General features: G+C 42.0%; 2 protein-coding genes and 1 long non-coding RNA gene across 4 annotated transcripts; 2 read left to right on the top strand and 1 right to left on the bottom strand.

Moving 5' to 3' along the window:
• Positions 1-39,895: 39,895 nt before the first annotated feature.
• On the top strand, positions 39,896-52,473 carry LOC147431317 (oligouridylate-binding protein 1-like). Of its 2 annotated transcripts, none has more exons than XM_086493924.1 (12): positions 39,896-40,234; positions 41,884-41,945; positions 42,199-42,301; positions 49,744-49,820; positions 49,938-49,999; positions 50,111-50,198; positions 51,003-51,078; positions 51,183-51,213; positions 51,288-51,440; positions 51,523-51,608; positions 51,701-51,874; positions 51,964-52,473. In XM_086493924.1, exons 1-12 carry the CDS (start codon positions 39,974-39,976, stop codon positions 52,258-52,260), a joined length of 1,470 nt encoding a protein of 489 aa, XP_086350050.1. In that variant the 5' UTR covers positions 39,896-39,973; the 3' UTR covers positions 52,261-52,473. The 2 variants fall into 2 exon arrangements, with proteins under 2 accessions (XP_086350050.1, XP_086350049.1); XM_086493923.1 differs by having other exon boundaries at positions 39,899-40,234; positions 51,520-51,608.
• Positions 52,474-52,510: 37 nt separating this feature from the next.
• LOC147431316 (uncharacterized) lies at positions 52,511-53,011 on the top strand. The gene is made up of 2 exons (XR_015185681.1): positions 52,511-52,648; positions 52,768-53,011. It is a non-coding gene; the product is annotated as an uncharacterized LOC147431316 (long non-coding RNA).
• A 1,884-nt stretch (positions 53,012-54,895) lies between these two features.
• On the bottom strand, positions 54,896-56,527 carry LOC147431315 (F-box/kelch-repeat protein At5g15710-like). The gene has a single exon (XM_086493922.1). It carries the CDS (start codon positions 56,068-56,070, stop codon positions 54,949-54,951), a length of 1,122 nt encoding a protein of 373 aa, XP_086350048.1. The 5' UTR covers positions 56,071-56,527; the 3' UTR covers positions 54,896-54,948.
• Positions 56,528-72,089: the final 15,562 nt, after the last annotated feature.

The following is a 72,089-nucleotide window of genomic DNA, read 5'->3' as shown; positions in this document are numbered from 1 at the left end:
TGCTTGTGGATAATAAGGTGTGGATTTATGGTGAGCTATCATAAAGTTGGTAGGGAGTTCTTTTATTACTCCATTTATAAAATGAGTCCCATTGTCACTCACAATCTCAAAGGGACAACCAAATCTTGTAATAATGTTCTCAAAGAGAAACTTGGCAGTTGACCTCGCATCGGCCTTACGTGTCGCCCTAGTTTCCGCCCACTTTGTCACATAGTCAGTGGCAACGATAATATATCGAGATTGAGTGCTACGAGCTGCTGGACTAATTGGGCCTACAAAGTCCAAACCCCATTTTTCAAATGGTTGAGTCACTTTAACAGGATGTAAGGGCATCCTATCCTTTCGTTGTGTGATCTTGTAACGTTGGCATTCATCACATCCTTTTGCAAAAAGTGATGCATCCTTAAATAAGGTTGGCCACCAATAGCCTGATTGCAACACCTTTCTAGCTGTTAGTTCCCCTGAGAAATGTCCTCCGGCTATACCCATGTGGGCTTCTTGCAGTATGTATAATACTCATCCTCACGGGCATAATGTCTAAGAATATCATCCTTTCCTAGCCTGTAGAGAGTTTCCGCAATGAGAGAGTAAGGTTCACATTCTTTTAACAGTTTTTGAGCTCTGTCTTTACGAAGCTCTTTGGGTGGAAAACCATTAACTAGAAAGTTCACAATCTTCTCACTCCATTCAGGTATGGTTTCGACTAGGAATAGAGAAGTATCAGGCAATTCATCATCGACTCCAGTAGGGGCTTCACCATTGGGTATGCGAGACAAATGATCAGCCATGACATGTCTTTTACCAGGTCTCACCACAACGGTAAAATCAAACTCAAGGAGAATTAACAACCATCATGTAATTCTTCCCGTGGAACAAGGTTTATTTACTAGATACAACTAGGCTTGATGATCAACATAGAACTCAAACTTGTTGGCCAAAAGGTAGTAGCGAAAGTTCTTCACTGCATAAATCATACCTAAACCTTCTCGCTCTATAGTGGTGTAGTTTCTTTCGGTATCATTCAACTGACGACTTGCAAAGCTAATGGGGTAGTCCAGTTTATGTTCTCCTGGTTGAGCTAGAACACACCCAATAGCAAAGTTTGATGCATCAATATGCACATGAAAAATTACATTCCAATCGGGCACTCGTAGAATAGGAGCGCTAGTCAAGGTCTTTTTCAATGACTCATAAGCATGGTCACACTCCGCAGTCCATTGGAACTCAATAAGAAGCTTGTACAAAGGATGAGCTATCTCGACAAAGTTTAAAATAAACCGTCGGTAATAACCAACATGGCCCATGAACCTTTGAACTCCTTTATAATTTGTAGGTGGTGGCAATTCAACAATGGCTTTAATTTTGCCCTCATCTGTGAAAATCCCATTTTTGGACACTATACGCCCTAAAATGACTCCATGTTTAACCCAAAATTGGCATTTGAAAGGGTTTAAGGAGATGCGATACAATCTACACTTCTCAAACACTTTTCGTAAGCATGATAGATGTTCTTTCCAAGAGGAATAAACACAAAGGTCATCTAAGAAAGCTTCACAAAACTCCCTCAAATATTCTTTAAAAGCAGTGTTTATTAATCTTTGAAAGGTAGCAGGGGCATTGGTTAAACCAAAAGCCATAACACGAAATGCGAACACTCCAAATTCGGTTATAAAGGCTGTTTTAGCTTGGTCCTCCAGCGCAATTGTGATTTGATTGTAGCCAGAGTACCCATCTAAAAAGCTATAAGCTTCCTTCCCTACAACTCTTTCAAGCACGTGTTCTGAATATGGCAAGGGGTAATGGTCCCTCCTAGTGGCGGCATTGACCTTCTTGAGATCCACGCACACTCTGAGTTTCCCATTCTTTTTTGGCACAATCACTATTGGTGACACCCATTCTGAGTGCTCAATAGGGTATATGAATCCGCATTCCACAAGCTTTTCAATCTCTTCTTGAACGATTTTTGCATATTTAGGATTCATTGGGTAGGGTCGTTGCTGAACTGGTTTAGCCATGCTATTCATGGGGATTGTGTGTTGCACCACGGAAGGTGGAACACCTTTCATATCATGATTTGTCTAGGCAAATATATCCCTGAATTCCTTGAGAAGTTCTTTAAGTACACACTCCTCAGTCTCGGTCAGATCCTAGGCAATGAAAACAGGTTCAGACTCTTCTCCTGGGTCTGCTAACTCTATTTCCTTAACTATCGTTGGACCGTCATAGACTCCATTGCTCCCATCGATAGGTTTTCTTTGAGCCTTTGTATACACAACCTTACGTTCCTCTGTGGTATAGGATTTGAAGTGTTCAGGTGCAGGGTGTAAGTCTGTGGATTCATGTTGTTCTGTGGACTGTGATTTCACTTTTGATTCCTTTGGTTGTTAAGCTAACTCTAGATTTTGTCGTCTCCTTACAGTACGGCTCAACTTTGGCTTCTTTGTAGCCTCTAGTTGTGCGATGTCAATGGGTTGTGGACTACACCACATAACGCTTTGAAGGTATTCACCCCAGTTATCTACCAACTTTTGATGAGCATCACATGTCCCTATATAATTAAGCCATTCTGCGGTAGATTTCTTTTTCACTTATTCTAGCACGCACATTTGTTCGATATCGTTGCCTCTTATATCTCTTACTCTTCTTGTTTAATTCTCGATTACGTCCGATCTCTAGTGAAGAGTCACTAGATGAATCACTACTTGTGTCTTCTGCTCCCTTGGATAGATTGTCTTACCACTGTGCCCTGAATGGTTTGTCCCCACATTTGCACTAAGATTTAACTCAGATTCTTCGTCCTCAGAGTCAATTTCAATTGATGATTCTGACCCCAAATCGTGTGGGCTATAGTCTTGTGAGGCGCTACTGGTTTCAATGCTAGTCAAACTTTCATCTTGTAGATCATCAGAAGCTATATGCATTGCTTCTAGCATGTTTAAGGGTACAAGTGGTGGTATTCCATCCCCCTCAGGTGTTACCCAGGTCGTCCCCCTATTTCCCCAAGTGTCTATGGTTGTTGTTAGGTGGACCCAATCCACATTGTCCGACTCAGTCATCCCAGGTAGTACATCCATATAAGGAGAATCTTCCCCAACTTCAGTGTCCGCTTTACACGTGTAACAATACTGCAATGGGGCCGAGTGAACTGTGGTGTCAGATCTATGATCAATTATAAACTTGTTTCCTAGAGGATGTGCTCGATCGGTCACAAGATCCACTCGAATGACAGAATCTTGCAACTGCAGGTAGACATGGTTTTTGGACCAGTCATGCACCATTTTTGCTTCCCTCATGAAAGGACGTCCTAAGATCATCTCCGATGCAATAGTGTGTTTGGAGAAATCCATAACAATAAAGGTAATCCTTATTTTATGTCCAAAGACCTTGATCTTGAGATCTTCTAGCATCCCAATAGGTTTAACAATAGACCCATTGGCCATCTTCACTACTATGGTTGTGGTCGCAAGGTGAGGTCTTCCCATAGTTTCCCAACAATTTTTAGTCACAATGCTAACCCCAGCGCCACCATCAAGGATTCCCTTCACAGTTAATCCCTTAGTAGTGATTGGTATAGTCGCATTGGATTCATCACCCTCAAAGTATTGTCCCAACTTGTTAACAGGTATTTTATAACAAGGTTCTCATCTAGGTTGGGTTGTGGATCTATGTATTCCTCCTCTATTGGCATATCCCCAGCTCCATCCATCTGTGCAAATTGTGGTAGCCCAAACTTCAGTTCTCCATTGAGGAAGGCTCAAAGAGCTGAGACTAGCTCATGGTCTTTATATAGTTTGGACATGATGGTGGTTCTAACTTCTGACGACATGAAATCCATCAATTTGGCAATGTTTAACGGCACCTTTTGGCCTTGAGTCCCTTGATGTGAGGAAGATGGGATCTCCATTTCTTCGATAGGATCAAGTAGTCCCTCTGTAAACATTCTTTCCATCAAGAAGTGAGTACGCCCACTTTCCCATGACTTTAAGTCACTTTCTTCTTGGATAACACGAGGTATGGCTAAGGGTCTATGGTCTTGGTGAGGTTGTTGTTGCATAGGGAACACGGTGTCTGTAATCTGGATCTTCCTAGGTGCTGGTTCTAGATCCCTTTGGGTATCTTCTACCAAACTCCTTAATTGCTTGACTCGCTCAATCTCCTCTGTAGGGTTTGGATAAGTTCCTATCTTCTTCTTGGATCCTGGCCATTGTGGCTCATGAAGATCTTCCTTGTTGGTTTCTATCTTAGTGGTCGTTTTGGTCTCCATGGTTTCACCTGAATCAGAATCTTCTTCAGCGTCGTTCATATATATGGGGTCGTCACGAGTCCCTATGTTGGTCTTCAGCGTCGTTCATATATATGGGGTCGTCACCAGTCCCTATGTTGGTCTTTGAACTGGGGTCTAACTTCGTTGCCCTTTGCGATCTCTTTCTTCATGCTTTCTTCTTTTCCTGAGATTGGGCAATTGATGTCGTGTCTCTTTCCTCAAGAATATAATTTTGTTTTTGGAGCATCGATCGTGTGAGTACGTTTACTGGTACCACGGGTGTACTTGGTGATGGATCCTCGATAACTTCAATCAAGTTTAATGGTGTGATCTTCGTTGCATTTGGATTATTTGGACATTGGGCAATCAAATGATCTATGCCACATCGATTGCACATGAGTATTGGCATTGTAGACATGCTCGCTTGATTGGTTTGCATTAGTGTGGCATTTTTTTGTAGCCTAATAGGACACTCGGCTACACGATGTGGACCTCCACACTCATAGCATTGAAGAGGTGGTCTCTTAGCAGTGTAATTGATATTTTGGCCTCTTGCCGCAAGAGCAGCTACTTGATATACCGGTTTGACTTGTCCCCAATAGTCCTCCATATAGTATTGTGGACTTTCTTCAAGCACATCCATCCCATAGGCGATATTAGGATCTATATCTTCCTCACAACCTTCCAAACAAGAAATAGATGACTCACAACCCACTTGATTCACAGAAGTGATTCTCGGATGTGGTGGTTGCGGTCCTAGCACTGGAGGTGGTAAGGGTGTTGTTTGAACAATATTTTGGGCCCTAGGGACCATGTGTTGTGTTGTTTGTTCAAGAGGTGGGGCCGACATCAATGCAGGCACTCGAGGTGTGTCTGTCCATGCTAAGGTTGGTCTATTGGCCATCGCGCGCTTAAATACTATGCAATCCTTAGCTTGATGACCATACCTTCCACATGCATTGCAATTCCCATTGAATTTTACTTTAAAAGTAGGGCATTCACTGGTACTATGCGGTCCATTGCATATTGAGCACCAGTGTTGCTCCCTTCTTGGATACATATGATTGTTTTGCAAGAGCACGATTGTCTCTAAGACTCTCTTGAATAGCCTTGGTGAGATCTGCTAAAGTCATCTCAGATATCTTTGGCTCCTTAGCAATAGGCTTTAGGGTCATTGGCTGATGCTCCGATGCTTGTGAGATAATAGATTTAGACTCAACAGACACTCTTTCTCCTTGAATCATTAAATTATCCTCCAATTGGATAACATTGGTGGTGATTGCTTCCCAAGTGGTGATACCTCTAATGACTAGGCCATTGTAGATATCCTCATGTCGTAATCCCCTAATGAATCTATCAAGCAATTGGTTATTGTTGAAGCGCTCATTTGGATTACAACGAGAATTCAAATGCTTCAAGCGACTTATAAAGTCTTTCACCGACTCTCCTTCCTCTCGTTGGGCTTTCTAGAGCTGAGAGGCAACACCCCAAAGCACTCCCTCTCGTATGTATTCTTTTAAGAATAGTCTCCTAAGAGTAGGGTAAATCGTTCTTTCTTCCACCCTTAGGGTTCTATACCAATCCCCAACCTTTCCACTTAAGGTTAAGCTTAAAGCATTGCTCTTAGTAGGTCATTGTGTTCTCCTAGAGAATCGCATATTTGTTCAAACACTTCGATATGATTTCTCACATCCCAGTCTCCACTAAATTTTTGTGTGAGCTTGGCTATTTGTACCGCCTTACTTCTAGGCTCTCTATCAGACGTGTTACGCATATTCTCAGCAATAGATCGACCAATAGCTTGAGCAAATGTTGCCAAGTCACCTAAATGAGCAGGCACCGTGGGTGAAGGCGCTCCAGAGACTACATGTGGAGTAGGTATTGGCATTGGGCTTCGCGTATAGGAAGCCCTTGGGTTCCACGTTGGGTACGATGTTGTGCCATGTGGTGGTCCATAGTTCATATGGGTGGCCCTAGGCATAGCAGACGTCGGATGTGACATGCTAATGCTAGCCGGTATAGTCCCATGAATATAAGAATGTGGTTGTGGAGCATAGGTAGTCGAAACAATGGGAGGGGTAGGGACTACATGAGTGTGATGACCCATAGGTGCATACGATTGGTACACACTTGTAGGTATTGTTGCAGGCATTGAGATACCATGTAGTGGTGCTTTACTAACAAATGAGGTCCATGGCAGGTTTCTCGGCATGCCCATCATTGGGGTAGGCATGGTAGCCGTGGTGTCATCAAGGGAAAGATGAGATAGACTTAGAAAGGTGAAGCTATCACTTGTGGGCTCAGATTGCACTGAGACCCCTGGAGAAACAACATATGGGGGATCCATCGGACTTACCAAGGGAGTCTCCATTTACGATAAGGTCGGTTGTTTAGCCTTCCTTGTATCCAAGAATCTCATGAGACCCGTTCAAGGCATGTTGATCCCCTTGTTCTGTCTCTCTAACTCAATGACCCTATGGATGACCTCACAAACTCTTTGTTGTTGATCCTCTAAACTAGTAGCACCCATTGTGGATTGTAGGACATCTAACCAACCCACATGATAGGTGTGACCTATGTATAGGTCGGTCAGAGTCTCTGTTTGTAATTCGTACTTCCAGTTCTCATTTAAGAACACTCCATCTAAGATTGAGGTGCTAGGGGTGTCCTTTGAGCTAGATGCAATGTTGCTTTCTAGGGGTTGGCCCTTAGTGGTTGCTAAATCAGGAGCACTTGATTGCTCTCTTAGCAAGGAAATTGACATAGGAGCTTTCACTTTTAACTCTCTTCGTTGCTCCACCTTGCATAAGCTCTCGACTTCCTTTTCCCTCGCTGCAAGGATATATCGCTCAACCTCTTGCACTTCGGCAAGGCTTCTACCATCGGGTAATATGACCTCGGAGGGAAATAACTCTGAAGAGTCAAGAGGTGCAGTGAATGAAGTATTCACGTGCACATTCTCTAACGATATAGGGTCTACGTTTGTCACGAATGGAGAATTTACTTCCCCACCTCCCTCATTTACATCATTAGCTCCATATTCGGAGCGAGTGGCTCTACTAAAGGTTTCCTTCAAGCGGCTAAGCACACTCGGCCCGGGTCGAGGACCCATGGCATGCATGTCTTGGCTCGAGCTATCGGGATTAGGCATTGGGAAACCCTCCATGATGTCGTAGTCAGAGGAAGAGTCATTAGCCGCTTTATTCGGGTCTTGGTTTGTACTACCTTGGGTCCCCGCCGAGGGTCCATAACCTAAAGTAGGTGGATATTGAGAACTCGCGTAAGTCGAAAGTCTCTCTAGTTGCTCCGTCTCTAGCACACGACCAGAGCGCAGATGCATGTGTCTTTGGCACCCTACAAACATCGGAGAATAACCTCGGTTAACCGCTTACCTTTTTTAAGCGTCCGTTTTCACTCGTGTTTTCTACGTTTTTAATATTTATTTAATGTTTGATTTTTTTTATTAAAGTGTGTGATAGATCGAAATGAGCGTATCACTTAGAGGGTTGCTGTGTGCTTTACAGCACAATTTTTGGGCATCTGACGTTCTGTTGGTCCTCAAAAAATCGATTTTTAGCTACGTGTGAAGCTAAATTTTGTTTTTTTTAAAAGCGACTGAGGCCTAGGCCTAAGCGTGAGCTTGGGCTTGGGTCTGGGAGAGATTCCCGATCCTGATCCTACCTTTAAAATTTTATATATACTTTTTTTTTTAAAATAAGAATAAGGTCGCCGCGGCCTGCACAAGAGCACACACACACTCTATCTACCTACTTCTAATTAATACACCTACTATTACACACTAACACACTCTATTAACTCTCACAGATCTACTTCCTACTTACTGTACACAGAAAACTAACTACCTTAATACACAGAAAATAAACACAGTACCTTTGAAAACTCCATTAACAAAGAAAACTAACAACCTTAATACACAGAGAATAAACATAGTACCTTAGAAAACTCCATTAACAAAGAAAATTAACAACCTTAATACAAAGAGAATAAACACAGTACCTTTGAAAACTCCATTAACAAAAAAAACACACTGTATAACACCAAATCCCTCTTCTGAACACACACACCCTCCTTCCTTACCTTTCCTACAATAGAAATTGCACCACGGAGAAGCACAGAGTGCTACTCGAACTTAATGTATGGCATTCCCCGGCAACGGTGCCAAAAATGTGCGCGTATGTCGCACATGTCAATGCAAGAAACTTGCCGATACACCATGTGCGAGCCACAAATGGCTCCAAGCACACAACAAGCCTAAACTAGTAAGCTCAAAGAAGGCGATGGTGTGTCACTCACCGCTCTACGCTTGCTTCATGGAGGATTCCTCGCCGCGAAGAAGAAGGAGACGCCGCTACGCCACGCTCAACCGCCTCGCCGCCGTCGCAATGCTCGATCGCACACACTCTCTCTCTCTCTCCCCCTCTCTCTCTCACATACACACACACACACACACACACACAAGGAAATGAAGAAGAAGAAGATGGAGATGGAGCAAGAGCACTCTTCTATTGCACAAATGAGAGAATGAGTGAATTTTAGGTTTAGTTGACTTTTATTTGAGCTCGCCCCATTCACACTTGGACGCCCATGCTTAGCCAACAAATCCCTTGAATGTTCCAGTTAGAGTGTGCCTCTCATCGACAATCACTCTTACCCTTTTCCTATTGGACCGCCAAACCCGGTACCTGACTCTACCAAATAAATAATACAATGTCCGCCGTAGGTGATAGGGTGTCCGTGAGCCGTGAGGGTTAACACTATCACCTACGACATACACCGTATTATTTATCTAGTAGAGTCAGGGACCGAGCTTGTCGGTCCAATAGAAAAAGGGTAGAGTGATCGCCAATGAGAGGCGCACTCTAACAGGAACATTCAAGGGTTAGTTGGCTAAGTATGGGCGCCCAAGTGTGAATGGGGCGAGTTCATATAAAAGTCACATAAACCTAAAAATCTCTCATTCTTTCATTTGTGCAATTGAAGAGTGCTCTTGCTCGATCTCCATCTTCTTCTTCTTCTTCTTCATCTCCTTGTGTGTGTGTGTGTGTGTGTGTGTGTGTGTGTGTGTGCGCGCGCGTGAGAGAGAGAGAGAGAGTGTCTGTGTGTGATCGAGCATTGTGACGACGGCATGGCGGCGGTGAAGCGGTTGAGCGCGGCGCAATGGTGGCTTCTTCTTCTTCGCGGCAAGCGTAGGGCGGTGAGTGACACACCCTTGCTCTCTTGAGCTTGCTAGATTAGTCTAATTGTGTGCTTGGAGCCATTTGTGGCTCGCACACAGTGTATCGGCAAGTCCCTTGCATTGACACGTGCAACAGACGTGCACATGAATTCAAGCCGGTTATACTCCAAGGGCACCCCTGGCCAACAACGCAGCAAATTATACCAAGGAAATAGCAACATGCCAGAACTAGCCATGTGTGTGTGTGTGTGTGTGTGTGTGTGCGCGCGCGTGCCTTGAGTTTAAGACTTATTAAAATAGGTCTTTGAGGTCTCTTGGGATTGTTCCTATGATACTAAAACTTCTCTTTTCTTTTTCTTATTCATAATATTCTATATTTGTCTCTCCTCTCTCCTGCTCTATGCTTTGGTAATATGGTAATGGTCTTATTACTCTAAGTGCATCATCATCTTCAAAGAGAAACTAGTGAGAGTTCTTTGTAGCAACAACAAATGGCAAAGCTGCAAGACAACCCAATTGCTCACAGCAGTAGACTAAAATTGGCAGTCTCACCAAACCAATCAAGCTAGGAATAATCCCATGGATTTTGGTCCTCAAATACATTTAATTCCTTCATACGATCTACTACCGTTCCATGTTCACAACCCTCCCACTCCCTTGCCTAGTTTTTCTTATTCCCTTCATCGCCTCTTATTCCTTGCCATGCTTGCTTGTGCTTTTCCTCTTAGTTCCATGCACACATTACACATCCTAACCTCTAGCAAATGTGTCATCTTTCTAGTTAGTTTGAGAACCACAAAGTGTCATTAATGAACTCCTCTAGCAAGAATGATTGGGCACAAGGTTTTGAAAGCAATGAAAGAAAGAAAATGATGCAGTTTCACCTGCCTTTGGTGGAATACATGTGCATACAAGATTTAACACGTGTTGAGGCAGGAATAAGGATGGGAGCATACTAGAGTTAAGAAGCCAGTTGACATGTGGGCACCTAAAATACATCATGCTTTGACTACTGTGGAAGGGTGGTTTCAAAATCAATCAACAAGTGAATGATTATCGCCATATAGAAGGTTGGGCACCAAAAACTTAATCATACACCCTCTTATTAAAGGAAAAGGCATTAAAAAAAAAAAAACACCTGGTGTTTCTCTAAGGTCCTCACCACAAGGGATTGAGGAGATTAATAACACAAAGTTGGAATCACTTGGCATAGCACTTTAGCTAATAACATGTTGTCCCCATCATAAATCACCAAAATTTAGCAGCAACGATCTACTTTAACATCAAATTAGTAGCATGTTCTAGTTGAAAAGGGGGAAATTAGGAAAGAAAAATGTTTGAGGGGCATCTTTAGAAGCCTTTTCTGTTGGGGTAAAGGCGTTGCACCTTTGCTCAGGGCCGGATGTCCGGTGTTCAACCGCCCATAGTATGTACATACACATTCCTTATTCTTCATATAGACAAAGGATAAGGAGCTCCTCACCACATTCTTGGAGGTTGCTACACCCACATAGTGTGTCTTCTACTCTTCTCCTCCCTCGCACTCCGCACTCACCGTGCATCGCTTCTACATCTAGCACTCTCACAAGTGTATCAGAGCTTTGATTTTAAGGTGGTGTAGTGCAACGATCGAGTCGACGGCTTCCCACGACAAGCGTATTGAAGATAGTAGATTCAAGAGAAGGGAGAAGGGAGAAGCTTGGCAATGTGTGTGCACCACAAGTTGGCGAGCAGTTTTGTTCGTGTACAGGGAAGCTTCTACGTAGTCATTGTGTGCACACTGATTGCAGTGCAAGAGAAGCCCAGATTGCACATCTAAGCTTAGGCATGTATATTCAGCTTGTATAGAGCTTGTGTAGCAAGGCATTGCTGAATTTTTCACAGAAGAAGCAGGAGCAAGAAGTGCTGCAGCTTTTTTTTTTTCGATTCTCGAAACAATGTTTTTTTCATATCTCCATCATACGGAGTCGGATAGGTATGATCCAAGAGTCTAGGTTGGGGTTTTGTCACATTTCAAACGCAATGGTGATGTCCATTTTTTAAAATTAAGATCAAAATTACAGTAGATGCAACAACAACAAGTTTGTGTTGCATTTATGGACCAAAAATGGATGTTTTTGGCATATCTCTCACACTCGGACTAAGATATATGTGATCCAAGAGTCTATCATAAGGTTTTGGCACATTCCAAATGCGTGGTCATGTAATAATTTTAAATCTTTAGTGCTAAATTTTCTACAACAACCTCGACATATCGGAGCTTGGCAATTTGATTCCTACATTGCCAGCATTGTGCGATTTGATTCCTACATTGCAGAGCATTGTGTGGTTTGCATCTATGGCTATCTATGGCACACTGTGGTGCTATTTGAGAGGTAATTCACCTTTCTTTTTTGTATACAAGTGATGCTTTGGGATGTGACTTTTGGATTGTTACACATCCGGAGACAATTTTGTACGCATTGTATGACTATGTGGGGCATTCTTTCTAGGGAGTGGTTTTAGCATGATTTTGTGCAATTTATGCTATGTATGCATTTGTGGATACGACTTGAGATAGGTATAGCTTGTAGGTACCAAGTTCACAGGTTTACAACGTTTTTTGGATAGGTACAGGAGTGAGCTTGTTTGCCGGGGTTTGGCATTTTATGTATACCATTTGTGGATATGTTTATTGAATCACTGAGTGTCTATATGGTTTATGCTAGTTTTTTGGTGATATTTTTTGAGATTTTGCTCAAAATACAGGGGAAACTCTGTCCATTTGTCCCCATTTTTTTGCCATGCATTGTGCGTATTTGTAGTTTTACTCTCTGATGGTTAAGTGGTCAAGTTTGACTCCCACTTTGACAGCATAGTGTTTATTGTCACTTTGACAGGTTTTGCAGTTTGGACACAAATTGGTGTTTTGTACCCACTCTCGCAGGAGTGAGAGTTGCATATGCTTGTGTGGCTACACACAAATAGTCAAAGGCTTTACAAGTTTCACATGTTTTTGCAGATTTTTGCAAGCAGTTTCTCTTATGGGATGTGTTTTGAGCCACTTTTCTCACTACTTGCATATATGGTTATGGGCTTTACGCTCGGTTGAGTTGTTTGTCCTAGATTATATGCTTGCAGATATAGCAGATTAGAGCTGATTTTATGCATATGTGAGCATCGGTTTTGATGCGTTTGATCATTATTTCCATGATTGTGTAGTGGGCAAGTTTTCTCCCACTTTGTTGTCAGCTTGGCATGGTCTATGGTTGAGCTTTTCTTGGAGTTCTTTACTCAGTTTACAGTGGAGACTCTACAAGATTTCTCACAGGATTTCTCGCCATAGTTTGATTTCTTGGAATCCACTTAGCAAACATGTGTGACAGTTTAGAGTCTATGGTGATGAGTCGTGAGAGACGGCGATCTCGTAGTTGCCAATAGATGCGTTGTTGGCATTGTGGTCACACAGGGCACATAGCATCGGAGATCTATGTGTGATACACATAAGGTTTTTCCACATGCTAGAGTAGTGGCTTCACATGCCAGTGACGGTGATGTCATGTTTGCCTTTAGCGTCCTCTTGATTACATGTCTTTGGGAGGTGACACTTCTCTCCATGAGGATGCAATTTTCCATGTCGCACCGCAACGTGAGTGGTTTAGCACCTTCTCTAGTGGGAGCTTTGGTTGCCGACACTTGGCTGATGGTTCGGTGTTTGATATTGCAGGTGCAGGAGATGTTTGCTTGTCATTGCCCAGTGGTGCATCATATACGTTGCAACATGTGCGCTATGTTCTTCAACTAAGAGAGAGCTTGATCTCAATGAGACAGTTAGCAGATTGTGGGTGTGGAAACATTTCTTAGAGAGTACTCTTTCCAGATGCATTGTGGATCATTAGTGATTGCCAGAGGAGCCCGCATTGGCTTGGGATATCCTATGCATGTATCTGAGGTTTGAGATAGCAAGGTCTTAGTTTTGTTTCTGGCATGCTTTGAGCAAGAGATGAGACATGTCTCCTTCACGAGTGAGCTCCACCATGCTCACGAGATAGAGCATTTAACTATGCAGGACGTGCTAGTAGACTCTATAGAGATAGAGCTAGAGCAACAGTGCTCTAGTGAGACACAACACGTGTTGTCAAGGTCTGTGCAGGCATAGGTAGAGTGGGTCTGCTCCCTAAAGACACAGGCAGAGATGAAAGACGTGGAGTTCTTTGATATGCTCATGCTAGAGGCTCATGAGTTTGTGCCAAGACACACAATTCCACCTATGGGTGAGAGGGACATAGCCATCCCAATGTCGACATTGACACATCCATACGTGATGGATAGTCCTAATGATGCAGTACATGCAGGTAGCACAAGGGAGGCTAGGACAACCAAGTTTGCGCAAATTTTTTCAGCGTTTAGGTGTCTCATGTACGACCTACTAGTGTCGAGGCCCAACCTAGCAGTTGTGATGGGAGCATTTGCAGCAGGGATTGTCAGTCGTACGATGACTGACACTAGCATGATGCATAGTGGAGTTTTGCAGACCATACAGAGTTATATGTGGGATTTACATGCATGCTCTAGCGTGAGTACGCACCCTCACCTATCCCTAGAGCCAATATGGTTGCATGTAGATTGATTGAGCGAGCCAGTGGGTATAGGTCGAGAGAGTCTCTCTGTTACAAGACTGGGCACCCTCCTGTTGTATGTGGGTTAACTGCAAATGGGATAGCTTGCTTAATTATGTGTTGTCTATTTGATTTTATTAATAAGTGAGTGAATAATGATTTGTAGATTGGAATTTTGAGAGTTGAGAAGGAGGCACCGGCAAATAATCATCATCTCGATCAAATTATCCTTGCACATTATTTTAGACTTTTTATTCAATAAGCCACTATGGCTGTTGTAAATAGCTCTAGTGAGAACTCACCTTCAAGGGACATGCAATAAGTGATGTGCTCCACTCAAACACGAAAGTGGAGTAGTTGTAAAAGAGGGGCCTCCAATTTTGGCACCCAAAACTCAAATAATAAATTAAATACCAAACTCCACAAGAAGGGTGCCGTGGAGTTTAGGGCTATGATTTTAGGCCTTTCTTGTGTAGATGTTCTCAATTTTCCCTTCACTCTCTCTTATGCTATGCTGTGTTATTCTGTGTACCCCCTAATTATGTTTGCATCTTCTCTTTCACTCTCTTACACTCTTACACTCTCCCGTTATCAAGCTTGTGTATGTGTACTTGGTTTTGGGAGAGAAGGTGACATGTTGATGGTGATGTTTGTGAAGAATTGTTGAATTTTCCAAGCAACCGGTCTCCCCAACTCCCAATAGTGGTATCAGAGCTTTGGTTCGAGTTACTCGGCACGGGAGTTCAAACTTTTGAAGGAATTCTCGAATTGGCAAATTAATCGGGAATTTATTCTACAATTTTCTTATCGACAACATAATCGGGTATTTGCAATATTTAATTCAAGATAATTGCTAATTTTGATGAATTTGTGAAGACATGCGGGCAAGCAATTGATAGAGAAGCTGATTCTGAAGAGCTTTGAGAGATTTGGTGATTCCGCCTCGGCAATGGAGTTCATTGAAAAGGGTTAAAGCTAGCAAAGGTAAAGTGTAGCAAGACGAAACAATTGTTGAAGGAGATTACGAAGGTCGGTCTTGGATTAGAAAGAAGAAGAAAGAGAAGTGTTTTGCACACAAAAAAAAAAGATGTCGACACTCTAACCGAAGTTCTTGGATGAACAAGGCTTGGATCTACACCACAATTTTGAATCCAAAATCGATTTGAAGCAAAGATTATACCACGGGGAGCAGTTGGATATAGAGAGAGTTATCAATTTTTCCCTCGCTAAATATCCTGCGATTTAGATCTCAAAACAAACACGTGGGAGTCCAAGCTTATGCACGAGCTTCCCTTGCAATCAACCTCAGCAGAAACGTGCAAAATCAGTGCCAAGCTAGTCACCTTGGCGCTAAGAACATCTTCTCCTTCATGCACGGAGATCGAAAAGCTTTGCAAAAGTCACCATCTCCTCTTTCCCTCGCGTGCGCTGTCTCTACCAGTCCTACCAACCTCACTTTCACACACTCTTTAACCATAAAATGTGTGGTTCTAAAATAAACTCTTTGGCTACTCAAAGGGCATCCCCTCAAGACCCTATTCACACCACAACATCTTACCTTCATAAAGCAACAATTTAACTTCATTAAGCCCTTGCAAAGGTTGTTGACCCCCAACGCTTACATGGGCCCAAATCTTGGCCACCCAACAAGGCCTTTATTTTAAGGGCTAAATTCACCCTTTGATTGTTACTAATTTTGATTTCGTCGAGCTACCAATTTAAAAACTTCTTTTTGATCGCCCACCAAGATCTTCAAGCAAGTTTTCCAAAGTTTATGCAAGAGCTTGAGTTGAGTTTTAGATTTTATATACAAATACCTTGGCGCTCGTGTTCGACGTGGTTGTCGAAAACCCCAAAGGGAGATTACACCGATGAAAAATTCAATTGCTCTGTAGACTAACCACTCAATTGTTCATCGTTCTTAACCGAATTTGGTGCACCATATTTCTGGACTAGATGTCATCACAGACCGTCAAGCTAAGTACCCATTTATTTTTGTTTATCTCTTAATTCTTATTTCTTAGCATTATCCTGCATATCATCATATATATATACACTCACATCCCTTTATTAAAATTAAAAATTAAAAAAAAACAAAAAGAGAAAGAAAAAAAAAGCACACAATCATGGCACATCTTCCACAGCCACCCACAATTACTGAGCAGATCGCTAATCTGCAATGGTCTCTCACTTACGAACACATGCAAAGGCAAGAGCTTGAAAATAAATTACTGCATTCTACATGCATAGAATCTGCAACGGGACCAAAGCAAAACAAAATTAGCAAAAAAGCCTTCAATTTCAAGGATTTTGATGGCACTAAAGATGCTAACATGGTTCTAGCATGGGTTAGTCAATTAGATGACTACTTTCATGATGAAGACTTTCCCAAACGTGAAATGGTATAATGTGCATCAAATCATCTCTCAAGTAGCGTTGCATTGTGGTGGAACGCCACCAAACAACATGGTAAAAGAGCACGTACCTGGCATGCATTCAAAATGGTAAAAGAGCACGTACCTGGCATGCATTCAAAAAGTTCTTTTTACCTCAATTTTTGTCCACACAGTATAAAGCTAAAGCACGATGCCATTGGAATTTAATTTGATAGGGTCGAAATGAAGATGTACAGGGCTACACTAATCATTTTTGGAACTGTTTAATTTCATTGCAAGCTATTGAACATGTCAATCGCGAGAAATTGAAGTGTAAGTATATATGTAACATTTAATGCACTAGTAACTTGTGTGTAGCGGAAATTGATAGCATAGTGAGCATTTCATTAAGAACAAGTTCCTAATGAGCATATAGAGAGTACTCAATTTGAGAAAGCAACATAGCAATTTAACCTAGCTAATTTGGCATTGACAATACTTGAAAAGAGAGAGAAATAGAACAATTGACAATAGTTGAGGATTGGATTTACATGGAGCCGGTCCCCCCTCCAGAAAGGCTTTGTATTATAGCTTCTCCCATCAAAGGAGACTTTTGTACAACACAATTATTGCGTTCCTTGACCAAACTTGTTGGTGCAATGAAGATGGAAGATTCACGCACCAAATTATGCTTGAAAAACACACCTAGTGTCCCTAGCCTCAATCCCAAGACCTCACACATCTTCAAAAAAGGTGAGAGCTAGCAGGGGATGAGGATAGATTGAGAGGAAGAAGATGTATCTTACGAGAAAGAGGTGTTCTCCTCACACAATCACTCTAATAGCATAGCCTAGCTTAGTAATAAGCATGGTAGAGGAGATGAGCATGCCATTGAAGCTTGGCTCTTGGTTGGATTTGCATTCCATAGCCAAGAGTTGTTGGTGTAGGCCTCAATTTCCCAATCCTTGGAGAAGGAGATGGAGTTCTTCTTGCACGCATGAGTTGTGTGTGTGTGTGTGTGTGTGTGTGTGTGTGTGTGTGTGGCAAAGTGTTAGACAAAAATGCAGCCCTCTCTCTCTACTACTTGGTCGACCCCTCTTGCCAAATACTCATGCTGGCCTCTCATTGGCTCCTGCAAAGCTTAGCCAATCACAAATTAAAAACATAATTGATAGCCTTGTGACATGTGTCCCCCTTTCCTCTTTTGTGAGAGCTTTAGGTAATTAAAATAATTTATTAAACTCTCATTGGACCTTTTAGTCTTCTCGCCAATAGGAATCAAGCAAGCCATTGGGCTGCTTGATGCTCATTGGACCCCTTGTTAGATTGTCCAATAGTCTTCTAGGGAGCTTAATTTCTATTGGTTCTTTTATCAATCATTTTTTAATTGATTAGAATAATTTTACTCTAGCCTAATTCTCATTGGTCGACCTCTATGGCCATCCAATAGGATTTGAGGGGAAATTGGGGCAATTGGTCTAGGAGTCTGCCATGTGTCCAGTATTCCCTTTGGGGGAAACTTTGGAGTGTGTGTGTGTGTGTTTCTCTCTCCTCCCCTACTCTTAGGGCTAGCCCTCTCCTTGATAGGGATGTGGGAAGACTTTTGGGTCTTCCCACCACCATCCAATTTTCCCAGCTTTGACCATTTGGACTTTTTAAATAAATTTATGGAATCTTAGCCCATGGAAGTCTTAATGAAGCTAAACCTTAGGTCTTTTAAGCTCCATTGATTCACATTGCTCTTTTGCAGACTGTCTCCCATTGGATCCCTACTGAGACCGGTCCGGCAACCTTACCAATATTCTAGCTTTTACTCCCCTGGCACCTCCCCATATTAAATGATCACTTTAGCATGAGAAAATCATTTGGGAGAATTAGATATTAGTTTTTATGACATTACCTCTCTCTTGAAATCATAGTCGTCCTCGACTATGAGGTAGAGAAGATAAATCCTAATCATTAGTCCGTTTGCTAGCAGGTAGAGGATCCCTATTTTACCCTACGACACCATTCCAGAATGGATGACTGGTCCATTTGGTGCTTGAGAGCCTTAGCTACAGCAAGCATGTCTACACATTAGTCCGTATCAATCTTCCATAGTAGAGTGATGAACTCTACTTGGTGTTTGGGAGACGTCGTCTCCACAAACATGATCCTAAGCATGCATATTCATTGACATTTGTGCACAATAAAGAAAAAGAGAGTCTTATAAGACAAAAACTTTGTTCATTTAAACATATTTACATTTGCTTACTCTAGGGAATTATTGTGAGCATTGACAAGGTTTATGTTAATTGTATGCCTTGCATCCGTCTAGCATCTTCAAAAGGATAATTTTTAAACTTGATAAGATATTGTCGGATAGTCTTACCACCTCGTAATACCTTGTCTTCATGTCGGAGAATGGATTTGTGTTGCAACACCTCTTCTTGGTCCTCGATCTCCGGTGGGTCTTCAATAATTGCTTCTTGAGGTGGCTCTCCTTTGTAAGGCTTTAGTAGGCTCACATAAATAGCATTGTGCATGACCCAATGGCTGGGAAACTTGAGTTGATAGGCCATCTCATTGATTGGCCTAAGAATCTGAAAGGGACCATAATACCTTTTTGCTAACTTAGCATAGTACTTTTGGTGTCCCGTAGGATTCTTACCCGTTGTGTGCATGACCCAATGGCTGGGAAACTTGAGTTGATAGGCCATCTCATTGATTGGCCTAAGAATCTGAAAGGGACCATAATACCTTTTTGCTAACTTAGCATAGTACTTTTGGTGTCCCGTAGGATTCTTACCCGTTGTGAGCCTTGGGAAACTTAAGCAAGACCCAATCATTTTGTTTAAAGGCTAGGGCTCATTTGTGCTTATTAGCAGCATCCTTTTGCCTTTGCTAAGAGATGGATATAGCATCCTTAATCTTTTGGAGAGATTCTTGCAGGTCTCATCTATATTCATCTGCAACAGCGAAGATCTTCCCATGTACCTTGAGTAGCAGAGGGGACTTTTTAATCTTCCCTCTATGACCTCAAAAGGTACTTTTTCCATGGAATTATGTACAATGTTATTGTAGACATACTCCACTAAGGGTAAGTACTTCTCCCATTGGGACTTTTGATCTACTTCTGTGACATAAGCTTTTAGTAGATAAAAAATTATTAGGTTAGCTATTTTGCTTTGGCCATCCGTTTGGATACTATAGGCCGAAGAGAAGTTTAGCCTTGTACCTAAATTCTCAAAAGAGACCCTTCTAGAAATTACTAGTCATTCTAGGATCTCTATTCGACACTATGGACATTGGCAAGCCATGGTACTTGAAGATTTGTGATATAAAGAGGGTTGCCATTTGATGGGTCTTAATAGTCTTTTTGACAGGTATGAAATGTGCTTGTTTGCTAAACCTGTCTACTATTGTCCATATTCTTGTATTCCCATGGATAGACTTGGGCACTCCCAAGATAAAACCCATGATATGCTCTCCCATGGTGAATTAGGAATTAGCAAAGGTTGAAGCAATCGAGGTTGCTTCCCTCCATCAAACTTCGTCTTTTGGCATACCAAACATTTTGAAACATACTCTCGTATGTTTGCTTTCATGGCAGGCCAATAGAAGTATGTTTCTATCCCTTTGAGGGTAGACTGAATCCCTCTATGCCCCGCATAAGGAGGAGCGTGAGATTCATACATTACTTTCTCACGTAGTGAGTTAGTAAAACGCATAGTCTATTGCCATAGAGAAGATAACCATCTTGTAGGGTAAACGATTCTTCCTTCTTCCCTAGTGCAAGGGCTGAAATCACATCTCTAAATTTGGGATCGGTAGCATACTCATCTATCATAGAAGATAGATCATTGCGACTTGCTATGTGTTGGGGTAAAGACGATGTGCCTTGGTGCCCAGTGCCCGGGCACCCACTGACACTGACCACTCACACTAACCCTCATCTTATTCCTCTGTACATGTAGAGAATAAGGGGCTAGAGGGTATTGCCTCTGAGAGGTCCACCACACATTGTCTCCCTTACACCACACCCTCTCACGCTTGCACTCACCTCTCTCGCACGCACGCTTCGCACACCGCACGCGCACATAAAGGATTTGTATTATAGCTTTTGCCATCAAAGGAGACTTTTGTACAATACGATTCTTGTGTTTCTTGACAAAACTCATTTTTGTGCAATGAAGATGGAAGCTTCATGCACCAAATTATGCTTGAAAAACACACCTAGTGTCCCTAGCCTCGGTCTCAAGACCTCACACACCTTCAAACATGGTGAGAGCTAGCAAGGAATGCGGATAGATTGAGAGGAAGAAGATGTATCTTACGAGAAAGAAGTATTCTCCTCACATAAACACTCTAATAGCATAGCCTAGCTTAGTAATTAGCATGGTAGAGGAGATGAGCATGCCATTGAAGCTTGGCTCATGGTTGGATTTGCATTCCATAGCCAAGAGTTGTTGGTGTAGGCCTCAACTTCTCAATCCTTGGAGAAGGAGATGGAGTTCTTCTTGCACGCATGAGTTGTGTGTGTGTGTGTGTGTGTGTGTAGCAAAGTGTTGAACACAAATGCAGCCCTCTCTCTCTACTTGGTCGACCCCTCTTGCCAAATACACATGCTGGCCTCTCATTGGCCGCAAAGCTTAGCCAATCACAAATTAGAAACATAATTGATAGCCTTGTGACATGTGTCCCCCTTTCCCCTTTTGTGAGAGCTTTAGGTAATTCAAACAATTTATTAAACGCTCATTGGACCTTTTAGTCTTCTGGCTAATAGGAATCAGGCAAGCCATTGGGTTGCTTGATGCTCATTGGACCCCTTGTTAAACTGTCCAATAGTCTTCTAGGGAGCTTAATTTCTATTGGTTATTTTATCAAGCATTTTTAAATTGATTAGAATAATTTTACTCTAGCCTAATTCTCATTGGTCCACCTCTATGGCCATCCAATAGGATTTGAGGAAAAATTGGGGCAACTGGCTTAGGAGTCTACCATGTGTCTAGTATTCCCTTTGGGGGAAACTTTGGAGAGAGAGAGAGAGAGAGAGAGAGAGAGAGAGAGAGAGAGAGTGTGTGTGTGTGTGTTTCTCTCTTCTCCCCTACTCTTAGGACTCGCCCCTTCATTGATAGGGATGTGGGAAGACTTTTGAGTCTTCCCACCACCATCCAGTTTTTCCAGGTTTGACCATTTGGACTTTTTAAATAAATTTTTGGGACCTTAGCCTATGGAAGTCTTAATGAAGCTAAACCTTAGGTCTTTTAAGCTCCATTGATGCACATTGCTCTTTTGCAGACTGTCCCCCTTTGGATCCCTATTGAGACCGGTCTGGCAGCCTTACCAATATTCTATCTTTTACTCCCCTCGTACCTCCCCATAATAAATGATCAATTTAACATGAGAAAATCGTTTGGGAGAATTAGATATTAGTTTTTATGACAATATATGTGGTTTAGCACTACAAATTAATGATAAGGTAGATAAGTTTGAACCAGAATCATTGTCAAAGGCTATTAATTTGGCTCTTAATGTGGAGAAGAAAGAAGGTGGACAACCCTCTCACACTGAACATACTGCTAACACTAACCGTAATAAGAGAGCTTTTTTATGTCCTAATTTTGACAGGAACAAACATCAAAGCCATACCTTTTTCAAGAGACGTAAAATTTGACAACTCTGCTACAACTTCTCAATTTTATGGCAACAACAACAACTACACCCAGCAACGAGGCAACCAAAATTCTTCCAAACAACGTCATGCTCCAAACTCTAATGGTAACAAAAAAGTGAAGTGTTTCAAATGTTTTTAGTATGGTCACTATGCAGATAAGTGCCCAAAACGTCCTGCTAAGAGCAATGGCCAATCCAATGGATTCACCCGGAATCCAAACCAAAAACCCTTCAACAACAACTTCCCCAACAGTGCTATTGTTAACCTCATCGAAGATGGTAATCCCAACGACAATGAAGTGGAAGCTAATTACGATGAGGGATATGATCCTAAGTATGATCACAGTGACAATCCATCTTCCAGTACTCTTATATTTCCTCACACTTTGTATATAGTGCAAGGCACAGTCAAGGGTGAAAGTGTCACCATTATTTTAGATGATGGCAGTAGCCATGATTTTATTTCTACATGATTGGCACAACAACTCTCTCTCTCTAAAAGAAATTCACCTCACAAAGTCAAAACTATTTTTAAGAAACAACATTTTAATTGCAAAACCCAAGTCACTGTTGAATTTTGCATTGGTAAATCTACACAAGCATGTACATTTCTAGTAGCACCATTGCATGGTCTTGATATGATTTTGGGAATGCCAATCCATCATGAATTTGATCCGTTGATTAATTATAAAACACGTACCATGTCTCTCACTCAGGTGATTATGTTATGCTTTGCATTGAAAAACGAAGGATCCAAATTGTTGATACTAATGTTTTTGCTAAACTTGCTCCTCGTTTTTAAGGTCCATTCAAAATTTTTGTTGTGATCAATGATGTTTCATTTCGTTTAGACTTTCCACATTAGTCTTTTAAGACCTTTCAGAAGACCCTACCTACACATCACATTTATGAGGATCCACCTTCACTTGTGGACCAAGAAGAACAACTTGTCCTTACACAAATAGTTGATCATGACACCACCACCACACGCAATGGCATGGCTTATAACCGCTATCTCTTGACCTTCAAAGGCCACCCTAGAGAGGCTGCCAAACGAATGCCTGAAAAGTTGTTTTGCAACTTCCTAGACCTTCTCCACACTTTCCATTACTCACAGTCCAGTTGATTCTCTATTGAGCAATTGAGGACAGTTGCTATTCCTAGTGGGAGGGGATGTTACGAGACTAGGCACCCTCCTGTTGTATGTTAACTGCAATTGGGATAGCTGACTTAATGGTTAATTACGTGCTATCTATTTGACTTTACTAATAAGTGAGTGAATGATAATTTGTAGATTGGCATTCTGGGAGTTGAGAAGGAGGTTCCGACAAATAATAATCCTCTTGGTCATTTTATCCTTGCACAATATTTTAGACTTTTTATTCAAAAAGACACTATGGCAGCTGAAAATAGCTCTAGTGAGAACTCACCCTTAAGGGACATGTAATAAGTGATGTGCTCCACTCAAATACTAAAGTGGACTAGTTGTAAAAGAGAGGCCTCCAATTTTGGCACCCAAAACTCGAATAATAAATTAAATACAAAACTCCACAAGAAGGGGTGCCGTGGAGTTTGAGGCTATGATTTTAGGCCTTTCTTGTGTAGATGCTCTCAATTTTCCCTTCCCTCTCTCTTATGATTTGTTGTGTTATTATGTGTACTCCCTAATTATGTCTGCATCTTCTCTTTCACTCTCTTACACTCTTACACTCTCCCGTTATCAAGCTTCGTGTGTGTGTGTGTGTGTTGTCATAGTCTAGGTGTGTGTACACTTGGTTTTGGGAGAGAAGGTGACATCTTGATGGTGAAGTCTGTGAAGAATTGTTGAATTGTCCAAGCAACCAACTCCCAACACTCTTACCTATTTTCTTGTATATACTAGTAGTTTAGCTAGTAGCACTCACTTATCAGCACATTGCCTTTAAGTGGAAAATTGTTGGGATAAAGGCATTGCGCCTTTGTTCGGGGCCGGATGTTCGGTGTCTGACCACCCACTTTATGTACATATACATTCCTTATTCTTCATATACACAAAGAATAAGGAGCACCTCGCCACATTCTTGGAGGTTGCTCCACCCACATAGTGTGTCTTCTACTCTTCTCCTCCCTCGCACTGCGCACACACCGCACAACGCTTCCACACCTAGCGCTCTCACATTTTCCATCCCCTATACTCTCTCTCAATAATCATCTCGAGGCGGGTCTCATGATATATCACTTTTTTTAAAGATGATCATAAACTTTCTTTTTGAGTAGAGGTTAGGACAAGTCTAGTGAGCACATTGCATCTCATCTTGGATAGAACTAGAGATTTTGTCACTTTTTTGACTACCATTAGTGGACATGATATCACTTCATAATGCAAGCTACTTAATCATGTTAAGAAGCATGAACACGACATGGTTACTTAGTTATGATAGTGACTTGAGGTGGTAGCCATGTATTCTAGAGCTATGTTGTATGAGTGAATACTAGGATCAATTATGGTTGTCACAATCTCTCACACAAGTAAGTTTCAAGTATGCATACTAGACTTAAAGAGTACCTTCATAAATGATTTAGTAAAAGGGACTATAAGGTTTAGTCCATGGAGGTTTTCACAACCTACAAGGTTAAGTTGCTAAAGGAGAAATATATGACTTAGGGTATGATTGGCTTGTAATCACCTCCATACAAGGTGATTAAGTTTTTTACCATCAAAGGACATTCACACATACGAAGACTAGACAACTTGCTTCCACATAGGTCAAGTTGCCTATGTGATAAGATGTATCAACAACTTCTTATTTAAATTAAAAATAAGATTATTTTATTTGTTTTTTAGGATTTTTTTTTTTGAAGGGGATTAATGTTAGCACACATGATTCATGTCTAGGAGCCTATGGAAATAGTGGCCTAGAGGTATCCCTATTCTAAGACACACACACCTGACAAGAGGTCCTTTTTGTAAGTGTAGGTTGGCCTACTAAATGGAGGTGGTTGGTTGGAGCTTGATATGATTTTTGTATGTCTTCTCAAAGCCAATTGTGAGAAGAGAGAAGGGAGGGCATAGAGGTGAGGCAATATTTCCACCACTATTGTCAACAATTTTACCTTAGGAGGAATGAAACAAAGCTGACAAAATGGGATCTTGCGCAAACAATTTTGAAACTGCATGGAAGATGAGACTACAAACTATTTAACAACGTTTCTTGATTATGTGGGAGGGTATGAAGCTAGGTCTAACATGGTGCCCATCCCCTAAGCGACCCCAATACACGTGGATAAAAAAGATACCCCAAATGGGCCCCAAACCTACTAGTCTCAATAATAGCTCGAGTGACATGCACAATTTTGTTGGGTGACTTGCTCAAGGTAGCTTATTGGAAGATATCCTATGCGTGAAAACAATTGCTATGTCTTCCACAAAACAAAAATTTGATCCTATGCCAAAAAAGACAAAACAAACTAAATAAAACAAGTCCCCTCAAAGGTTAGGGTGGATAGACTAGTGAAGCATTCATGGTGAGTACATAGTAAAGTAATTAGAGAAACTAATTACACACTTATTACTCAATGAAGGCCGGATACTTGGAGAAGATTGATCTCCACAACTACTTTGAAGCAATACCGACAGGAGTGGACATCAAGAGAGTCTGGGAGTTTGTGACAAGCATCAAGGAGGATGGAGTGGCCAAAGTAACAGATTTACAAGGCAGACCAGAAACAAAGATAATAACCACTGAGCGGGTTGTAGCAGATGCATTAGACCTCTCCAACGAGGGGGATAGTGTAACAAAAAGAAGGGATGAGGTCAAGGTGTACAAAGAGAAGAAGGGGAATTACACCTTTGAAGATATTGCCAACCCAAGAGTGGCAATCATGAGCCAGTTATACAACCAGTACTTCCACATGTGCACTAAGAGGCCATAGAAGTACAGGATGCCGCCATGTGCAATTGCCACGACATTCACGTGGGCAATGACGAAAGGCACCCCAAAGATAATCAACTATGCAGCATATATACACAACAGCCTAGTAAAGATGGACAACAAGAAGCCAACCTATATAGTGCCAGGAGAAGTGATCACCAAGGTGATTTATGGAGCACTACACGCAAAAGGAAGGTGCTTAGATTATTGAGTGTATACATAAACTCACTTTATAGCCTTGAGCTAAGCATCTTTGCACATACAATAGATGATGTCACAAGGATTGCCAACTAGGATTGTTGACTACTCTTTCCATACACAGTCTTCACATGTTTTATCACATGGACTTTTGACACATCACAATCTTAGGTGGAGAGTTTGTTCTCACAAGAGATGCAACAAAACCTGTATCCCAACAATCCTCACGTATGTGGGCTTTGTTGCTTATTGTAGTGCTCACACAAATTGCCTCCCTCAAAACACACAAAGGGATAGACGTACACACAATTGACTCCCCTTCACACAAAGGGTGTAGACACACAAACCTCCCGTTAGACAACAGGGTCTAGGCACACACGAGCCTCCCTTGGAACAAATAGGTGAAGGAACACACACACATGATCTTCCAAAACACAAGGAAAGATCCATAATCCTCCTCTACACACATGAGGGTATGCTACAAACTGAGGCTACACATATTCACAGAGCTGATTTTTGTTGGTTGTTTGAGGGACCCCCTCCCCCTTGCGCAAGTACTTGATGTTGCCATGTTGACACTTTTCTTCTCCTGAAAGTTTGTTGTCAGAGTGTATGCCGATGATGGCGGCATAGCATGCATATCTTTAGTGTACATGTAGATGTCCCTTGAGGAAGATCTTACCGTTGCAAAGAAGAGGGTGCCTATTCCCCTTACAATGGTGGGCATAAGTGCAAACGCACATATATGTTCATACATTGCGACGATAAGTGATGTCTCACGCTTTGTGGCTTTCTCATTTTGAAGAACAAATATGGCATACATTACTTGTTGTTGTGTGATGGACAAGCAGAATTGGTAGATATTATACAATAATGTTTATTGGAGAGAGATTAGGATCATAGATAAGTGATCAAGAAACATCAATCACCATGGAAGCTCTGATACCAATTGAACGGCTAGGGTGGATAGACTAGTGAAGCATTCATGTTGAGTATATAAGTAAAATAATTAGAGAAACTAACTTACTTAATGCGATGTAACATAAGCTTCACACAAACACACTTGATTATTAGGTTAGATTATTGAGTGTATACATAAGCTCACTTTATAGCCTTGAGCTAGGCATCTTTGCACACACAGTTGATTATGCCATAGGGATTCCAACCAGGACTGTTGATTAATCTTTCCATTCACGATCTTCACATGTTTTATCACATGGCCTTTTGACACATCACAATCTTAGGTAGAGAGGTTGTTCTCACAAGAGATGCAACAAAAGCCCGCATCCCAACATCTCCATCTACAAGGTTTCCTTTAATTTGAGTGAGAAAGAGATGGCCACCACACAATTTTTAAAATAGTGGAGTGAAGCTATGGCTATCCTAGTCACATGAGCTAGCATTGGTACCCACATTAGCATAGCTACTAAAATCATGTGGGAAAAGTGGGGTAGTCAAGCCCTGTAGAAAAGTAATCCTTTTTGCGGATCATGGGTTAAAAAAACCCTTGAGACTTCTCAACAACATTGCCTTTACTAGGTGTGAGGTGAAGTACATGCAAACCTTTGCCATTGGGGATTTATGCAGGGCCCCAAAAATAAGGCGATCCTTTGTAGGCCCTTCATGAGACATCTCATAGTCATTCAAGATTGAAGATGTTACTATAACTACTTATGACGTGGTCACCACTAGTATTACGTGACTCTAGAGACATAGCCAAACTATTGATACAAAAATTCTAGTTCGTATTCTTGGAGTAGAGGGTGGAAAAGAGTACAAAATCAAGGACACTTTTTACCTTTTTGAAGCAAAAGAAATGGAGAGATCAGACCACTATACGAAAAAGGCACATGCTTGAGAATGGGTGCACATCTAGCCATACAAGACACATCCTCTCCCTTTCTCATACACAATTTTCTAATGCAGAAGGATCTAATGTCATCCCAATGTGTATGATTTCAATCTTTGATGAGCCTGTAGAAGTTGAGATGGAAAACTATTAAGAGCAAAGGAAAATGCACCATTGGATGGAGACACCGTAATGAAGAGGATAATCAACGAGTGAAGAAAACCTAGAAAAGGTGAGACAATTATTAGCAGTCAAATTCCAAGCAACAAGGACAAGCAAAGACAAGAGAATGAGGAATGTAACATTCAATGGCCTAGTAACTTGTGTGTAGCGGAAAATAGCATGAACATAGTGAGCATTTCATTAGAATAGGTTCCTAATGAGCATAACAAGAGTGCTTGAGTGGAGATAGAAACAAAAAGCATAACACCTAGTTGCACGAACAATACTTCAAAAGAGAGAGAATTTAAGCTATTGACAACAGTTGAGGACCGGATTTACATGGAGCCGGTCCCCCCTCCAAAAGGCTTTGTATTATAGGTTTCTCCCATTAAGAGAGACATTTTACAATACAATTCTTTGTGTTCCTTCAATACTAGCTAGTGCAATGAAGATGGAAGCTTCAAGCACTAAGCAAAACACTTATAAAACACAACATCACTTCCCTCACGGTCTTTGACCCAAGACCTCACGCACCTTCAAAGATCGTGAGAGCTAGCGGGGTATGAGAGTAGATTGAGAGGAAGAAGGAGTAGGTCTTACGAGAAAGATGTACATCTCCTCACATAATCACTTGGTTCTTGGTTGGATTTGCATCACAAAGCTAAGAGTTTTTGGTGTAGGCCTCCCTTCTCACAAGCTTTATGTAATGGAAATGGCCTATGAACTTTGAGAGTAGCGAAATTAGGAAAGTAGGTGAAGCACTTTGAAGAGATTACTTTGTGAGCATAGCGGGTGAACTTAATTGATGGTAGCAACATAAACATGGTACTTAGTTAACTTGGCATGAACAATACTTTTGCAAGAGAGAGAGAGTTTAGAGAACATGACAATAGTTGAGGACCGGATTCATATGGAGCCGGTCCCCCCTCCAATAGGCATTTGTATTATAGTTTCTCCCATCAAGAGAGACTTGGTACAATACAATCTTTGTGTTCCTTGTGTCCTTGGTGATGCAATGAAGATGGAAAGCTTCATGCATCACAAACATAACATAACATAAACTTGAAGAAAGCATTAACTATCCCAAGCCTCAGTCCCAAGGCTTCAAACACCTTCGAAGGTGGAGAGAGCTAGCGGGGAATGAGGATAGGGAAGAGGAAGAAGAAACATTCCATACAAGAAAGAAGTAGTTCCTCACATATCATTACTCTTCTTGCTAGCATACATAATAGCATATTAATGGAGATGGAGAAGATGGCAAGCTTAAGCATTGAAGCATGACTCTTGGTTGGATTTGCATTCCATAGCCAAGAGTGTTGGTGTAGGCTTTCACTCTCACAAGCTTGGAGAAGGAGGTGGTGTTCCTCAACTTTCACCAAGTGAGGATAGTCTTGCCAATGAGTGTGTGTGATGGTGTATACCCCCCTAGCTTGCTTTGGGCGAAATTTGTTCATATTGCAAGCTCATTGGACCCCTCTCCCCTTAGCCAATCACATGCCACATGCAATCAAGCACACGGGTATTGTTTTGACAAGTGTCCTCCTTACCCCTTAGAGAGAGAGAGAGCTTGAAAATATCTAGATATTTGTTAGGTGGAAGTGAAAGCTCATTGGACCCCTCTTTAGCCCAACCAATAGCATTCAAGCTCCCATGTGGTTAAGCTTAGTGAGAGTCTGACATGTGTCCCATGTGCTCTTTTAGAATTTCCCTAACTTTGAGATTTTTATGTATAGGAAGTTTCTCAAGCAACTTCCTCATTAAGTGAGTAGGTTCTCTTTTTGACTCAAGCATCTTACCCCCCATGCATAGGAAGCTTCTCAAGAAACTTCCTCATTAAATGTGACAAATACCTCAAGTACCTTAGTCATCAAGCATGACAAGCACCTTAGGTGGGGTTCCCACCTCAAGCACAGCCTTAGCTTTCTTAAGATTAGGTCGGGTTCCCACATCAAGCATAGCCCTAGCTTGCTTAAGTTTAGGTCGAGTTCCCACCTCAAGCACAACCCTAGCTTGCTTAAGATTCCCACCTCAAGCACAACCCTAGCTTGCTTAAGGTTCCCACCTCAAGCACAGCCCTAGCTTGCTTAAGTTTAGGTCGAGTTCCCACATCAAGCTCAGCACAGCCCTAGCTTGCTTAAGTTTAGGTCGAGTTCCCACATCAAGCTCAGCCCTAGCTTGCTTAAGGTTCCCACCTCAAGCACAGCCCTAGCTTGCTTAAGGTCAAAGGACTTTTAACACTAACCATTGGAGGTCTTTAATGAAGCTAACCGTAAGGTCTTTTAAGCTTCATTAGTTAACCTTGCTCTTTGACAGACCATCTCTCATTTGGGCCCCTTTACCATTGGCCCCGTGTTGAGATAGATCCGTAAGCACATGTCTATATTCTAACCCTTGTTCCCGTTTATTATCCCATATTAAGTGATCAATTTAATATGAGAAAATCATTTGGGTTGGTTAGATATTAGATATTTGATGACATTACCTCTCTCTTGAAATCATAGTCGTCCTCGACTATGAGGTAAAAGAGATAAAGTCATAGTCATTAGTCAATTTGTCTTAACGGGTAGAGGATCCTTTTTTACCCTACGACATCATTCCAAGATGGATGGCTAATCCATTTGGTGCTTGGGAGACATAGCTGCCGCAAGCATGTCTGCTCTTTAGTCCATTTCCTCCTCCCAAGTAGAGTGACAAATTCTACATGGTTTTTGAGAGACGTCGTCATCCCAAACATGATTCTTAGTATGCATACTACTTAAATTTGTGCACAATAAAGAGAGAATTAGTCTTATAAGACAAAAACATTAATCATTTCAAAGAAACATGTACATTTGGTTACTCTAAGGTAGCATTGTAAGCATTGACAAGGTTCATACTATCCTTAAGCTGGATTCCTTGCATCCATCTAGCATCTTCAAAAGGATAATTTTTGAACTTAATAAGATACCGTCGGATAATCTTACCATGTCGTAGTACCTTGTCTTCATGTCGAAGGATAGCTTCGGGTTGTAGTACCTCTTCTTGATCTTCGATTTCGGGAGGGTCTTCAATAATTGGTTCATTTGGAGGCTCTCCTTTGTAGGGCTTGAGTAGGCTCACATGAAAAGCATTGTATATGAGCCAATGGCTAGGTAACTTGAGTTGATAAGTTACCTCATTGATTGGTTTCAAATTTTGAAAAGGACTATAGTATCTTTTTGCTAGTTTAGCATAATACTTTTGATGGCCCGTAGGGTTTTTTCCCGTCGTTTGCCTCAATCGAGCCTTAGGAAACTTAAGTAAGACCCAATCATTTTCTTTGAACGTTAAGGCCCTTCTGTGCTTGTCAGCAGCAGCTTTTTGCCTTAGTTGGGAGATGGATATAGCCTCCTTAATCTTTTGAAAAGATGTTTGGAGGTCACGGCTATACTCATCGGCAGCGAAGATCTTCCCATGTACTTTAAGTAGCAAGGGACTTTTAGATCTTCCTTCTATGATTTCAAAAGGTGCTTTTCCCGTAGAAGTATGGATAGTATTATTATACGCATACTCTACAAGAGGTAAGTACTTTTCCCATTGTGAGCGTTGATCTACTTCTGTAACATAGGTCTTTAGTAGATCAAGAATTGTAAGATTGGCTATCTCACTGTGGCCATCCGTTTGTGGGTGATAGGCCGAAGAGAAATTCAATCTTGTACCTAGATTTTCGAAGAGACCTTTCCAAAAATTACTTGTCATTCTAGGATCTCTATCTGACACGATGGAGGTTGGCAATCCATGGTGTTTGAAAATCTGTGATATAAAGAGAGTTGCAATTTGGTGTGCCTTAATAGTCTTCTTGACAGGGATAAAGTGTGCTTGCTTGCTAAACCTGTCGACTATTGTCCATATTCCCGTATTCCCATGGATAGATTTTGGTAATCCAAAGATAAAATCCATGGATATACGCTCCCATGGTGAATTAGGAATTGGCAATGGCTGGAGTAATCCAAGTTGCTTCCCTCTATCATACTTGGTCTTTTGGCATACTACACATTTTGAAACATACTCTTGTATGTCCACTTTCATGGTAGGCCAATAAAAGTACGTCTCTACTCCTCGAAGAGTAGGTTGAATGCCTCTATGGCCCGCATAGGGAGGGGCATGGGATTCATACATGACTTTCTCACGAAGGGAGTGGGTAACACATAGCCTATTGCCATGGAGAAGATAACCATCCTACAAGGTGAATGGTTCCTCTTTCTTCCCCAAAGCAAGGGCTGACATTATATCTTTAAAGTCACGGTCAGTAGCATACTCATCTATCATAGAAGATAGATCATTGTGAGTTGCTATTGACACAACATTAACTTTTGGTCGTCGCGAAAGTGCATCAGCCACTTGATTGTGCTTACCAGCAATGTGAGCAATGTGGAAATTAAATTGTGAAATAAAATTTTCCCACCTCATTTGTTTGTCGGAAAGCTTTGTTTGCGTCATGAAGTACTTGAGACTTTGATGGTCTGTTCGTAAGATGAATGGAGTCCCCAATAGATAGTGCTTCCATGTGTCTAGGGCATGTAGAACAGCTAACAGCTCTTTCTCATAAATGCCTAAGACCCGTTCATCCGTGTTGAGCCTTCGGCTCTCATATGCTATGGCATGCCCTTCTTGAAGCAAGACTGCTCCAAGGCAATCACCACAAGCATCACATTGGACCTCAAATGGCTTTGAGAGATCCGGAAGCATGAGGACTAGTTGGGAGATAAGCTTCTCTTTGAGCTTGTCAAAAGCACTTTGCTACTTAGCAGTCCATGAATACTTAACGTTTTTCTTTGTTAAGTCATGTAATGGTCCTGCTATTTGAGAGAATTTTGCTATGAAGCGTCTATAGTATGCACACATACCAATAAAGCTTCTTAGCTCATGTAGATTCCTTGGATTAGGCCATGCGTTTATTACCTCCAACTTTGATGGATCCATACGGATACCATCTCGAGAGATAATGTGACCTAATTATTGAATCTCTTGAAGGAAAAATTCACTTTTCTTTTGATTGAGAAAAAGCTTATTCTCCCTTAATGCTTGAAAAATCACTTGGAGATGTTGCTTGTGTTCCTCCAAGGAATTGGAGTAGATGATGATATCATCAAAGAACACTCCAGTGAATTTGCGGTAGGGTCTAAAAATTTTCTCCATTAATCGATTGAATGTAGCCTGTGCATTAGTCAAGGCAAAAGGCATGACTAGATATTCATAAAGGCCAAACGTTGTTCGAAACGCAGTCTTTAGGATATCTTCATTCACTATCCTTATTTGATGGTAGCCACTTTTAAGGTCAATCCTACTAAAGTAGGTAGAGCCTTGTAGCTTATCAAACAGATCTTCTACCCGGGGTATGGGAAATTTGTTTTTGATAGTGATATGGTTTAGTGCGCGATAGTCCACACACATGCGGTATGTACCATCTTTCTTTTGCACTAAGAGGACTGGAGAGCAAAAGGGAGAGGAGGTAGGCCTCACCATTCCTTTGTCTACCAATTCTTGTACTTGCCTCATGATCTCCTCCTGTTGAGCTTGTGAAACTCGATAGGGAGGTTTGTTAGGCGGTGAGCTTCTTGATAGGAGCTCAATTCGATGGTCATCATCCCCTCGTTTTGGAGGTAAGTCCATAGGGATATCATCAATGAGCACATCTTGGAATCCTTTTAGAAAGTTAAACAAGTCTAACTCTTCTTGATTCCTACCATTCACCTTTGATGAAACATTAGGACCTTTTTGGGATTCTTTGACAAAAATCATGTACACAGAAACTGAGCTTTTCATTGATTTATCAAGGGCGAGAGGATTTACAAGTGGTATAGTACAACCAGACTCATTAGCATCTATATACATATTCTTTCCCCTGTAGGTGAAGTAGATTCTCCTTTCAGGGAACTTCATGTTGGCAGCCATGCGGTTGAACCATGGTATCCCTAGGATAACATCCTCATGTTGGAGAGGAGAGATGAAGAAGTCTTCTTTGTCGACATAGCTTTGGACATGAAGCCTCAAATTCCCAATCAAGGGAGTAACGGAGGCTTGTTGTCCCTTGAAAGCGGCATCGGCTGTTACAGCATCTCCCATCTCAAAGGCTTGAATGCCCAACTTGGTGGCCAACTCCATTGATATGAACTTGAGACCAGAACCAGGGTCAAACAGGATGAAAGCATCATGCTCCCTTACCTTTCCCCAAGCATAGGAGAGAGGTGATACTTTGCAATGAGTATCCTCTTTTGAAGCTTCGATAGTGGAAGCTCTAGGAGTCTCATTGCGAGCATTTCTTTTGGGGCAAGAACGATAGCCGTGTCCTTGCTCCCCACACTTAAAACATTTGTGATCCTTGCGAAAAGTTTCAAGCTCTTTAGGAGAGAGTTTATTTTTACCTTTGTAAACTCCTTTCTCCTTGGACCGATTGTTGTTGTTGTTGTTGGAATGGCTGTGGGAAAATTTTTGGGCATTAACTTTTCCCTTTGCATCACTTTTGTCTTTATTTTCCATGGGTTTGACATTCCGTCTAACCCCTTGTTGGAAATTGATGCGTGAAGCAACCATGGTATGGTGGATTACTTTGCTGATAGAGTCAGGCCGTTGAGAGTTGACATACTCGGCCATCTCCTCAGGTAATCCTACACAGAATTGTTGTTTTTGCTCAGCAAAGTCTATCTTTTGAAAGACAGTAGCCTTGAGATGTAAATCCCAAAACTTGTCCACATATTTGTGGATAGACTCATGAGAGAGAAGCCTTAAACTCCGCCATTCGGTGAGCACTTTGTCCTTTGCATCACTTGCAAGGAATTGCTTCATGATGGAAACTCGTAGAGTTTTCCATGTCTTTGGTGCTTCGCCATTGCCTCGAAGACTAGCCCACCATTGACGAGCCGATTTTTGGAAGTGCATAGCTACATGGCGTAGCTTGGAGGACTCCGTGAAGCCCTCGTCTCCAAAGGCCGCATCAAATTGTTGGATGAAGGCTAATACTTTGTCGGTAGCACCAAAGGTTCCATCATAGGTGAGAAAAGAGATACTCTTTCCTCCCTCTTTGAACTTCTTGAGCTTTTGTGACCTTCGCCATGCAGGGTAAGATTTGCGATGTCCTCCCCTCTTATATTCTCTAGGAGAATAGCCATAGCTTTCATCGGTATAGGAGGAAGGTGAAGAAGAAGGAGAAGAGGGTGACCTCTTTCTTGCCCTTTTCTTCCTTGGTTTCCTCTCTTCCCTTTTGGAGTGACGAGGAGAAGGACTATGGGTAAACCGTTTCCTCTTAGGAGGAGTTGGTGATCGTTTAGTCCTCCTTCTTCGTGGAGCCACATCTTCGGAGGAATTTAGGGATTCATTGCTTTCTTGATCTTTGGATTCCTCCTCTCGTATGGGAGAGAGTCTTCTTTTGGGGGTCTCTTCAAGAGGCCTCGTAAGCTCTCTCTCCTCTTGGAGAGGAAAGGAAATCCCATAAGCACGAAGTTGTTGAGTAACTTCGGCTTGCAAAGTGGGGTTGCCCATAGCTTGTTGCAACCTAGTGACAAGATAATTAACAAACATGGGAGCATCATCATTGGCACCTTCATGTGCAAAATCAAAGTTATCAATGTTCATTCTCCTCTCTTGATTATTGTCAGCCATGCTAGTTATACTTACGTGTTTACTTAGTGTATGCTTTGGCAATTCAAACCTTAGTTGCTACTCCTCTTAGCCTTTGAAAATAGGCACTTAAGTATCTACACCCACGGCTCGAATTGGTTAATTATAGAGAGTAGTGGAGTGAGTCTAACATAGCGAAGTTGTCGAGGGATAGCTCCTTTCGGACTTCTTATGGCTCAATAATGGTAAAGCCATAGGCAAGTCTAAATAGACTCCATTATTAAGTCCAAAGCTCCCGAGGTGTGCACCATATCCCACATAGTGGGCTCAACAAAACCGATAATAGATCCCAGTCCCACTTACCCTAATATAATTAAAAAAATCAACCATTAATAGGCTACTTAAGGACCTCTCTTCTTAAGCAAGAAAAGAGAAACCAAATGCTCTCATACCAATGTAATGGAAATGGCCTATGAACTTTGAGAGTAGCGAAATTAGGAAAGTAGGTGAAGCACTTTGAAGAGATTACTTTGTGAGCATAGCGGGTGAACTTAATTGATGGTAGCAACATAAACATGGTACTTAGTTAACTTGGCATGAACAATACTTTTGCAAGAGAGAGAGAGTTTAAAGAACATGACAATAGTTGAGGACCGGATTCATATGGAGCCGGTCCCCCCTCCAATAGGCATTTGTATTATAGTTTCTCCCATCAAGAGAGACTTGGTACAATACAATCTTTGTGTTCCTTGTGTCCTTGGTGATGCAATGAAGATGGAAAGCTTCATGCATCACAAACATAACATAACATAAACTTGAAGAAAGCATTAACTATCCCAAGCCTCAGTCCCAAGGCCTCAAACACCTTCAAAGGTGGAGAGAGCTAGCGGGGAATGAGGATAGGGAAGAGGAAGAAGAAACATTCCATACAAGAAAGAAGTAGTTCCTCACATATCATTACTCTTCTTGCTAGCATACATAATAGCATAGTAATGGAGATGGAGAAGATGGCAAGCTTAAGCATTGAAGCATGACTCTTGGTTGGATTTGCATTCCATAGCCAAGAGTGTTGGTGTAGGCTTTCACTCTCACAAGCTTGGAGAAGGAGGTGGTGTTCCTCAACTTTCACCAAGTGAGGATAGTCTTGCCAATGAGTGTGTGTGATGGTGTATACCCCCCTAGCTTGCTTTGGGCGAAATTTGTTCATATTGCAAGCTCATTGGACCCCTCTCCCCTTAGCCAATCACATGCCACATGCAATCAAGCACATGGGTATTGTTTTGACAAGTGTCCTCCTTACCCCTTAGAGAGAGAGAGAGAGCTTGAAAATATCTAGATATTTGTTAGGTGGAAGTGAAAGCTCATTGGACCCCTCTTTAGCCCAACCAATAGCATTCAAGCTCCCATGTGGTTAAGCTTAGTGAGAGTCTGACATGTGTCCCATGTGCTCTTTTAGAATTTCCCTAACTTTGAGATTTTTATGCATAGGAAGTTTCTCAAGCAACTTCCTCATTAAGTGAGTAGGTTCTCTTTTTGACTCAAGCATCTTACCCCCCATGCATAGGAAGCTTCTCAAGCAACTTCCTCATTAAATGTGACAAATACCTCAAGTACCTTAGTCATCAAGCATGACAAGCACCTTAGGTGGGGTTCCCACCTCAAGCACAGCCTTAGCTTTCTTAAGATTAGGTCGGGTTCCCACATCAAGCATAGCCCTAGCTTGCTTAAGTTTAGGTCGAGTTCCCACCTCAAGCACAACCCTAGCTTGCTTAAGGTTCCCACCTCAAGCACAGCCCTAGCTTGCTTAAGTTTAGGTCGAGTTCCCACATCAAGCTCAGCCCTAGCTTGCTTAAGGTCAAAGGAATTTTAACACTAACCATTGGAGGTCTTTAATGAAGCTAACCGTAAGGTCTTTTAAGCTTCATTAGTTAGCCTTGCTCTTTGACAGACCATCTCTCATTTGGGCCCCTTTACCATTGGCCCCGTGTTGAGATAGATCCGTAAGCACATGTCTATATTCTAACCCTTGTTCCCGTTTATCATCCCATATTAAGTGATCAATTTAATATGAGAAAATCATTTGGGTTGGTTAGATATTAGATATTTGATGACACTTTAAGTAGGTGATAAGCTTTCCATTAAAGCTTGAGAAGGAGAGAGAGAGTCTTCTTGCTTCACACGTGAGCTAGTGTGAGTGTGTGAGATAATGACTTGAGAAAATCAACCCCCTCTCTTTCTCTTGGTCGACCCCTCATGCTATTTCCTCTTGCTGACATCCCATTGGACCTCTCCAGGCTTAGCCAATAGGATTTCAGGAGCATAAGTGATAGTCTTTTGACATGTGTCCCCCTTTCCCCTTTTGTGAGAGCTTTAGGTAATTAATTAATGCAACTAAACTCTCATTGGACCCCTTTGTCTCCTTTCCAATAGGAATCAAGCAAGCCATTGGGTTGCTGAATGCTCATTGGACCCTTTGGGAGATTGTCCAATAGTCTTCTAGAGAGCTTAGTTCTTATTGGTTCTTTTATTAAGTGTTTTTAAATTGATTAAACTAGATTTACTCTAGCCTAATTCTCATTGGTCCACCTCCATGGCCATCCAATAGAATTTGAGTACACCTTGTGGGCATTTGGGCTAGGGAGCTGACATGTGTCCCTCATTCCCTTTGTGTAAAGGAGGCTTGTGTGTGTGTGTTTCTCTCTCATTCCCTACTTGCAAGGCTCGCCCCCTCCTTTGTAGGATTTGTGAAGATTGTTTTGGTACACACCCAAAGCATCCAATTTCCCTAGTGATGACCTTTGGACACAACCTTTGAATTTTGGAACCTTAGCATTTTGGAAGTCTTAATGGGTTGAACCTTAGGGTCTTTAAAAGTCCATTGTTGCACATTGCTCTTTTGGAGATGGACCCCCCTTTGGATCCTTGTTTTCCCTCCTTTGGATCCCTAATGTGGCCGGTCTGCCAGCTTAATCAATATTCTAGCTTTTTCTCCCCTAGCACTTCCCCATATTAAATGATCGGTTTAACATGAGAAAATCATTTAGGAGAATTAGATATTAGTTATTATGACAAGGAAAGCTATAACAAACGATCGGGTTAGATGGTCTAAGGTCTCCAAAAACTAAATTGAATCTCTCTTGTAATGTTGAAGATTCAATGGAAACAAGAAGAGATGGCCAAACCTTAAAAGCCAAAGCACTACAAGGAAAACACAAAACAGAATTGAAGAACTATTCAAAGTTGATGTGGACTCTACCGAGAATTCAGCCTATAAGGAACTTCTTGAGAGAAGTTCAAGGGAAAACAAATAGAACGAGGAGGCTCTTGCTCATTTCAAACAGAAGATCACAAACTTGTGGTGGAAATTCTAAAGAAGAAATCATTGTTTAGGATGTGAGTCTTTTAGTGGCCCCGAGCAAGCTAAACTAGTAGATCTTCTTGTCTCTTGGGACTTTCCAATGATGGTCTAACACATGCTAAATTGAAGCTGACGAGAAGTTAGTGATTTGTACTTTGATGGAGTACATGGATGAGTTTGCTTGGTCCTAGAAGTACCTTAAAAGGGCTGACCCATCAATATGCTAGTGCTCGATACACATGACGGAAGGACTTAAACTACGAAAAGAACGCCCATACACCTATAATGACCCATATGACTTACAATCATTGAACATATCAAAGAGGAGATAAGTACCTGGGTCAAGGCCATATTCGAAAGATAGAGCATACAAAGTGGGTCTCTCCCATTGGAGTGGCACCAAAGAAAAATGCAAACTTTGAGTCTATGTGAATTAAGTAAGCCAGTGTTGTTGCAATCAAGAGTCCATTATGCATATCATAGTGCACTTCATTGTGTTGCCATAAAAGAAGCCTATAGTTCTCTGGATTGGTTCTTTGGCTGCAATGAGGCATTTGTAACACTTGAAGCTTGGTAGACGGCTTTCACTGCACACGAAGAGGCATTTTGGCCTATAGGGTTATGCCATTTGTGCTAGCCAACACAATAGCTACATTTTACGCATCCTTTGTCCCGACCAAATACTCTACCTTGAAATTGGCCTCCATAAAGAACTTGTGTGTGAAGAGATCTTCTTGGTCTGCAAGGATTAAATCGTAACGTATTGCTCGTACACGAATTCTTTCTTCTGAAAGACCAAAGAACCAAAAACCCTTTCCATCGAAGATCGCCATGTTTGCCATAACGCCTTCGTCTGCGGGCGCGCAGGAGCAGCAGCAGCAGCAACAACAGCAACAGCAACAACCGCAGAGCCATCTGCAGCACCTTCATCAGCAACAACTGCAGACGCAACAGCAACTCCAACAGCAGCAGCTTCAGCAACAACAGCAGCTCCTCAAGCAGCAGCAGCAGCAGCAGGCCCTTCTCCAGCAAGCCATGCTTCAGCAACAAGCTGCTCTCTATCACCCGGCTCTCCTGGCTGCCATGTCTCAGGTACGTTTCGTCAAACCCTTACCTTCTCTATTGTCTCGTTTGCAGTCCCTATCCTTTTGTGGTTTTGGAAGCCCTTCTGCTTACGTTCTTTCCCAACTAAGAATGATGTCTGTTAAATGTCAAAAAATGAGAGATTGGCTCTTAAAATTGCCGTTAAAGCAGTTCTCTTTGATTTTTTGAGTTTTATTTTTTCCAGGCTTACAGCAGTCTCCACATAGTCATCATCATCACTATACTGCTTTATCTTTTGTTTGAATTTATTCAACTTGGTGTTCTATGCCAAGACTTGTTATTCAAAAGGTAAACCATACTTGTATGTGTGCCTTGGACTGGCTCTCTGCTTGCAAGTCCTGTTTGCTCTATTTTTCTGCTCTGGTTACGAGAACCCATCAAAGAGTTTCTGAAACATTGGTCTTTTCTTGATACATGAATTCTGACTATTATCACATTATGCATTGCATAGTAGGTTAGACATGTGGAATTTTTTAGCTTTATGTAACTCTGTGTATCGGATATCATCGTTCCGTTTGGTGCTTTACAAATTTTCTTGGGCTGGGTGGTCATTCTATTCGGTCTTTACATTTAAAAGTATTGTGTGGTTATTGTTAAGAATTTTTATGAACTTAAATGAGTTGTTTCAATATATAGTTATCTTGCTATGTAGTAGATCCTGCAACTAGCATAATTATTGCAGCTGCAGGAGTTGCTGCAAAGTAGTTTGACTGCGAGAAAAGCTTGGTTCATGGAATGTTGTCATTGTTTAGTCCGCTAGCTCTTTGTGAGCGAAGCTGTATTCTGGCAAATAGAATGTGACTAGTCTGGCAAATAGAACGTGGCTAGTCTAGGGCCCTTTTTTGGTCCACCTTTTTGACGTCAGTCTTTGTGTTGTATGGTGCTTTTTCACCGGCAGAGGAATTATTGCCATGTATGGAACTTTAATGTGAATGGCTTTTCATAAAAGTATGGATGGGCCTTGATGGTGTAAGGCAATGGAGTTGACGGTGCTGCAAAGTAGTGATTCACCTTGATGGTGTAAGCCACTGGAGTTGATGGTGCTGCAAAGATAATGATTAACCTTGATGGTGTAAGATGCAGAAGTTGATGGTGCTGCAAAGATAGTGTTAAACCTTGCTATAAACAGCTCAATGGATTAAAGGAATAAAATCAGTTGATAGTGACTTCTGTAAGGGAGTTCAGTGGGTAGTAGACTGAAGAATTTGTTGCACTTCTGGTAAAGTCCCCAATGGGCAATTCTAGGAGTTGTATGTTAAGGATTTAAAAGGTGCATCAATTGTGCAGACTAACAATGGGCATGGATGGGTTGTTTTAATTTCTAGCCTGGGATGCAGTTTCTTCTTCTTTTGTCTTACACGGTCACTTATTGATAGCAGTGAGAGTCAGAGGACACCCTTGCACTAGAGGATTTTCCTCTGCTTTATAGGAATGCAGCTTTCAGCTGCTTTTCCTTTGTTTCATTTTTACTTTGTTCAAGTGAGATGAGATGTCGGGAAGTTTTGAATTCTTAGTTTTGATTAGTCTTTGGCTGCATGTTAATTTTTTATTTTTGTGTGCATTGCTTTCAATTTTTTTGGCTTTCGTTTGCCTGTATTGTTTATGTTTTTTCTTTTCTTCAAAATTTATTTTTGCAGATTGAGCCTATCCCAAGTGGAAATCTGCCACCAGGATTTGATGCTACTTCCTGCCGCAGTGTGTGAGTTCGATATCAGTATATTTTGGGGTTTTTCTTCATAAGTAGATTGTTTCATAGGTCTCACTGGTGCACAAAACAGTCACATAATTGTAGTACATTGCATCAATATTTTCATGTACACTGAGTTTTTATTATAAACACCAGCTAGGTATGCACAAGCAGAGATGCCTTTTGCTAATTCATTTTTAAGGAAATTTGGAAGAATCAAAGTAGAAATGTGTGGATATGAATTAATATCATTGTTTGTTATCAGGTATGTTGGGAACATCCATCCTAAAGTGACAGAAGCGCTTTTAGCAGAGGTTTTTACAACAATAGGTCCTCTTGCTGGCTGTAAATTGATTCGAAAGGAGAAGGTATTCAGCAAGAGCTACTGTCCACAGTACAAGTTGAGCTTTGATTTTCAGATTTTTGAGTTCAATGTTGACTGTCATCATGGGTGTCACTTTAGTTGCAATGGAAACTTTCCCTGTTCTCTGACAGTATTGAGTAACCATCTTTGTGATAGTCTGTGAAAGGCCATCTATTGTTACAATGAGTGAAGTTCTGTATTTGTGATGGAGAGCTCTCAACTAGGTCACATGTTGTCTTTTATTGTGAGGCATCGCTTAAATCATGTTGAAAGCATGAAAAGTCTTCTAGTCTGTGTGTGAAGAACATTGGATGTTTAAGTGGTGGGGGCAAAACAGTTGGAGAGAGAAAGTCACGTCAATTTTGCAACAAGCATGTGAATATGACTGCTCTGTTTATGTATATGCTTGTATCTATGTATATGCATATTTTAGTGTGTGGTTGCCGTGTGTGTATAAACTTTGATAGGAACACCAATATACACCTATGAGTACACCATACTTATGTACTATTAGAGTATTCGGCACTCCTGCTTATTCACCTTGCTCTAGGGCACACTTGTAAAGCTGTATGGCTATTGAGTTTCTTAGGCTGGCCATCCACCGGATAGCATGTAGGTTGCATCTTTGTCTGGCTGTCCATTTTTGGACTGACCGTTCTTTTGGTGTCTGTTGCCCAAATTTGCCCATTTATTTTTTGAATGCCTCTATTTATTTTTGTAGGATTGGTTGGGTAATTTGCCCTACCTATACCTCTAACCCCTAGATAGGCAAGGGCACATCCCAGGCTAGGAGCACTAGCACATTGTGTATCCGTTGCCTATTGGCTCTTTGTGGTTGGTTGTCTCTATGGGGCCCGCTCACATCTCTAGTGTTGTTGTCTCTCTCTCTCTCTCTCATCTATATGTCAAGAACACTTGTATTCATGAGGTGTGCGTACATAGGGGTGTGTTGCTAGAATTTTGAGGCTCTCCTTCTTGTTATTTTACTGATCTAGGAAGAGAGGGATTTTGGGTGGTTGTGCTTCGCTAACGAGGTCTATCTCTATTGTTTAGGCTCTGGGTGGTGCCTAGTTTATGGGGGCACCCCATTTTTAGGTGGGTGACTCCTCAATTTCCCTTTTTTTGGGGGTTGTGGGTGGTAGGTAGGGAGTTGGGAAGCCTTATGAGTTCCCTTTATATGGGGGTAAGGGGGGTGTACCCTCTTGTGTATAGAGTTGCCCCGCAGGGCTTGTGCTCTCTCTCTCTCTCTCTCACACACACACACACAGAGGGGCTGATCCTATTACTTGAAAGTCCCCGAGAACGCCCAAATGGTGCCTATTTTGAGGGCAAGTACATCATTGATTACCTCCTTGTTATTTTGTTGATCTAGGAAGAGAGGAATTTTGGTTGGTTGTTCCTGGCTAACGAGGTCTATCTCTATTGTGTAGGTCCCGGGTTGTGCCTAGTTTATGGGGGCGCCCCATTTTTAGGTGGGTGATTCCTCAATTTCCCCCTTTTTTGGGGGTTGTGGGTGGTAGGTAGGGAGTCTGGCACATAGTTACCCGGAACGAGGAACGGGAACGGCGACGGGATCCCCCGCAGAATGGGGGAACGGTGAGGGGTCCGGAACGGGAACGGCGCAGAACGGGAGGCATAAAAACACCCAAATAATGCAATTTTAAGCTCTGTGTGATTGAATAATAGTAGTGTCAGAGTCCTTTGACTCTAATACTCACAAAACACTTGATTTGAAGACCATTCAACCTTACTATGGCCAACGTGTGTCGTATAGGCTTGAGAGAGAGAGAGAGAGAGAGAGAGAGAGAGAGAGAGAGAGAGAGAGAGAGAGAGAGAGAGAGAGAGAGCTTAAAAGTGGGAGACTCGACTCTCGAGAGAGCTTGAGAGAGAGGGGGAGAGCCTTGTCGACTCTAGAGTCTAGAGTCTAGACTAACAAGGCTAGAGCTTGAGAGTCAAGACTCGAGACTCGAGAGGGTAGAGCTTGAGATTTCACCGTTGAGAGCTTGTGTGCATTGTGAAGGTAAGGGGTGGGGGGAAGGGCATTTAAGAAGGGGGAGCCTCACAAGATAAAGCTCAAAAATCTGAAAATCTGCCATTCCCAGCCGTTCCGGTACCAAAACCCCCTGCAGAACATTCCGGGCCGTTTCGGGCCATGAAAACCCTCTGGAATGCCGTTCCGGCATTCTCAGTCCATAGGGAGGCGTCCCCTGGTAACTCTGGTCGGGCAGCCTTATGAGTTCCCTTTACATGGGTTGGTGTACCCTCTTGTGTATAGAGTTGCCCCGTAGGGCTTGTGCACTCTCTCTCTCTTATATAAAAAAGGGCTAATTCTATTACTTGAAAGTCCCTGAGAATGCCTTAATGATGCCTATTTCTGAGGGCAAGTACATCATTGATTACATAGCAGGCCTGAAGGCATCAAACAAAAACTGAAAATCAGATACAACTAGGCGTATGGCCAAACGGTGAAGACTGGAAGCCAGGGTAAAAACCTCTCCTACAGAGAGTAAAAAGTGCCTTGGTAGCTAATTGGAGAGGTTGACAACGGTCTTTGAAAGATAGGCACTTCCACCAAAAGTCCAATTAGCTATTGTAGATCAAGAACCTCAACCACCAAGGGTCAGCAGTGATGTTGATGACAGTGAGCAACTAGAAGAGCTCGGCGTTGGGCAATTGTGGTGAAATTGACAACGAGAGGTAATGGGGAAACAGAAGGGAAAGAGTAGTCAGTGAAGAAGATGAGAGGGAAGAGACTACTGACATCTCCAAGAAAATGTACAAGGATGGCTGAGTAACAGAGCGTTGCACCAGAACTGGCAAGGAGCAATTCACTTGCTTAGAGTGGCTCCAAAACTTAACAGACCATAGCTGGAGAGGGAACTCTAGGAAGATAGTGTAGGAGGCTTTGCAAGCAGCGCCCAAGCAAAACCGGGTGAAGACTCTTGGTAGAGTGAAGAGAGAGTAGAGCAACTAGCCAACCACGAAACAAACGAATAACCAACAAGCCACAACAACAATCGAATCCCAAACAACAAAACCTCAAAGATCCAAACGAATAGAGGAGGGAAGTTAACAAAAACAAAAACGAAAGTAGACCGACCGACCAAAAGGACAAGCTGTCACGCGCACACACACTCGCACTCGCACGCATACACATCTGAAAGCAAGCCCTTAGAGGGCAACAAAAGGAAACCACGTACACAAACTCAAAGGACAAGCTTCCAAGCACACACACACCCACACCCTTGAAGCAAGACCTCATAGGGCAACAAAAGGAACACATAAACACACTCCCACACAAACACAAAAGAAAGAACAAATTAGAAAGAAGAAATGATGGAAAGGGAAAAGCAACAAAATAGATAGAAAGAAGCCAAACTCGAAACATGTAGGGCACCGATGAACCAACAAGACCAACATAGGGAGAAACGCTCGAACAACTGCCACGGAGTTAGCACTAGGAGGAGGAGAGGTGGTGTGGGAGGCAAGGTGGCGGAAGCAGCCTTCTCCGAGCAGAGAGCGGTCTCGATAGGCTCCGTGTTGATGGAGGTGATGCGTCACCATGGGAGTTGGACAAGCAGACGGGAAACTTGAGGAGGGTGAGCCGAGGTTAGGGGGTAGCGGCGACGCTAAGAAGAACCAGCAACGGCAGCTCTGGTGAATTTCGTAGAGGTAGCGTGCAAGATGGAGGTGTTCAAGGGTGGATGGGATTGGAAGGGGTTATGGGGTGGGTAGGAGGGGATGGGGCAACAGCAGAAGCAACGGGGTTGAGCGCTCAGCGCTGGCAAGTAGTAGAGGACGCAAGTAGGTGGCAAGGTCAGTGCGTCGAGCAGGTGGCAGGGCAAGTGCAGGGTAGTAGATGCAGGTCGCGGCGTACAGGCAGCCCGCTAGGGTTGGCAGGCAACCCTCGCGGGAGCCCTAGTTCAACAAACTTGGGCACCCCAAGTCTAGATTTTAAATCTTAGACAATGACTGCAAGCAACGTATATAGTAACCACATCTAGATCCATTCCGGACTTCATTGATGTAGGGTTAACTAATCCCATATTGCGATCATGTCTATAGAGATTTTTTTTTTCCCCGACTTGAGCACTGTCGTGTGCGAGAATCATTTCCGGGGATCCCAATTTATCACTAAGTTCATACTGAACAGAGTGGTGCAGTCATTTATTCCATTGAATCAGTCTTGATTCATGATTCGTTATCAGGTTCATTCAGGAGCTGTCACTGCTCCATCTCATTCTTAATTTTGCTCTTTTTTTTTCCAGAATTTACAGATTCTTTTATAAAACATTAGTTTTAAAATTTAAAATCATCTTCCAAAAAAAGTTTTATACATTCATAAAGCAGAATAATGCTAATTCAAAAATCTGTTCTGGAACGAGTATCGCCTTGTTCTGCTATTCTTTCAATCTGCCAGTCATTCTGATTCTTGTATCCTTTTGGGGCACCGTGTAGCAATATGTCCTTGTTCTCCACATTCAAAACACTTTCCTGCTTTGAAATATTCATCTCTTTGATCTTCTATTAGAGAAGGTCGTCTATCTCTTCGTCGATTGTTTCTTCTATGACTTGTTGAAGGTTCATCTGATGGGTAAGTCAATTTACCCGAATGTATAGCAAATCCCTGCTTCGCATGTCCCATCAACTGCTGTCTAGACTCGGATTTCCTTTTGAGACAATAGTCTCAAAATGCTTTGGGAAGCCCACAACAAAACCATTCAATCTGCTCCTTAGATTTGATCTCCTTAAAGGATGAAACAAGTAGAAAAATTTCCCAAAATCTTTCACAGTGAGAATCCAAAGATTCTGTCTTAACCTTCTGAACATGGTTTCAGTCAGTAATCACGTCTCGTTCGTACTCTTGTGTGAGCCATGAAGAAATAAAAAGTTTCTTAAATTTCAACCACTTTGTCGGCGCTTGTTTCCTTAACAACAGAGTAGACCACCATGTTCGTGCATTGCCTTTCAGAAAGGATGCCGCCCGTCTGATCTTGGAGTGTTCTGTATAGCGGCCTCCAGAAAATGCTATGTCAAACTGTTGGACAAAGGCTAAAGCCTTGGGAGCACATCTCGAAACCCCAAAAAATGCTTAAACTTTACTGCCAGTCCTCCCTCTTTGAATTCTTTAGGCTTTTTGTCCTTGTCGTCGAGGAAGTCATATTGATTGGCTCTGTAAAAATGATTTCTTTTTGCATAAAACATGTGATCTTTTCGTCGTTTCTTGCCTTTCCTGTCCTCATCACTTGAGTCAGAAGTAAATGAGGTGTTCGAGCTATCAAAAGACGAGGACGAACTGGTGGATCGCATCATGGAGTTCTTCTTCAGTAAATATTCTCGGAGTAGGAGGCTTCTTGATCGCCGGTTTGGTTGGTGGCTTGGTGGTTTTCTGCCACTGAGTATGCACTTCAGTCATCACCTGCTGGGTCAAAAAATTTGCAAATTGGGGATCCTTAGCAAATTTAATCATCTGCTTCGTTGCATCGTCAACCAATTGTCGACGTTCCATCTCTTCAATCTCAAACTGAGTAGGCCGAGGTGGGCCATACTCTTCCTCTGTTTGCTCATGAAAGTCTTCTTCGTGATCTCCTCCCGCACTCGCAGATGCTGAAGAAGTCGACTGACTTTTGTTGGAATCCATAAGTGTCGTGAGAAAAGGATCGGATTTCCCGGTAGAAGAGAAATCGACCGTGCTCTGATACCACTGTTACAAACTTGGGCACCCCAAGTCTAGATTCTGTCACGACACGAGAGAAAATCACTTAAAATACTTCACAACTTTAAAATCACAGTTCAATTTGGTCGACACTGCCCAGCGTAGTTCCGTGCCTAGAGAGATTGGTCCCAAAGGTTGGCGCCCTTTTCGGTATTTCTTTTATATTAATCTTTGAGCAAAGTACAACTCCCGCAGGGTCCTCTGCTCTCAGACTCTGCGTCCAGATGCCCTCAAGAGTGAGGCCCTGAGGGCTCTTTTATTCTTACAAGGGATGCCAAAAGCAGAGCCCCAAAAGCTATTAAACTCAAAAGCAAATAGCAATTTCCTCTAAAAGCAACTGATCCCAAAAATTTGGCCAAAAAAAGCATCAGCGTGATTTGCGAAAATCAGTACAACAGCCATGCCAGCATGTCAGCGTGATATGCGGAGATCTGTATTGCTGTCCGTACTGCCACGCCAGCACTTGTCGTATTGCCACGCCAGCACTTGCCGGTACAGTTTCTGTCCACAGGTGGTTATGCCACGTCACCATTTTGTGACAGCTACCCTCTCGACATCTCTCTCTCTCTCTCTCTCTCTCTCTCTCTCTCTCTCTCGGTGATCCCAATCGTTAATGTGAGTAAAGGGTGGAATGGATCCTTGATGTCATCCAATTGTTCAATGAAACTGTCATAAGGGGTCCTAAATTACATCCAACTGTCACGCTGGGTATATACCACTTGGCCATGTTTGGGGCTCAAGTGGGTTGATATTATTGTCTAGGATGGGTTGATAAATTGTGTGACACGTGTCTCAGTTTTAACAACGTCCAATTAAGTTCAAATAATGTCAAGCATGTTTATACAGATTCAAGCAAGTTTAAACAACTTAAATCAGGATCAAACAAATTTAGACATTCAAACAAAGCATCCAATCAGATTTTCACATAAGTATTCAATTAAATGTTTACAAACAGATACTTATCCATGGTAGTGTTTCTCCATCTCAACATCTTGTCAGATACTTATATGGCTGTCTTCCTTGGTCCAGTATCCGAGATCAGTGAGCAACCAACTGACCAAAAACAAAAAATTGCTTGCAATCCCATGCCTTTCCTGGCTGAAATCAATCTCATTCATGTTAATCTTCAAAAGAACCAAAGAATATTATCAAAATATGCTCTAGACCAAGAGTGTCGAGAAGTAGCAATCAAACATATGCGGAAACCTTTGCAAAAACCGCTGAAACCCTTAATTTTGAAGGTGGTGGAAATTGAAACGTCAATGTGTGGGGCTCATCGTGAGGATCAACTTTGACTTCCATACCTTCTCTTCAAATTCTCAATCATTTGAGAGATTTTTATAATATTCTGAAATGCGAAATATTGTCAAAAAGCGTGTTTTTTTGAGCAAAAGACAATGATATTTAGCCATGTAAACGATTTATAGATGGTCAACCATGCCTTCACATGCTCCATGCACTCTTTTGCTGGTCAACTCTTTGTTAATCCAGACCCTTTTGAGCTTATGACAAGTGGACGTATGTATGTGATCTGCATGAATGAATACTGTGGTGGTCTTTATGAAAATACAGAACACATAAAACACATGATCTATCGGCCTATCTTAAATGTCCATGTATTTTCCTGCCCCAACCAAGCTGGTTTTTGGGTGGTGGTTATTGAGATGTGGATGTGGAAGTCATGAATTGTCAACATTCTTTTAAGCTTAATCTTGCTCTTTTGGCTGCAGTCATCATACGGCTTTGTGGACTACTTAAACCATCGAGCTGCTGCGGCTGCCATTTTAACTCTTAACGGAAGGCAAATGTAAGATTTTTAATTTTTAATTTTTAATTCATTTATTTATAGTTTCCAGGGCTTGGCATTCAAGGTGCATAGAGTTGGGATTGACTAATGTAAATTGAATGTTTAATATATATGTAGATTCACTCAGCCCATAAAGGTCAATTGGGCTTATGCGAGTGGGCAAAGAGAAGATACGTCAGGTAACAATTTGTTATCTGGTACTGTTAAACATTAAAGGAAACGTCTAATGTTGCGGGTACTGGAGATGATTGCTTGTCCTCATATATATTTCTCTTTTTGCTGAAATGCAGGTCATTTCAATGTTTTTGTTGGTGACCTTGGTGCAGATGTCACAGATGCTACCTTATTTGCCTTCTTCAGCATTTATCCAAGCTGCTCGTAAGCTTCTCAGTTTGCTGTTAACTTATGTTTGTTTTTGATGATTCGACATCTTTTATTTGAACTTTGTTGGCTGCTTCAAGGAGAGTAGAACTGTAAGGAGAAACGAATCTGGAAGAAAAGGGTCTTGCAACGTAATGCAAATAGTTGCCTTGAATAACTGAATGCCGCTGTAGTGCACTTGCCTGTTTTGACTAACTGGCCATGCAGTCCAAAACTCTCTTTGTAAGGACATTCGAAGGAGAAATTTAACACACAGCCTCCCTTAAGAGACTCATATTGCTAGCTTCTTTGTTATGTGAGGTGGTCATGGCAAGGAAAACATAGGCCAGTTATTTCCATCTGGTGCAAACCAAAACCCATGGAATTTCAAGGGATATTTGAAGGAAAAATTCCACACAGATCCTCCTGCAAGAGACTCGAGGGAGGAGCTTCTAGTGCTGAATATAGCAAGATCAGTAGAACATGGATTTGGCACATCGAGAATAGAGTATACGGTGTGTGTGCAACATATAGCAACCTTTTGTATTATTTTGGGTTGTTTGATCACACCAGCTCCTGCTGATCTCTGGGACTTCACTATTTGAACTGGCCAATTTCCAAAGTTGCAGAAATTAGGAAGTGCCCAACAAAAGATGGGCTGTGGCGCGCGACCTTTTGATGGTTCTTACTGAGCTATTTGAACTTGTCAATTTTCCGCTGTTTGAATTCTTCTTTAAAAACTTTTACCTTTGTCTGGGCTTTTGGTCTTCTCCAGAGAATCGTTTTTTGATGAACTCTCCCTCAATCGTCTGCTTCTTGTAGTGATGCACGTGTTATGTGGGATCAACGAACTGGCCGCTCAAGGGGATTTGGCTTTGTGTCTTTCAGGAATCAGCAGGTGGGTTGAGCATTGGGTGTTCCATTTTTCGTGCACTTTTTGCTGCATGTGTCGTGTTTCTATTTGACGGGTTATTTTTAATGGAAGCACGCTTTTCTGTGCAGGATGCAGAGAAAGCTATCACTGAGATGACTGGTGAGCTTGTGCGTCGTATTTTGAGATGGTATTTGTAGGCCACTTCCGTCTCCTAACTTAATTGTGCAACTCAGGGAAGTGGCTAGGTAGCAGAGCAATACGTTGTAATTGGGCAACGAAGACAGGAACAGCGCCTGGCCAGGGTGAAGAGACTTCTACAATTGCCAGCTCTGCGAACTTGAACCCTACCATAGATGGCTCAGCAAACACAGCTTCTCTTGCAAATGGTAGGAGGTGTGTTTATTTCAAGAGACGACGACTAAAGCAATTCTTGAACACAGGGCATTGATTTGATTATGTTCGCAGAAGCTCCAGAAGCAGAAACAGCTCCCAAGGAGACTCCAGATAATAATGCGCAATACACTACTGTATATGTTGGCAATCTTGCTCATGAGGTGACATTAAGGACGTTTGTCTACTTCGGCTCTGTCAAAACTAATGGCGTTCTAGTTTGACAGTTGTATGTGGGCTGGTTTGTTAATTCCAGGTAACTCAAACAGAGCTACATAGGCAGTTCCTCATGCTTGGGGCTGGAGTGATAGAAGACGTGCGAGTTCAAAGAGAAAAGGGCTTCGGCTTTGTTAGATATCGGACACACGAAGAAGCCGCTCTTGCTATTCAGCTAGCTAATGGAAGGATTATTGGAGGCAAATCTGTGAAAGTATGCGAAGTGCTTATTATGAGGGACCTCCTGTTTGCCTAGTATTAGCTCATCTCTTTTATCTTAAAACTTTTCTGGTTTTGGTGCAGTGCTCTTGGGGTACTAAACCCACTCCACCCGGAGCATCATCTGCTCCACTACAGCACCCAGCAGCACCCATGCTACCTCTGCAAGGCTTGATGGCCGCAGGCTTGAGTCAAGGATACACCACAGCGGACCTTCTGGCTTATCAGAGACAATTGGCGCTAGTACAAAGTGGGGCCAATGCATTATTGCCCCTTCCAAATCAGCAAGGGCTCAATATGGGCTTGGGAGGAATGGGATTGGGTACCAGAACTGGGTTTGAAAACTTGCAAATGGGATTGGGGCCACATCAGCTGTTGTAATGGGAGAGCGTTACATCTTTGAAGAAAGGTTCTTGGAACTTTTATGTGATGTAGATTCTGCTATGGGCAATAAGTTAAACCTTGTTGTTGTAGTGGATAGATGGTTGCCATTCATAGTAGGTAAAATTTTTTGGAGCTCATTTGATTGGTCTGTACTAACTCTACCTGTATTGACTCTTGAATTTATTATACAAGTAACAGTTAGTTTGAGGTGCTTTGTGCGCCACTCTCTGTTTTGCCAAAAGACTTCTGTCATTGTTAAGTCAACATTTGCCTGCAAAGCTTTTAAGCTTCTGTTGTGGTATTCTACAGTTTCGGCGCGGACATGTGGTGGTTTTATCGTTGTGGCATCCCTGTTATTTATCTGTTGTGGTTTGCCATACTTGAGGCATGTGACTGACTTGTTGGGAAGATATCGTATTTTTAAATTTTTATCATTATTAGGGGCTCTCACAGCAGTTTGCAGTTGATTAACAAGTCTTGAGCAAATTCTTGTCTTTTGTACAGGAAGATGTGCTGAAGGTATTGATGAATGCATGGACTAGACAGATGGGCAAAATCCTTATCCTTAAAGCGCGCATACTATTGCGGTGCCTGGGCTTTGGACATAATGATCTGGTTTTAGCTCTTGCTAGTGGGCAGGCTGGTTTCCCATAAGGGGCTGCCTATTGATTTTTTGCCTTGAAGGCCTACCAAGTGTTGAACACGTATCAATTGTGGCCATTAGTTTAAAGCTTGTTGATTAGTGTCATGTGGCCAAGTATTGATAGCAAACATTTTGCTTCCTATTTCTTTTAAGCTGTATTAACTAGGCATCCTCATATGTGGTATGCTGACTAGGTAGTTTACACCTTTTTTACCAATAGCCATAAGCACCAGGCTAGTGATTGTGCATATGCAAAAATCAGCGATCCTTGGTTAACAATGTTGTCTAGAGGATATGTATTCAAAGTTACTATCTTGAATCATTAATGTATGTGTAGTGTGGGAATACACTGGTACCTAGTTCTACACCCACTATTGGGCACTGACAATGTAAGTGGGGATGCTGTAGTATTTAGTCAATACTATGCATGATGGAGTTGGTCCTATTGTCTTGTAGATGACCACCAAGAGTCTATACCTTGCACTTTGCTTTAAAGGTGAATCTGGGCTTATCTTTAATTCATCTAGGTAGTTGTACAGTGGACATGTAGACTCCACAGTGAGAAGTTGACATCTGAATTATAATCACTCGATATTGTGTTAATTCTTTCTATCTTACCTTATTCTTGTGTGACTTTTTCCTATCTCATGCTTCTTTTATGCTAGGCTTCATGATGTATACTCGTGTATGTATGTGTGCATACATTGGTACCTAGTTCTACACCCACTATTGGGCACTGACTGGGATGACGCAGTATTTAAACAATACTATGCATGATGGGGCTGATACCATTAATCCATACCTTGTACTTCCCATGGGCATCTCCTGGATTCATCTAGGTACAGACACGTATTCAAAGTTATGAAGACAAAAATGCTCTTTTACAGATGGTTTTGCCGTTCTCAGCTTCTGTTGTGAAGTAGGGTGGTGCTTAAGAGAGAACCTAAGAAATAGTATTTTGTGGTGATATGTTGAAACTGGACTAGAACGATACGTAGGTCCTTCGTAGCGAGTTTCCTTTTTTTGAAAGGTTGCGTTCTTGTGCTTAATGTGCATTCCACATTGTTAGTAATCTCGTTCAATACATGTATTGCAGTTTAATGAGCCCGGTCAAGGCAATTGAACATATGCGTGTGTACAAAGTTGCATGCCTTCTTGATTATGCTACGAAGATCTCAGCTTATGTAAGAAATGCAGTGAGTAAAGGAGATAAGCGTTTGACAACGCCCATCAATTTGCAAAGACCAAAGCACTAGTCTAACGATTGTATAGTCATGAAGTCAGCACTATTGATTAAACCGATATGCAAAAGAGCTTTTCTGCTCCCTTTTTCCCCATCCTCCTCATTCTGTTTCCTTCACTGTTTTAATAGCAAACTCCGTGTGCATGCAAAAATGTTACTCGCACGCCCACACCCTCAGCTATATCTAACATGGGCATGCCCATCACTTTTGGGCCCCGACATTAGGCGCGCGCCATAGATCTTGTCGCAAAAGTAAACTCGGGTATTTTTGTAAACTCGGGTACCTCGCCCCAATACTTTTGCACATCAAAACTCCATGGAACCGTGTACATTCCACAAGTGACGTGCGTGGGCGTGGTGGATAGGCCACATGGCCCTCAAACCCTAGGTTGTGGGTTCAATCCCGGGGGGTGGAGGGGCGAAGTAAATTGGGGGTACTGAGTTTACATTTTTCCCGAGTTTACATTGTCCACGGAAGCCTGAGATCTACGGTCCTCGATCATCCCACCGTAGATCCCATCTCCTCTCATGCCCGTGTGAGATATAGGCCAGCCGCCCACACCACAATGAAGAATTGAATTTCCGTAAACTTCTAATAGTCCTAACAGCCATTATACAGAGAGATTTTAAATTCTACCTTAAATAAGGAATGTATCTTTAGATAATCAAGATAAGATCTGCCCCATTTTCCTGCTAACGACTTGCGGTAGTAACATGATGCACACTTAAAAGCGTAGGACAGCTGATGAAACTTGAAACACTCTTTTCATCTACAGAGTGATGAATTATTCCAACAAGATCACAAGCTAGGGAGGAAATGGAACCCACGATGCATATGGTAGTGAATATTTACAAAGAAGGGATTGACTGAGATCCACTGCCAAGATCTGGCCAGCATGTTGTGCTCAAGTACACCATGGCACCTCTTGCTGCTGAAGTAAAGAATGTTAGCCTGACCGATGCAGACAAATCGTCCTGTGCGAGTTTGCAGCAAATCATGGCAAAGCCCAGCAGGCATCCATCCATATTCACTCCATTTTGTGTTCGTCCCATTCAGTGTCCACATACCTATCCGAGACGTTATGCTATTATCTCCAATACCTCCAACCATGAGAAGAACTCCATTATGATCTATCAGCCTCACAGTTGTCAAATTCTCTGGCATTTGCGCCTTGACTTCAAACCATACCCCTCTTTTAACGTCATATCCCATTACTCGGAAAGGTAGATGGCCTGTTATGCAATACATTACACCCTTGCAGGTTGCCTTCCATGGTGAAAGAGGTGCATCAAGAAGTAAATTTTCTCCCTTTACCCAATAACCCAACCTTGAATCGTAAACCTCCGTGGCGAGGTTGAATTGCTCTGAGTCTTCTGCAACAAGCTCTGAGCCTGCCATAATCACTTTAAAGATCGTTGCATCGATGTCTTCTTCCACAAATAGCCCAACAGCAAGAAAGAAGAGCTTGAAGAGACCCGGGGGGCATGGTATACTCATCCATGCCTTTGAAATGGGGTTGCAAACAAGCCACTGCTTATGGTGGCTTGATTTGGGGAGCATACAGATTGAGCCATGTGACATTGCCATAACCCGGCTTTCAACTGGTAAGAATCTGAAGGATATTTCAAGCCATCTCTTTGATGAGGGATCATATGCAAGTCCTGCACTGGGATCATTATAGGGGAAGATAAGAAGCCAAGGGTCCTGCTTGCAGTTCTTTGCATACGTATCCATGAATCGTCTGGACTGTATGGCCAAATTCCATCCTCTGCAGACAGATCTTGCCCGAAGCAGACTAACCAGAGGCAATTTCAATATTATCCTCTCTGTTGGATCATCGGGTAACTTGCACCATATCTCCTGCTGCAGGTTGACCTCCTCTTCTCTCTCATCTGCAGCCATGGAGAGTCTCAAGATCATATATGATTCTTCGTCCAATTCATTGCGGACAACAAAGAGAGACCCTCAGTTTACTGCCTGCTGAATGCTTGCACCGACATGAGCTATCTCCAGACACCTGAAAGAGTTTGCCATTTCTGCAGCATCGCTTTCACAACAATGGATTTCCGGTCGGATCTACTACGGTATGATTTTAGCAGCAGAAACATAGCAGGAGTCCCTAGTACTATTCGAGGTTTTCTGTGCAGACAGAAAGCTCTCGATGACTGGATCAAAAGCAAAAAGAGCTCATACATCTTCTGCGTATGGCGAGTGAAGGATTTGAGTGTCGTGGCAATGGCGATAAGCAGAGGGGCTTACCTGACGTCGACCTTACTCTTTCACCTTCCTAATGTACGCAGATAACATGAGGATGGATGGAGTATGCGTGGAGGAAAAGGATGAAGCGGCGGAAAACAGTTGGGGATGCTACAACCATGTCACATGCAACCTTTAGGAATCCAACGAATCTTTCATGATGGAAAAGTGCTCGTGTGCATGTTGAAGGGATGCCTCAGCTCTCTCTCTCTCTCTCTCTCTCTCTCTCTTACAGTGCGCACATGAGGGGATTACGATGCGTTCGTTTGCAATTAGTGAACGCCTCCAAGCGAACGGCACATTGCGCACATGAGAATGTTCTTTCAGCAGAAGCTTCTGACGCAAGCAACAACTTTATCTACAACACTTGTAGGCTTGTTGCAGGGCATCTGCAACACGTGACCGTTCCCAACGATCGAATCCTTTGGGGGCTGAAGTAATCGCTTGATGGGATCGGAATTCAATCTGCATCACGACAAAATAATGGTGGGTCACATCTACTTTTTGAGCGGAATCGGCATCGATCGGGGCTCATGTGCGCACTGCATCTCTCTCTCTCTCTCTCTCTCTCTCTCTCTCTCTCAGCTTGCACACATGCCTTGGTGCCAGTGGCTAGCCGATCGAGGGTGAACGCTGACTGCCTACCCGGAGTCCGCGCGCATGCTGGAGCTCCAACTACCCTCAAGAGCAAGGTCAACTCCCTTTGTCATGTTGTCAGGTGTCACAACCAATCACGCCTCTTCTCTCCACTTTGTCATGCTGTCAGGTGTCACAACCAATCACGCCTCTTGTCTCCACGAAACGTCTCTCCACCGAGGGTAACCGTTTAGGCTCCCCCCATGACGTTGCGGTGGTGCCGTGAGAGCACTGGGGGCTCTGGTGGACACATGGTGGGCTTTCTGCACTTTTGCATGGGAAGCGACCACCGCTGCACTGCATGTGCTCTCTCTCTCTCTCTCTCTCTCTCTCTCTCACTTACATGAGCTATTTTAATGAGATTGCGCCCACTCACTCACCGAGTGGGTTAAATTTCGAGCACTAGTGTCTACGTGGCACTAACGAAAGTCGTTGATTTTAAGGATCTTGAAAATTTTAATGGCGATGGCATAGGCAAAAGCGCTCGAAATTTATCATCGTTCCTCACTCACACCTCATGTCTTCTTAATGGAGACAAACAATAGTGAGGTGTTTTCTGTAAGCAAAGCCCATGTCGCTCGTTTGCTGACGAAGGTGGGCATCATGGATCTAGTGGCTAGGATCATTGTGGAGAATTAGGGGTGAACTAGGATGAAAAGGGGTAAACTAGGATGCTTGTTCACCCTTAGTTTATCCCTAGTTCATCGATATTGTACGGCTATTGTGATGCCTAACTTCAATTGTAGAACTCAGGGGAGATCCCCCCCCAACCCCCAAAGCACACAAACTCAATAGTGTGTCAATCCGGAGTATTCATTTTTTTGCCGGAATATTATGGCCAGACGGCGATGGGAAAGTGATCGAAAAACAACTGATCGATTGGCCGGTGGTTGGTAGTCATGGCCAATGGATGGAAGTCTTTGGCCGGTGGCCGATTTCTAGGCGGACTTGTCTTCTCAAGGGCGGTCACACATGGGCGCATATGAGAATCCAACTCAGACTTGTCTACTAAAGGGCGTCTACACACGGTTGCCTCTCATGAGAGAGGGAAGCCCTTTTGGCCTATTTACACCTTGGTACACTAGAAGTAACTTTTACACAAAAATCCATGGGACAAAACTGTGGGTAAAACACTTGGATCATAAGGGGTGATAGCCTTCTAATCAAAACTTTATCTTAGTAAATATAAATGAATTTTTAAAATATTGAGATAAGTATTAACCTTATTTATAATCTATATTCTCGTTTGGATCTTAAGGAGGTGATTTTCTTATGATCACAAGTTAAAACAAATCAATAAAAATAAAAGAAACACTCCTTACACTTAAAAGGAATCCTAAAAGCTTTTTGAGTACAATTAAACAAATGACAACGTCATGGTTTTAAGGATAACATCCACAATTATTTTTTGGATAGCGGGTTTAAGTTTAAAAAAGGTTTTTAAGTAGGACATGGATAACAACCGATAGGGTTCGTCGATACATGGAATACGTATTCAAAGCTAACAAATATGTTGTCTTGTTTACATGGATGCAAGTGAGGATTCTATTTTTACTTAGGATCTTTTGTGGCTTAGTTGCTATCTGTCACTGATTCGCCTATCCTATTTCACTCCCTGAATCAAGTAGTCCTCATTATCCTCTGTATAAAGAATGATACCTTATTCTTACTCTGATGTACAAAAATGAATCAAAGACCGAATCGTTTTTGTGCTATTCCTTGTCCCTTGTCTCAAGACAATTGTCTTTTGACCTGCTATGTTCTTTTGTGTATATGTATTAGTTTAAGAAAAACAACACACACACACACACACACACACACACACATTTTGTAAAGCACTATTGAATTACAACTAGGAAACCTCAAATGAGGACACCCCCATAATATTAATATATCATATGCAAGAAATGCCCAATTCATAGTGAACAAAGGCATAGCCAAAACATATATAAGAAAAGAGCATAATTTGATGGGTCAATCTCCTGTGGAGACAAGACAAACAATAATAAAGGGACTATATTTTTGAAAAAAGATAGGCATGAATTGACAACTAACAAAAAAAAAACCCCGGTTCCTTTGACTACCAAATCGTCCACATAGCCTAGTATCAGAGCTAATAAAAAAAGCTCTATATCGTTTGAGAGCAGGAGCAAGAATGCCAAACAACCATGTTGTTTCCCAAAATACTGAAGGGAAATGAGCTCAATGAAGCCCTCCTACATGATTCGACAAATTGCAAGACGTAGCACAATTCCATCATAGATGAGGAACCGTATCAACATGCACACCACAAATGTACCAAAGGGAAGATGTCACATGGTGCCTTTGCCAAAAAAATCGACATTTTAAAGGTATCTTGAGTCTTTTTTTCCACCCAAGATAGGCTTATACATTCTTTAATGCTATTTGCACAATTATCCACCAAGAAGGAAGAAAGCATAAATTGAATGCATAGAGAGCTGAGACATAGACAAAGGACCATGAGCAAGAGTGGCCCGAAGGTTCTTGTTTGCCAATCTTTTGGACCTATCCACAGGAGGAAGATGCTCGAAGGGAGCCAACAAATCCTAAATCTTGTTGGAATTAGGATTGCGTGAAAACACACACAACTTGGAGAAGACGAAGGAAGCTCAAGGCACACAACATAGAGTGTATACTTAGTGCGCAATGGAAAGATTGATAGCGCTAGAATGATGGGCGTATATACAATTCATAGGGGAAAAAACCTCCTAGTGAGGGAAAAAAAAGCCTCGGAGGTCCTAAGTGTGTTCATACACATCACTACCACATGTATATGGTAACAAATCCCACCTAGAGTAATGTGGTGAACGAGAGCTAGCACATAGAGCAAAGGGAATTGCCATGCCCTAAGGACATGATCAGTCCACAAAGGGGAGTAAGCCCAAAGCTTTGCGAAAAGCTTCGAACTTCTCACGAGACAATGCCTTTGTGAAAAGATGTGCAAGGTTGTCCTGTGTTGGCACATAAGCCAAGTTGATCTCTCATGCTGAGAGCCTCTCCCTGACATAGTGGTAATGCACCTCAATGTGCTTTGTGCGAGCATGAAAAACTGGGTTCCTTGTAACTGCCAATGCGCTCTGGCTGTCAGTGTAGATAGTGTTGGCAGTGTCTTGTCTAACACCTAAATCACCCATAGGACATCATCTGAGCCATACACACTCAACCGTAGCTGTGAAGACTGCCCTGTACTCAGCCTCACAACTAGAAGTGGCCACAGTAGGCTGCTTCTTGCTCAACCATGATATACATGAACTGCCAAGCATGAAACAGAAACCACTTGTGGACACTCGCGTGTCAAAACAACGAGCCCAATTTGAGTCCGAAAAAGCATTCTAGTTTGGCGGCAATGATCCCCCCTTGGGATAAAAAAAGCCAAGATGTAAAGTGCCACTCAAGTAGCGGAAAATCCTCTTGACAGCTTGCCACCAATGCTTAGACCCTGGGCTATGCATATATCTGCTAACCTGTGAGACTGCAAACTAAATATCTGGCCTCGTGTTGCATACATAAATGAGGCATCCTATAGCAGTTTGGTAAAGAGTGACATCTGCAGGATCACCAGCATCATGAAGACTCAATTTCAAACCTGTTTTCATGGGAGTGGCGATAGGTTTGCAATCCTCAAGTCCAAACTTACATAGCAATGTCTCTATGTAACTTTTCTGACACAAGGCAATACTGTATGCCCAAGTTATGATGCAACGACCCAAATCTATCATTTTGAAAGTACATTCAAATCATCCTTAAATTCAGGAATATGTGCCTCATTTGGACCAATGATCAACAAATCATCCACATAAAGAACAACAATGAGAAGTACATCGCCCTCACGCTTGACATACAATGTGCTTTCTGTTGGACTGTTACGAAAGCCTCATTTGACCAAATGAGTGTTAGCCTTCTCATACTAAGCACGAGGAGATTGCTTCAACCCATACAAAGCTTTGTTACATTTGCACACTTTATCCTCTTCTCCTTTCTTGTTAACCACTGGCGTCCACTTCTAGTAGTCATGGGCCGGGCTTGTCGATCCAATAGGAAAAAGGTAAGAGTGATCGCCGATGACAGGCGCACTCTAACTGCAACATTCAAGGGTTAGTTGGCTAAGCATGGGCGCCCAAGTGTGAATGGGTGAGCTCATATAAAAGTAATCTAAACCTAAAAATCACTCATTCTCTCATTTGTGCAATTGAAGAGTGCTCTTGCTCCATTTCCATCTTCTTCTTCATCTCCTTGTGTGTGTGTATGTGTGTATGTATGTATGTGTGTGTGTGTGTGTGTGTGTGTGTGTGTGTGAGAGAGAGAGAGAGAGAGAGAGAGAGAGAGAGAGAGAGAGAGAGAGAGAATTGCGACTGCACGGTGGCGACGAGACGATTGAGCGTGGCACGGCGGTAGCTCCCTCTTCTTCGCGGTGAGGAATCCGCTACGAAGGCGAGCGTAGAGCGGTGAGTGACACACCCTTGCTCTCTTGAGCTTGCTAGATTAATCTGGTTGTGTGCTTGCAGCCATTTGTGGCTCGCATACAGTGTACGGCAAGTCCCTTGCTTTGACAGATGTACATATTTTTGGCACCGCTGCCAGGGAAATTCCCTGCACTAAGCTCGAATAGCACTCTATGTTGCTTTGTGGTGCAATTTGAGATGTAGGAAAGGTAGAGAAAGAAGGTGTGTGGCTGTTGAGAAGGATTTGTGAACTTTGTTTTTGCTACAGTGTATTGTTTTCTGTTAATAAGGTGTTGCAGTGTACTGCTTTTTATTGATAATGTATTAGAATTAAGGTATTAGATCTATAATGTTAGATCTGTAAGGTGCAGTAAGTAGATATGTTAGTTGATTAGTTGCTGTAGTTCTGTGTTTGCAGTGTGTAACAATAGCTCTGTTAGTTGTAAGTAGGTAGGTTAGGTGTGTGTGTGCGCATGCGCGGCACGGCTGCGACGACCTTATCCCAACAAAAAATATTAATAAAAATAAATAAATAAATAAATAAATAAATATATTATTTTAAAAAAAAATAATATATATATATATATATATATAATTTTTTTAAAAATAATAATTTATTTAAAAGGAAGGACCGAGATCGAGAACATTCTCCAAACCCAATCCCAAGACCGAACGCTGTGCTGTAAAGCACACCACGACTCCTTGAGCGATACGCTCGTTTCAAGCTATCACACGCTCTAATCCAAAAATCGATCCTAAAAAGACATTAAAAAACATCAAAAAACGAATGAAAACGGAGTGCAACACGTCCAAAAAATCAAGCGGTTAACCTTCAAGGGTATTCGTTGACGCTTGTAGGGTGCCAAAGGCACATGCATCTGTGCTCTGGTTGTGTGCTAAAGCCGAGCAACTAGCAAGCACTTCGACTTACACGGGTTCTCAATACCCACCTAACTTAGGTTCCGGGCCCTCGGCGGGGACCCAAGGTAGTACCACTCAGGACCTGCATATTGCATCTAGTGACTCTTCCTCTGACTACGACATCATGGAGGTTTACCCAATGCCTAATCCTGATAGCTCAAGCCAAGACATGCATGCCATGGGCCCACGGTCTAGGCCAAGCGTGCTTAGCTGCTTGAAGAAAACCTTTAGTAGAGCCACTCGCTCCGAACATGGAGCTACGATGGGGGGGGGGGGGGGGGGGGGGGGGAAGTAAATTCGCCATCCATGACCAACGTAGACCCCATGCTCTTGGAGAGTGTGCACGTGAATACTCTATTCATTGCACCCCTTGACTCTTTAAAGCTATTCCCCTCCGAGGCTATATTACCTAATGGTAGAAGCCTTGCTGAAGTGCAAGAGGTTGAGCGATATATCATTGCGGCTAGGGAAAAGGAAATCGAGAGCTTATGCAAGGCGGAGCAACGAAGATAGTTAAAAGCCCCTATGTCAATATCCTTGCTAGGAGAGCAATTGAGTGCTCCTAAATTAGCGACCACTAAGGATCAACCCATAGAGAGCCACATTGCATCTAGTTCAAAAGACACCCCTAGCACCTCGGTCCTAGATGGAGCGTTCCTAAATGAGAATTGGGAGTACGAACTACAAACGGAAACTCTAACCGACCTATAGACAATTCACACCTATCACGTGGGTTGGTTAGATGTCCTACAATCCACTACGGGTGCTACTAGTGTAGAGGATCAACAACAAAGAGTTTGTGAGGTCATCCATAGGGTTATTGAGCTAGAGAGACAGAACAAGGGGATCCACATGCCTTCAACGGGTCTCATGAGATTCTTGGATACAGGGAAGGCTAAACAACCAACCTTATCGCAAATGGAGACTCCCTCGATAAGTCCGATGGATCCTCCATATGTTGTTTCACCACGGGTCTCAGTGCAATCTGAGCCCACAAGTGATAGCTTTACCTTTCCAAGTCTAGATCATCTTTTCCTTGATGACACCACGACTACCATGCCTACCTCAATGATGGGCATGCCAAGAAACACGCCATGGACCTCATTTCTTAGTAAAGCACCGCTACATGGTAGCTCAATGCTTGCAACAATACTTACAAGTGTGTACCAATCGTATACACCTATAGGTCCTCATACTCATGTAGTTCCTACCCCTCCCATTGTCTCAATGACCTATTCTCCACAACACAACACCCAAGCTCTTATTTCCATGGGACCATACCGGCTAGCATTAGCATGTCACATCCGACGTCTGCTATGCTTAGGGCCACACATATGAACTTTGGGCCACCACATGGCACAACACCGTACCAAACTTGGAACCCAAGGGCTTCCTATGCACCAAGCCCAATGCCAATACCTACTCCACATGTAGTCTCTGGAGCGCCTTCACCCATGGTGCCTGCTCACTTAGGTGACTTGGCAAAATTTTCTCAAGCTATCAGTTGATCTATTGCTAAGAATATGCGTAACACGCATGATAGAGAGCCTAGAAGTAAGGCAATACAAATAGCCAAGCTCACATAAAAATTTAGTGGAGACGGGGATGTGAGAAAGAATATCGAAGTGTTTGAACAAATATGCGATTCTCTAGGAGAGCACAATGACCTACATAAGAGTAATGCTTTAAGCCTAACCTTAAGTGTGAAGGCTGGGGATTGGTATAGAACCCTAAGGGTGGAAGAAAAAACGATTTACCCTACTCTTAGGAGACTGTTCTTGAAAGAATACATACGAGAGGGAGTGCTTTGGGACGTAGCCTCTCAGCTCCAGAAAGCCCAACGAGAGGAAGGATACTCGGTGAGAGACTTTATTAGTTGCTTGAAGCATTTGAATTCTCGTCGTAATCCAAATGAGCGCTTCAATAATAATCAATTGCTTGATAGTTTCATTAGGGGATTGCGACATGAAGATATCTACAATGGCCTAGTCATTGGAGGTATCACCACTTGGGAAGCAGTCACCACCAATTCGATCTAATTGGAGGATAATTTAATGATTTAAGGAGAAAGAGTGTCTGTTGAGCCTAAATCTACTAGCTCGCAAGCATCGGGGCATCAACCAATGACCCTAAAGCCTATTGCTAAGGAGCCAAAGATATCTGAGATGACTTTAGCAGATCTCACCAAGGCCATTCAAGAGAGTCTTAAAGACAATCGTGCTCCACAAAACAATCATATGTATCCAAGAAGGGAGCAACAATGGTGCTCAGTATGCTATGGTCCGCATAGTACCAGTGAATGCCCTACTTTTAGAGTAAAATTCAATGGGAATTTGCAATGCTTGTGGGAGGTATGGTCATCAAGCTAAGGATTGCATAGTATTTAAGCGTGCAATGGCCAATAGACCAGCCTTAGCATGGACAGACACACTTCGAGTGCCTGCATTGATGCCGGTCCCACCTCTTGAAAAAATGTCACAACACATGGTCCCTAGGGCCCAAAAAGTTGTTCAAACAACACCCTTACCACCTCCAGTGCTAGGACCACAACCACCACATCCAAGAATCACTTCTGTGAATCAAGTGGGTCGTGAGTCATCTATTGCTTGTTTGGAAGGCCGTGAATGCCCTACTTTTAGAGTAAAATTCAATGGGAATTGCAATGCCTGTGAGAGGTACGGTCATCAAGCTAAGGATTGCATAGTATTTAAGCGCGCAATGGCCAATAGACCAGCCTTAGCATGGACAGACACACTTCGAGTGCCTGCATTGATGCCGGCCCCACCTCTTGAAAAAACGTCATAACACATGGTCCCTAGGGCCCAAAATGTTGTTCAAATAACACCCTTACCACCTCCAGTGCTAGGACCACAACCACCACATCCAAGAATCACTTATGTGAATCAAGTGGGTTGTGAGTCATCTATTGCTGTGAGGAAGATATAGACCCTAATATTGCCTATGGGATTGATGCACTTGAAGAAAGTCCACAATACATGGAGGACTATTGGGGACAAGTCAAACTTGTCTATCAAGTGGCTACTCTTGCTGCAAGAGGCCAAAATATCAATTACACTGCCAAGAGACCACCTCTTCAATGCTATGAGTGTGGAGGTCCACATCGTGTGGCCGAGTGTTCTATTAGGCTACAAAAGAACACGACACTAATGCAAACCAATCAAGCGAGCACGTCTACAATGCCAATACTCATGTGTAATCGATATGGCATAGATCATTTGATTGCCCAATGTCCAAATAATCAAAATGCATCAGAGATCACGCCATTAAACTTGATTGAGGCTACTGAGGAGCCATCACAAAGTACACCTGTGGTACCGATAAACGTACTCACATGATCGATGCTCCAAAAACAAAATTATATTCTTGAAGAAAGAGACACGACATCAATTGCCCAATCTCAGAAGAAGAAGAAAACGCGAAAGACCAACATAGGGACTGGTGACAACCCCGTATATATGAACGACGCTAAAGAGGATTTTGATTCAGGTGAAACCATGGAGACCAAAACGACCACTAAGAAAGAAACCAACAAGGAAGATCGTCACGAGCCACAATGGCTAGGATTCAAGAAGAAGATAGGAACTTATCCAAACCCTACAGAGGAGATCGAGCGAGTCAAGCAATTAAGGAGTTTGGTAGAAGATACCCAAAGGGATCTAGAACCAACACCTAGGCAGATCCAGATTACAGACACATTGTTCCTACACAACAACAACCTCACAAAGTCCATAGACCCCTAGCCATACCTAGTGTCATCCAAGAAGAAAGTGACTTAAAGTCATGGGAAAGTGGGCGTACTCACTTCTAGTTGGAAATAATGTTTACAGAGGACTACCTGACCCTATCGAAGAAATGGAGATCCCATCTTCCCCAGGTCAAGGGACTGAAGCCCAAAAGGTGCCATTAAATATTGCCAAATATATGGATTTCATGGCTTTAGAAGTTAGCACCACCATCATGTCCAAACTATATGGAGACCATGAGCTATTCTTAGCTCTTCAAGCTTTCCTCAATGGAGAATTGAAGGTCGGGCTACCACAATTTGCACAGATGGATGGAGCTAGGGAGATGCCAATAGAGGAGGAACACTTAGATCCACAATCCAACCTAGATGAGAACTTTGTTGTAGAAATACCTGTTAACAAGTTGGGACAATACTTTGAGGGTGATGAATCCAATGCAACCATACCAATCACTACCAAGGGATTAACTATGAAGGGAATCCTTGATGGTGGTGTTGGGGTTAGCATTGTGACTAAAAATTGCTGGGAAGCTATGGGAAGACCTCACCTTGGGACCACAACCATAGTAGTAAAGATGGCCAATGGGTCTACTGTTAAACCTATCGAGATGCTAGAAGATCTCAAGATCAAGGTCTTTGGACATAAAATAAGAAATACCTTCATTGTTATGGATTTCTCCAAGTGCACTATGTCATCTAAGATGATCTTAGGACGTCCTTTCATGAGGGAAGCAAAAATGGTGCATGACTGGTCAAAAAACCATGTCTACTTGCAGTTCAAAGATTCTATCATTCGAGTGGATCTTGTAACTGGTCGAGCACATCCTCTAGGAAACAGGTTTATAATTGATAATAGATCTGACACCATAGTTTACTCGGCCCCATTGCAGTATTGTTACACATGTAAAAGTGGACACTGATGTTGGGGAAGATTCTCCTTATATGGATGTACTACCTGGGATGACTGAGTCGGACAATGTGGATTGGGTCCACTTAGCAGCAACCATAGACACTTGGGGAAACAGGGGGACGACCTGGGTAACACCTGAGTGGGATGAAATGCCACCACTCATACCCTTAAATATGCTAAAACAAATGCATATAGCTTATGATGACCTACAAGATGAAGGTTTGACTAGCATTGGAACCAGTAGCGTCTCAAAAGACTATAGCCCCCACGATTTTGGGTCAGAATCATCAATTGAAATTGATTGTGAGGATGAAGAATCTGAGTTAAATCTTAGTGCAAATGTGGGGACAAACCATTCAGGGCCTAGTGGTACCCTAGATGACAATCTATCTAAGGGAGAAGAAATCGACCGTAATAAAAAATTAGACAAGAAGAGTAAGAGATATAAGAGGCCACGATATTGAGAAAATTGCGTGCTAGAATAAATGAAAAGAACTCTACCATAGAATGGCTTAATTACATAGGGGCATGTGATGTTCATCGAAATTTGGTAGATAACTAGGGAGAATACCTTCAAAGCGTTATGTGGTGTAGTTCACAATCCATTGACATCGCCAAAGAACAGGTAGAGCTTAAAAAGATCCAAGCAAGAGTTGAAGCTCAAGAAAGACAACAACGTCTTAGATGCCAACGAGAGGCTAATTTGGGAATCACGGAAGCTTTTTTTGAAGACATTGATGATGATTCTTTGGAATCTGAGCCACCTCTACAATATCCAATTGAACTAAATAGACTCTATGGGAGAGTACTATGTAACGCATTATTGGATATAGGAGCTCAACATAATTTGTTATCCTATGGAGTTTGGTGTCAGCTAGAAAAACCACCCCTATCCACAAGCACCATCCAAGTCAAGGGTGTCAATAAGAAGAAGACCATTGTTTTGGAATCCTACACACTCCTGTTATTTATGATAATGGAACCGGGGTTCAAAGCCTTTTGGTCATGCTTGTTGGTACTATGGAGGGTAATATAAACCTAGGGAATCCAAAAAGTCACAACATCCTTGCCAATAGCACAACCCTCTAAAGCTTCAACTTCCATGGCTATGATAGATAGTGCTACATCAAAGGCTCCACGTGATCTAACCAAGGATACATATCAATGGGTCCCTAAGGTATCGTTATCGGACCCCCCTATGGTTCGAATTCATTCACAAAGGAAACCTCAAATGAAGGCGTCCACTCAGGTTAAGAAGGTGAAAACCAAATCATATTGAATTCCCAAACAACTATTAGGAGCCCAAGGCTACTATGATGGAAATGATCGAGTTTGGGTACCTAAATGTAAATCCTGTCCTTTCCTATCTACTACGAAACCATGTGAGTCAAACTTTGTAATTCCAAAGCCGATGGAAGACCGTGGGAAGGGAAAAATCACAGAATGCTACACACCTATTCCAGAGCTAGTTTGGATTCCAAGGCAAAACCAATCTATTCGGCTTAGCTCAGGAAAGGGGGAGTTCCATGAAGCTTTTAGATCCTCATGTAATGCATCCATAGAGGTAAAAGCTTTTACACAACCTCCACCTACCATAGGCAGCCTCCATGAAGCTACAAAAGATTTGACACCTCCCATTATTCAATTATTACCTGATGTACTACTTCAAGTTCGTTCATGGGAGAGTACCTTACCACCCTTGCAGGCATCCAAGGTAATAGAGAACTATTGGCTAAAATCCTCACCTATTACCAATTGAAATATCTGGTTCCAAAAGGCTATGACATCCTTTTAAAGTATGATCTACCCAAGGAAGGGGGGAGTCTTCATTCACGTCAGCCTATTGAATTATTTCCCTCTTACCCTTCTTTCCATGACCCTTGAGCTTTCCAATTTTAGGGATTGTATATATATAGATATATAGTAACTAACCACCCTAGTTAAAATAGAAAAAGGAAAAAAAGTAAAGCAAGAGCAATTAGCAAACAAGTGTGCACAATACTAGTCAAATCATTGACCCAGACCTATACATGTCACATCCGGTACATTGAAACAGAAACCTATGTCATCAAACACCTTTGATTCTCATCACTTGAGTGATGGTGGGTAGGTAGGATTAGTACGATAGGAGTGTCTCTATTTTAGAGTTCAGTTATTGGCAAAGTTCTTTTTTTCCACTGATGTGCCTCTGGAAGGAGGATGTTTGGTGGTGACTATTGTGCAGTTTGTGACTACATAAGGATGCCTTCAAAGGAAAATGACAATGGATGTTTACATGTTACAACGGATGTTCTCCATTATATCAGGTGTACTACTTACTTTTATCTATGCTTTTCACAGTTATATGTTTGCATCTTGTCATTTGATTCTAACAATGCATAAAATTTATGAAGTTGTGACATTGCCGATTTAGATGCTATAATTTTTTCAAACTTCTAGTACCTTGTTCTTCTCTTTGAGTTTGGTCTATTAGTTGGCTTTAGTAGGTATCAAGACCTTAGGCTAAACTAGGCCACTTAATTGCTGACTTTAATTCCTAAATAGTCTATTAATTGTAGTAACTTTAGTAATGTTTTAGGCTATGAGGATATAGTTCTCTCTAGCTTATTACACCTAAGTGTGACTTGTGTTGTGGAAGTCCGTGTGTTAAGATGGTATTTGAGACCTCGAGTCTCCCGGCTAGATTATGCTCAAGCTGGTATTTGAGACATCGAGTCCCCAGCTACTTGTAGCAACTATGACAACAACAAGAAAGAAAAACAAAAGAGAAAAGAGAAAGAAAATAGCACAAACTTTCTTGTATTTTATGTTGATCACACTTAAGTGGTATAAGTGACAAGGTCACTAGTCTTTAGACCCCGACGAGTATTCCTAGGGTTAACTACTCTTTAGTCGACATTTTTTAATTAATGTTGGTCAATCTAGTACTTACTTTAGCCCTAGCTCTTGTGTAATTCTCTTAAAGTCAACCTAATAGACCTTAACTCAATTGCATTTCATTCAAGTACTACGCTTGTTCTAGTTGGCAATGTTACAATTCATGAATTTTTTTTGCATTTCCTAGAATATCATGAATGCATCTCACTTATTGCACGCATGCACATGCTGCCTTTGAGCTTTCACAATTTTGTTTACCTTCTGACACAGGTACTCCTATCGTGGATCACGATGCTGCACTATTATATTTTGAGGGTGAAATCTATATCAGGAAGGGGGGCATGTTAATCACCGGCATCCACTTCTAGTAGTCATGGGTTGGGCTTGTTGGTCCAATAGGAAAAGGGTAAGAGTGATCGCCGATGAGAGACGCACGCTGAGGTGCACTCTAGCTAGAACATTCAAGGGTTAGTTGGCTAAGCATGGGTGCCCAAGTGTGAATGGGGCAGCTCATATAAAAGTCACCTAAACCTAAAAATCACTCATTCTCTCATTTGTGCAATTGAAGAGTGCTCTTGCTCCATCTCCATCTTCTTCTTCATTTCCTTGTGTGTGTGTGTATGCGAGAGAGAGAGAGAGAGAGAGAGAGAGAGAGAGAGAGAGAGAGAGAGAGAGAGAGAGAGAGAGAGAGAGAGAGAGAGAGAGAGAGTTGCGACGGCACGACGGCTGTCATAATAATCAATATCTAATTGTCCTAAATGATTTTCTCATGTTAAACTGATCATTTAATACGGGGAAGTTCCAGGGGAGAAAAAGCTAGAATATTGGTTAACACTAGGTTGGTAACCTAACAGGACATAAAAGTGTCCTTTCAGGATTTTGGAGAAAACCTCCAAAACCGTAGTAGATCCACTCATTTTGTAAAATCTTTTCATGAGGTTATAGTTCAAGGCATACTACACACGTAAAAAATAAGAAACTTGTAAAATTTCTCATCTTTTGGTCACACCAAGCCTCCAAAGTTGATGGACCAGTACATTTTCATCAAAACACGCATTTCTTATGTTTTGTTGCATAAAAATAAGATTAGGGATTTTTGTAGGACTTGAGATAAATTCCCTAGTTAACTTCAATGGGTTGGTGATCAGAACATATAATTGATTCTCACTCACTATTTTTTTTTTTGCCAAAAGAAATAGCTACCAAAAAATTGAATTTTTACCATTCTGCAAACCTATCATCAAAGTTTCTATAGCCACGCTCAATACAAATAATATATGCATGTTTTCTTAGTTCCCTTTTGTCCTTTAGGTTCATAAGGAGACATGGAGCATGTCAAAAGAATAATACATTTCTTACCAAGGGGAATCTTGGGGACAAAGATGAAGTGCTAAATACAGTAAACATGAAAAAACTGGGTTCAACATTATGAGTTGTAGAATCCCATAGAAACTGTTCAATATCTAGCCAAATTCGATCCTTATGACTAGATATTGTTACTACCTACAAAATGCATATAGTTGTCACAAGAAACTAGCCATATTGAAATAGCTATACTTGATATACTAGAATGTTTCATTTTCTTCTATAATTGAAAAAATCAACCATCGTTGTGTACTATGCAAAATAGGGTATTAGGTGCCCCAAAACTCAAGGAATATTAGCTTTATGTTACAATATGCGACATAGAAAATCAAAATTGCATTTGGATATCATGAAAGCCACCAAAAAAATAATAGAAGAGCTTAAATTGGCTAAAAAACAGGATTTGACAATTTTTGTAATTTGGTCATAACTTACAACTTTAACATTTATTTCTCCCTACAAGCATTAGGACATGTTGAGGACTAGTAAAGATAGTTCTCTAGCATTATAGACCTCACAAACATGAATTCTAGAGTGGTATAGGAGCAAAAAGTTGAAAAAATCCAAAAACAAGACCCGTTTTTTCACACAGTTTAGGTTGTGAAATGTTGTGCAAGGACAAGGTTAAAGATGGAATTGATATTCCAAAAAAATGTCGAGTTTTTTTCAGCTCATGAGACAAATTTCTAGATAGATAGCACCTCAAAAAACAATTTGAAACTCTTGACATAATTCAAGGAAAATGGTT

This window comes from Adiantum capillus-veneris, chromosome 21, assembly GCF_014529385.1.
Source record: "Adiantum capillus-veneris isolate H3 chromosome 21, ASM1452938v2, whole genome shotgun sequence".
In the NCBI taxonomy this organism is placed as follows: domain Eukaryota; kingdom Viridiplantae; phylum Streptophyta; class Polypodiopsida; order Polypodiales; family Pteridaceae; genus Adiantum; species Adiantum capillus-veneris.
Note: the sequence above shows the minus strand (reverse complement) of the source record. Positions and strands in the feature narration are given on the sequence as shown.

Bases quoted from the DNA above. Each gene is read 5' to 3' on its own strand.
- LOC147431315 (XM_086493922.1), bottom strand. From the start codon at position 56,070: ATGATCTTGAGACTCTCCATGGCTGCAGATGAGAGAGAAGAGGAGGTC.
- LOC147431317 (XM_086493923.1), top strand. From the start codon at position 39,974: ATGTTTGCCATAACGCCTTCGTCTGCGGGCGCGCAGGAGCAGCAGCAG. The intron at 40,235-41,883 runs GTACGTTTCGTC...TTATTTTTGCAG, and splicing joins TCCTGGCTGCCATGTCTCAG to ATTGAGCCTATCCCAAGTGG. The intron at 51,079-51,182 runs GTGGGTTGAGCA...TTTTCTGTGCAG, and splicing joins TGTCTTTCAGGAATCAGCAG to GATGCAGAGAAAGCTATCAC.